At 40.3% G+C, this 72089-nt stretch overlaps 1 long non-coding RNA gene across 1 annotated transcript; it reads left to right on the forward strand.

Moving 5' to 3' along the window:
- Window positions 1-8473: 8473 nt before the first annotated feature.
- Window positions 8474-47693, forward strand: LOC139076423 (uncharacterized). The gene is made up of 3 exons (XR_011528027.1): window positions 8474-29207; window positions 44343-44389; window positions 47252-47693. It is a non-coding gene; the product is annotated as an uncharacterized lncRNA (long non-coding RNA).
- Window positions 47694-72089: the final 24396 nt, after the last annotated feature.

Consider the following 72089-nt stretch of genomic DNA (forward strand, 5'->3'; position numbering starts at 1 on the left):
ATGGTCAACTACAGAAAATGACAAAATGTCAAAGAGAATTTGTTCACTCCTACATCAAATCATTCTAAAACTTTTTTTTTTGATTATTGGCACCCAACTAGGGATTTGTGTTGGACACCTGGCCAAGGTTAGTTTAGCAGCAGTGAACAAGACAGACACGGTTCTAGCTCTTGTGACAAAAAGGATTGGAGGGACTGTGGGTACCCACAGCAAACAGAGACCCAGGTGGACAGCCAAGGCTGAGGTGGACGGACACCGGGCTGAGTAGCACTTGGAGCTCCAGGGGCGGAGCATGGTGGAGCAGAAGCTAGTGGGAAATTAGGTTGTTCTGAGTTTTTTATGATAGTCCTCAAAACAGAAGAAGAATGCCAGAGAAATTGGTGAAGAGGGAGATCCAGGCACATCGGATGCCCTTGAACTAATTAGAGAAATCTCGGAGCAATCTTGCGTTTTGATTATTGGTTCAAGGGGTGGATTCTGGGAAAAAATTATGCAGTGTACTGTTTATTTCCTCTCACTCAGATTCCACAAGAATAAATAAGCCTGGCACCTTTAAAGAAGAACTTTCAAAATGTTTTGAAAGAAATTCCAGAGAAGAAAAAAAAATCTCTGTGTCCATTGCAGCTCAGCAGAAGGAGCATGACTCACACATGGGTTGGAGCCCTTCATAGGCTTCTCAGTTTTTAATAAAGATTCCACATGTGGCCCTGGTGCAAAGGCCACGGAGCAGAGATTGTACAGCGGACGCCCAAGATCCAGGGGAGACTAGCAGACTTGCTTTGTTTAACCTAAGTAGTGTTATAAGAAATTTAGTTAGCTGCCAACATTTAAAAATAGGGAGACTTAGCATAAAATATGGATTTCTAGCTTCTCTTGAAAAAAAATAGAGTGTTTGAGCAAATTGGCTGTATTGGTCCCTTACAAGCGGTGGGCACTGTATTTCTACAGCAGGGTAGATTGACCCCCTTATGTTACCTGCCTGGCCCTTGCAGAGATCTGAGCTGGTGACTTTGCTCTGAAACATTGTTGGAATCGATACTAAGATAATATTTTTAATTGTGTTTTCAGGCAACATTACGAAATCTGTGTTTCTTAATCCCTAGAAAAAGTAATATAAATGAATGGGCCAATCTAGCCCCTTAAAATTCTTCCCAGATATACTTGGGATCCCTTTGGAGGTGTGGAGGGGTATTCACTTTTCCTCTCACTTTTGTTCCAACCTGGAGGACCCAGTGTTGCAGAAGCTACTAATACCCAATGAAATGGGTATTATGGATTTTATGAAATGGCTGAAGGTCCCCATCCAAAGTGGAGATTAATATCCATTCCATAGAGTCATTATGACAGTTAAATGAGTAAATATTTGTGAAGTGCTACAAACAGGGCCTGGTAAATGGTAAGTACTATTCCTGTATTTATTAAATAAAAAAATTTAAATGCCGTCAATATTTAAGGAGGTTGCCAACTCATATTTACTGGTTCTTATTGTTCTCTCTCTAGTCTGGGTTCAAGCTGAAAAATGGCTTATTTCTCAGGTCACTGTGTCTGTTTTTGGTCCTAGTAAGAAAAGGACCTGTCAGTCTTGTATATTTTATTCTCTGTATTCATAAGTTTCAGAAGACTACACTTCTGAGTCCTCAATGCCTCATAGGGATTTTTAGTGTAAGAGATCTTTAGTCTTCATTTGCTCTTGATTGTACCCTCTCCCTCTGCCCTGCCTACCCTAGACACAAGACGTGGTGCCTAGATGGAAAGAACCTAAATCTCAGAGACTGGATGACATTCAAATTCGCATATCTTCTCCCCATGTATAAACTTTATGCCCTACCTTTTTCTCCCCATAGGAAAGGTTCTATGGCTTTGCACTGGGACCTGTAGGACTGAGCTCCCAGGGTACTTTGGAAAGCCTGGCTCCTCAGAATCCAGTGATGAGCACACTTTAGGGACCCAGGCTGGCTCCAGGCTGCAGCACTCTTGGTTCTGCCAGTGGCTTCTGTGCCCTAGTCATCATCACAGCCAAAGCGGTGCATATTTCTGATTTTCAGGGCAGTAATTCTCTGCAGGATAGTGGCTATTTCTATCTTTGAGTGCCAGTCATCAAAGTTGGAAGAATCTTCAGGAAGGAAATTTAGTACAGTCTCTATTTTCTGTCAAGCCCCTCCTTGCCAGCCCCACTCCCAAATTACAACCAACTAATGACCAAATACAAAAATAAACTTTTGTTAGTACTCATCAATAATTGTTTGAAGAAGTGATACTAGTGTTGAAAAGGCCATGCAAAATATTAATCACTCAAGTGGGTACCCCACTTTCAGGCCCTAAATAATTTTTTTTTTGCCTAACAATGAGATTTTCTTTCTTATCTCTTTTCTTTCTCTTTTTCACATTCTTGATAGAATTTCTTGAGAGATTATTCATTGCTTTCCTTGAAGAATTATATTTGATTATGACTTTAGACATCCCCACCATAAGAGGATATATATGTACTATATGATAAAACATTATGTATATAATACTGTTTTATGTAAAACAGTATGTATATATGATGCTTTTAAAAAAATGGTATCTGTAACCTTGTGTACCTGCACTGGTGGTGCTTGTGTCAACACCAATCATCTTAAACACAGCCAGAAGGAAATGAGTGCCCGCTAGGCACTTTATTTAATTGGGATACACCCGCTATGAGATAGATAACAATATTTCCCTTCTACAGATGAAGAAACTGTTCTCCAGTAAACTCAATTGCTTGCTCAAGGTTACACTGTTGATCAGTGGCAGAGTTCAGATCCAACCTCTGGTTAGTCAGGTCCCAAATCCTTGAGCTTCCTCACTGGTCTGTGGCTAGCTCTTTAGCTCTCAAACCTGAGGGGACGAAAGGCCCTGAGACATAAGACACTGTTTGCAAAGCACACTTAGGTTGACTCTACACAATAAACCCTAGGTTTACGGGCTGGGTCTCTGCCTTAACTCCGGACAATTATGGGTAAACTGCATTGTCAGATTATGAGAAAGGTGTACTGACAGCAGTGAAATACAGCAGTTACTATCAGAGGGAAAAAATAAACTCACTAGTTCTTTTGGGATTTGAGAAATGGAATTTTGTAGAATTTGACATAGAGTAAAGCATTTTCCAAAAGGACCTGGAATCTAGGCCAGTGGTGTTCTCCTTTAAAAAATTCCGTTCTACAGATTGAGTTTCAGTACGTTGTTTGAGTGGTTTGTGTGGAAGCTGCCTGGATGGTTAAGGGCACTGTTACAGACTCTCTGGACAGGATGGGCCAAGGGTTCCAGCCACTGATAGAAAGGCAGTTGGGTGGTCCTGACCAGGGAAGAAACTTAACCACCTTTAGGGCATTATGGAGATCGTGGTCTCCAAGATGTCCTAATGATGTTAGAACACACTATTCTAACTCAAATATCAGGAGACTGCTCAGAAATCCTCAGAAATAAGTATCTGAAACAAAATGGCCCATGAACTACTTGCCTACTTCAGTCTGTGACATCCTTGAGCTATTTTGACTTTGGTTTTCTACATAGGTCTTATACAGGGGACAACAAACTAAATAATGCCCTTGATATTAGTGATGTATACTTTTAATAACAAATATATTAGTGGTGTTCATATTGTTGTTTCTTCTAATGACTGATAATAACAAGTCATAACATTAAATGAATCCTTAAAGAAGACAGTTTCGGAGGAGAGCTAATCTAAGATGGTATAAATGTGTAAATTTCTGGAGGCCTGGCTGGATCACGTTTCAGAACATTTATCATATTACTTTATCTCCTTTAAATCAAAGTGATTCTTATTTAGCCCTCTCCTATAGGGCTGACAGAAAATTTAAAGTTCATAATTATTGGGATTCCCTGCAGGATGGGGGAAGTGTTCTCCCACTCCCTTACATAGAACAGAATGCTCAGGGTGGGCCTCCATCTTAAACCACACTGGTTCCTTGAGATATCCAGAGCCTCTGTTGTTTCCTGTGATGGCATTGCCATGTGCTCACTTGACCAGGCTGAACTACATTTCCCAGAATTCCCTTTTCTTGTATGTTTCCTGTTAGTGTGAGCTAAGAGGGAGAGCCTCTCTTGACAGTTCGAGGATGGAAGGAAGGCAGCAGCCATTTTGTAGCACACAGGCATTGTTTCTGGTCTATTGATTCATCTCACTGGTGTGAAGCAGGAACTTGGCCTGCAATTGCTGTCCCTTCCCTCTAGATCTTCTTTCCGTTTCTCTGACCCCTGGGTCAGATGTGTTTAGGTCCTTGATGAAGGGTCTTGGCCTCTGCAGGATACTCTAGTTATCAAGATCAGAGGCAACAAGAACTGACATGAATCAGTCCGGCCTCATGGGGTTCCAGCTCATGCTTGTGGGATTCCAGCCTGCTCATGACCTTCCATCCTGACTACCAGCCTCTGGGCTCTGGGCTCCAGCATTAGATTTGGAGACAGCTTTGCAGAGACTGCTTAGTGAACCCTTATGAATGCTTAAGCCAGTTCCCTTTAATAAATCCATATGTGTCTATCTCCTGCTGGTTCTGCATCTCTGAGCAGACCCTAATACACTTCCACGCTGCTCTCTGAAGGCACAGGCCTTTGTCAAGGCTGGAATCCCAGGGTCTAGGATGGGGCCTGCCTACGTGTATATCTGCAGCCTCTCTTCATTGAGGCCCTGTCACTCTTCCAGAGATGTGCCATACAGTTCAACAGAGTTCTCTACCATGTTAGGACCTGTGACTTCTGCCCCTTGCTTAGTCTAAGAGAAATCCCACTACACACCCTGCTCCATCATCTTCACTCTCGAGTAGCCACTCCCAGTGGGTTGAGGCTTTCACAAAAGATAGGAAGAGAGTTTGACTTCAGGCCACTTCTGCTTTCAACCCCAGTAGAAACTTACAGTGAAGGAAGCCAGTAAAATCTCTTACATTTTTTGGAGTTGGAGAGGTCAGCGTGGGAGAAAAAATAAAGGGAAACAAGCATAATCACTTCAATAACTATCCTGCCATAGGAGAGCATAGCTAAAGATGCGGATAGAGATATGCTCCTTAGGCAGTGGTTCCAAAAGCCAGCTAAACTGATCCCCAATTCTCTGCCTACCAAATCAGAAACTTCTAGGGTGGCATGCAGGGAACCTATATTTAACTAGGACTCTCTCAAGTGGTTCTTATACACAGCTGAATTAAGAATAACGATCTTACACCATCTTCTCTATATTGAATGTCAACTCACTGAGTGGAGCATTTGATGGCAGTGGATAACAAATAATAATAATCCTCCTATACAAGGATCTGGTGTGTTGGCTACTCCATACGATTAAATATGCATTTGTGTGTTCTGGAAGCCAGAAGGCACGGGAATAGGGTTTATATTCTATTATGAATGTTGAAAAAATTTCTTTTGCAGTATTATGCAGTTGGGAGACAGCCCCATCTGTAGGAGAACATGAGTGGTGGGGATTATAATCAAATAAAAACATGCATTTTGGGGTCAAGACTGGACAGTCACTGTTGCTTGCTGCTCACAGACTAGGGGATGCGTGGGCCAGGGATGGGTGCAGACTATACATTTGCCGGAGTGTCCTCCTGAGGCAGATGGGCTGAGATGTCCTCATGGCTGTGGGTCAGGCTGCCTTGAGCTGCCCGGGCAAGATTCTAGAGGTTAGAGGAGTTTCAGTTCACCGAGGAAAGAAACACAAGCAAAAGCAGGATGGTGATGGAGATTGTCCAGTAAGAAAGCAAAGCCTGATTCGAGCAGTGCTCTGTGCTGGGTTACAGCAGCAGCATTCCTGATGGACATCAGAGTGTAAGGGCTCTGTGCACTGGTGGCCTTTCTGCATTTGGCACGAGAGATCTTCTTTGTGAGGCAATGGATCAGGAGGTTGGAGAGTCGCTTGCGAGGCTGCCAGAGGAGATTGCAGGAGGTTGAAGTCAGAGTAATTGATGAAGATGAAAAAGTTGAAGCTGACAGGAGTATTAATACCCCAGACTTGTCCTAAAGCAGCTTTGAATAAGGAATTTGGTGAAGTCTTTGCAAAGGAAATGATTGATTCTGTCAACTGTTCTTCCATGGAGTTATATTCTGGGAACTTTTCCCTGAACTTATTTTTGATAAGCCAAAGCTGTCACCTAGTGCTAAGAACTCCATAGGCGACAGCCCAGTGAACACGCGGCTGCTGGAACCTCAGCAAAGATGGATGCCTTCACGATGGTTTGCAGAGAACTGCTAGCATAGAAGCGATGGAACTCAAGAAACTAGTTTCCAAACTAGTGGTGTCAGATTTTAGATGGCTTCTGTGGCCATGAGCCTACTAGCATGACAGAGGGACTGGAGAGCTTTGTGAAAAGGGTGGGATAATAGCTCTGCCTGTGATTTGGGGTGGGCATCTCATTTGGGGCCATCAATTTATTGGATTCAACTTCTTGTCAACAAAGCTTGTCTCAAAAGGAAAGCCATTTTCTAGGGGGCTTATTAAAGACATGTTAGATTATGGCCTCTGCAATGGCAAGTGTAGAAACTGTGTGTAAGGATGAGTGACATTGCTGGCCACACTGTCTAAACCATCAAGACTCGTGGAGAATGTTCTCTTTAAAGAGATGTCCTGAGGAGGAAGCCTGCTCCTGCTCTAACAGTAGCCTGACAACTGAATCTCAGCTTAGTTCAGAGTCAGGGGCGCTGTTTACAGTGGCGACCATTAATGTAACTGATGAGAAGGTGGGAAGAAATCAAGACCGTAATCTATAATATAGTTGTATATTAGTTGTCTATTAATATAGCTCTGTTGATTAAATAGCCAGTAGAATATGATTCACCTCTTTATCTCTGAAGATGCGGTGAAAATACAAAGAAAATATTTTTTTCACAGTGTTTTACTTCATCTAGTGTTGTCCGTCAGTTTCCCTTGCATAATTGACAAGCCCAGCTCCTCAGTGTGTTTACAAGTTAATGGTGCGTGATCGGTACAAAGATTGGGAGATGAATCAGGTGCAGATTGGCTGTGGGACAGCAGCCCAGTGAATCCTGGGTCACCCAAATGCAGCATGAACACCTTTGGTAGGTAATGAAAAGTAACACCTCTATTAGCAAGTTGAGTTTTTGTTGAGGGTTAGTTTAGAAAATGGTGAATGGATTCTTGACTGAGAATGTCCTGGCAAGTGGCATTGAGATTTACTGAACTAGTTAACTTTCCTGATGCTTAAATATTGTGCGGTAAGCTTAGACATCAGCGGAGAGTAGCTTCCCGCTTAGCGGGGAGTCATCATGGGTACCTACACCAGACTCAAAGCTGTCCTTGAGGGCTATACAGAATGGAAGTTTTTAATTTCTCAGGAAGTGCTCTTCTGTGTGGAAAGAAATTGTAGTGAAAACGAAATGACAATTCCTTTACTGCTACAGAATATCTACTATTACTTTGAAAAGTGTACACAGCTGGCCCTCGTATCATACAACAGAAGACCATCCCAATGTTTTCGTTCTATTTTTTCTCCTTAGTGAGAATCAAATATTTGTGCAGAAAAAAATGATTTATGCCAAGTAAAGATAAATTTTTAGTAATCATCCCCCAGGCCTTTTTGAAACCCATGCTGAAATCTGTTCCCTTGTTGCAGACAGTGTAGATGAGGCACAAGTCTATTAATTCCACTGTTTTCGAGCCTGTCCCGATGTCCTTGCTCTCTCTATTTCTGTCTTCCTAGTCAGGAAAACCTTTCATATTTAATATTTAAATATAATATTTAATGTTTACACAGCAAAACTATTCAAACTTCAAACCAGTATTGAAACCAGGTGTAAAGCAGCTAATGGTTTCTTAATCCCAGATTTGGAGGTGAATGTAAACTGTATTTTTCTGAAGTGCATTTGAAAAACTCCTGACTCAAGATCATCATTTAACGGGATTAACTTTCACAGTTGTTTCTGAGCTAAAGAATTTATTCTAGGGCAAGACAAAAAAATGAAGAGTCTGTCCAGAGTTAGGGGAGAAGCTGTGATGCTGGCTTTCGAAAACATGACAAAAGTTGCGTTTTATATTAAACTATCTGATATTATTCCTATAGAATCAATAGGAATTGCTGGGCAGGCCTCCAGACAAAGGTCTGTACAATGAAGAGAAGGAAAGAAGGGCCTCGAAACAAGGCTCTCAAATTGTTGGTAAAGATAGGGGAGAATTAAGATCCCAATAAGATCCAAACACCTTGTTTCAGGAGTCTTTATTTGACGTGATACTTATTTTCTGCAAAAAAATGAATATTCAATGTTCATTTCTGAACTCTATCTTCTTGCATATATTTTTACAAAAATTACTTCCTTTAGCCTTGTGATGGTTTAATATTTCTGTTTCATTTAGTCTGACTTCCGCAGCCTGCACTAGCTGCTAGCTTACTGTGTTAATGTGTGAAGAGAAAACAAAGTTACCTAAAGGAGGTGAACTTTAATCAACAAATGTCTACATTTTTTAAGTTTTGGAGTAGAATTTTGTTTTGTGTTTTTTGGTGGTGGTTGTCAATATGAAGAAAATTGAGTCTAGTTCTCATAAATATTAAAGAAAAAATTGCTACCTATTCATGAAACGGTACAGATTCAAACTCTTGAAAAATAACTAGGGTGGGGCCAGAATCGCAAGAAGAACGCTTTCTGGCAAGGTATATTTGTTAATTGGACTCTGAAATTTAGATTTTTTTCTTTGCTTTTTTTTTTAATAGTGACAAGAATTGTGCAGTGCTAAGGAAATTTGGGAAGATAGATGCTGTCAGTTTTACCTTAAAATGAGAATGTGATGTTTCTGTATGTTATCTTTTTTGGTGTAACAAACGATTTTGGGGGGAAAAATCTAGTTTCAGTTCCCATCATATTTAACAGTCGTTGTGGGCACACATGAGGGATAGCTGGGGTCATGGTCCAAATTTAAGTCAAGGCCAGAGTATTCTGGTTCAACACTCAGAATTGTGGCTCAAATTGAGACATTAGTCAGAGACACCGCCTCAGCTGTGTCTGAGCCACTTCCGCATCTTCAAGTCATCTAGGATTTTTTTTTTTAAAGACTTTAATTTTTCCTTTTTCTCCCCAAAGCCCCCCGGTACATAGTTGTATATTTAAGTTGTGGGTCCTTCTAGCTGTGGCATGTGGGATGCCGCCTCAGTGTGGCTTGATGAGTGGTGCCATGTCTGTGCCCAGGATCCGAACCAGCAAAACCCTGCGCCGCTGAAGCAAAGCGCATGAACTTAACCACTCGGCCACGGGACCGGCCCCCATCTAGGATTTTTTATTTTTTGAGTATTATTATTGAGTAATATAGATTTACACATTCATTGTGTTTTGAGCAATTCCAGTCATTCTTTTGGATGCTCAAAGTGTCCCAATTTGACCAGTGGGGGCCCCTTAAGTTGGGTATTGTGTTCTTTTGACATGACCCATTAGTATCTGGGTGCTTCTGTGCTTTCTAGAACTAGGCTTACCTTTATTCCCCATCCCAGCCCCGGAATCAGTCAAATTTTGTTTAGTAGCGTGACAGTAGGATGGTTATTTTGAAACCAAAATCTTGACACTGATAGGATGTGATACAGGTGACATGGCATCACCAACAACACGTGTGTTAAAATGTTAAACTCAAATCTGGTCGAGCCTTTAGAACTTTCTTCCAGTCTACTGGAAATGCAGGGAGTAGAGGAAGAAGTTAAACGACATGGTGACAAAGCCTGCAGGCAAATCCAGACTATGAGGCATTCTACTGACACCTGGCTTGGTTTCTTTAACAAGTCAATGTCGTAAAGGATGTGGGGAGGAGTGTTGTAGATTTGGAGAAACTTAGAAAACATAATAAAAGAAATATGGGGTCATTACTTGAATCCTGTTTTGAAAAAACCTGTAAATAATTCTGGAAGTTGTTAGGGAAATTCTAATATAGATTCATTAATAGATGATGTTAGCTAATTATTAATTTTTTGAAGTGTGACAATGGTATTGCGATTGTTGTGCTAAATATTTTTTGGTGATATGGGCTAAAGTGTTTAAGGATAATGTAATGATGCCTGTAGTTTATTTAAAATGACCTTCAGGGGTAAAAATTAAAATAAAATATTATATAACTGTACAAAAACATACAAATATCATATATTATATATATATATATATGAGCCAGATGCGGCAAACTCCTAACAATTGTTGAATCTGGTTGACGGTATTTATTGCACTATTCCTTCTCCTTTTCTATGTGTTTAACGTTTTTTTATTATAAAGGAAAATTTTAAAAAAAGGGGATGGGGAACTCCCTGACTTTGGGACACAGGAAGCTTCTTGCTCCTGAGAGCTTTAAGCCAACGTTTCTTTCTACATTTCCTACCCAGGAGATGGTACCACTGTCCTCCAAGCCTCCAAGACAGAGTCTGAGAGTCTTCCTTGTCCTCTCTTTCTCTTTCAGCTTTTTCAGTCAACAAGCACCATTTTTTCCCAATTATATCTTCTAAATATGCCATAAATCTGCCCTATCTTTGGCCACTATCCTGGGGGACCCTGGCAGCAGCCTTCTGACTGACGTCCCTCCTCCATGATCATCTTCCTCACATCCATTCAGCCCCCAGAGTAATCTTTCTAAAGTGCAATTCTGATCATGCTGCTTCCCACGACTCCCCATTGCTTAGAGGATAAAGTCCAAACCCCTAGCATGGTGTGCAATGCTGCATGACGTGCGTCACCCATCCCAGCTCCAGGAATATGGAGCCCTACTCATGTTGTCTTCTCTGTGATGCTCTTTACCTCCTCTTCCCTTGACTGACTCCTCCTGGTCATCCTGCAATTCCCAAATGCACGTCCTCCTTCTCCAGGACGGCTCCTCAGCCATACTGCTGCCTTACTGAGCTGCAAGTCCCCCGTAATAGCACGTGCACATCGCTGTTACTGCATTTGCTCAGACTTGTACCAGGCAGTAGATTGTAGCGATTGGAGCCAAAGTGCCGGAGTTTGAATCCTTGTGTGACATTGGGCCTGTTACTTTACCCTTCCACATCTGTAGTTCTCATCTGTGCAGTCGGGAAAAACATAACAGAACCTAACTCATGAAGTGCTAAGGATGAAGTGAGTCCACACGTGTAAAGTTTAGAATAGCGCCTGGCAACTTATAAGCATTCAGTTAAGTGTTAACTATTGATATTGTCTGAACTGTGCTCCTATTTTCTCACTAGATGCTGAGTTCCCTGAAATGAGGGACAGTATTTATAGATGTTACCATGTGCCAGGCACTGTGTTGAGTGCTCGTATTTCACTTAATCCTCACAAATGAGGTAAGTGCCAATTCTTCCTCCCTTTCTCCCTCTCGATTCCCCCTCTCTCCTCTTCCTCCCCCTTCCCTCCTTCCCTGTGCCCTTCTTTCCTTCCACACGTATTTTAGTGCCAAGCCTATTTTACAGATGAGGAAACTGAGGTATGGAAAGCATGAGCAGTTTGTCCAGATGCACATAGCCAGTTCAATGGAAGCCCCTGGGCTGGAGCTCCCAATGCCTAACTCTAAAGTTGTTACAGGAAATACTGTGCTCTGCATTCTTTGTACCTATAGCATGTAGTATCTTGACTGCTATTTAGTGCTCACTAAGTGTTTGTGAAATGAATGAATGAATGAAAGTAAGTTAAAATGAGGGAAAGAGGGACACATGGTTTGGGGTACGATGAACTCAGGTTTGGACATAGGCATCATATGCTCTGAACATCCTGGCGAGTAGCCTGTGCAGGAGACATTTGGGAAGTGCAGGCTCAATGGCAAGCCATGGGCATGCTAAGTGGACAGACTGAAACCTTGCGGGCACATACATCAGTTCTGTGAAAGTTAGTCTTGCATTTTACTGAGAATTCACACTACACTGAGCATTCTGGGCCAAAATCTTCATCTCCTTCCCTTGTGCTAAATAATCTTTTCTTTTCTTTTTTTTTTTTTTGTGGCTCTCCTCTTATCCTCCATAATTCCTCAAAGATCGCTCAGTTTCCAGGATTATGTCTACAAATTTCCTCATGATGGCTCTTCTGAGCAGGGATTTAAAATATTTAGCTGCTAGGAGTTCTTCTATCACTTCCATAGTTGAATATCTTCTTTACTACTTTCTCTGGGATTTTCCACTTTGAAATTCATTCTCTTTGTTGGTACTGCCTGGGCAAGGCCAATTTCCATTTTGGTGGTGGCCAGAAGGCCAATGTCACTTCATTAGAGAAGTCTTCTTTGACTGCTGTATCTGAATTAGTTCAATCCTCATACCTGTCATACCATCCAACGTTACGGCCCTAATAGCATTTATTATCCTGGAAATTGTCTTAAGCCCCAAACACTGTGTGTCTCCAGTCCCTCCCTATGGGAATGTAGACTCTATGATGGCAGAGCCTGGCATATCCCACTCCCTACTGGTGTGTGTACTGTAGGTGCCCAATAAGTACTTGTTGAATGAATGAAATGGGGGTGCAACTGGCATGGAGAAAAGAAGAAGATTCTAGAAAGAAGGGGAAAAGCAGGGAAGATCCCTCATGTGCCTCCAGTATGCTGCACTTACTATTACCAAAGCACGTTTCCTTCAGTACTTTATTTTCAATTTTAACAGAAAATAGAATAATTTTCTATTCTATTATTCTATTATTTTTATTCTATTATTTCTATTCTAGTCTATGTTTTCTATTGTATTATTTCTATTATTCTATTTTTATTGTATGCCATTCTGTCTCCACTGTTGACCTGTGGGCTCCGAGAGCTTGGTAATGCTTGATAACTTTTCTATTCATTTCATTCATTCATTCATTCCTTGCATTCACTCATTAATTAATTCCTTGAATTAATTGAGTGTGACTACAGGCTAGGCAGCGTTCTGGGAGCTGGAGGTCCCTGTGTGGTTGACAAAGGAAGAAAGACCAGATAGTGCAAGACGCTTGACTTCATAATTTTGCTGTGGCTACAGCTGCAGCATCAAAGAAATGCTTCCCTTCTCTTGTTGCTCAGGAAGGGTTTATCTAGAAGCTGTTAGCTACAGGAGAGCCATTTGCCCTCTGGAATCCAAACTCAGTTCCTGAGGAGACCTTAATCAACCTGCTTATGGGCTGACAGGATTAGGATTTTTAATTTATTTAACCACTTTCAAAAACATCACACTGATTCAGGCTGATTTTTTTTTTAATGAGGTTAGCAGTTCATGTTCCTTTGCATTATAAGTACAGTAACTTACATGTCTCAAACTTGAATATAGGTAACAGTCTAAATTCAATTATGACAACAACATAATTTCAATTTTTCATTTTTGTTGGTGGTAAATACTTCATTTAAAATATTAATATTGTTTTGTTTAAAATATTATTTTTTGGTTCAAAAAGACCTGCCATACTCAGGTTATGTGAAATACGGAAAAAAAATTTTTACTTCTCCTAGGAAAGCAACTGTTAGTATAAAGCAATACTCTCCCCTATTACCCAGATGCAAGAACATCAGGAGCTTACTTCAAAGATGATATTCACGCATGTTATTGAGAATGCTAGGGCTGAATTGTCTATGAAGAATATTCATGTAATTTATGAGGTTATTTTTAGAATTTATCTTATATATCCACCATCACCTCCATCTCCTGCACATGAAACTCCATAATAATCCCCACTTCCGCCATAGCCTCCTCTTCCCTCATATCGCTCCTTCTGCCACACCCTCCCCTTCCTTGTAAATCTCATCCTTTCCTATCACTCTCCTCCACCTCTCCCCACCTCCCAAGCCACTACTTTTCCTTCGCATCACCTCCCCCACTCCTGCCACCATTATCAAGCACTCTCCTACCCCCATCTCTCCCCAGCTCCACCCCTCCTCCCCACCCGCCCCTTGCATTTCCTGCCATGTGGACATTTCCTCAGGTGGTGAATCAGTGTCACTCCACCTTCCTCCTCTGTCAGGCCTGCTTCCTATTAACTCTTTGTTAATGGTGCTTGGAAATTCTGGCTTGTGTCACTACATCAACTAGTGATTGTCACATAGAGGGGCCAGCAGAATAGGTGTCTTACTTAGCAAAGCTTAGGCTGGGAAATTCTTTCCACGCCATTTGTTTTTACCTTGCCCTGGTCCAAAAGACAGTACAGTCACATCTAATTGTTTCGTTAATATCTGAATATAGTGTTCATTTTCATAGACAAAGAGAATCATTGATTTCCTCCACTTGTTTCACCTGTCTTGGATTTGAATAATTTTTTTTGCAATTGTTTTTCCAAATAGCGTTCTTGGACTTTTGAGAGATAACTCTTTACCTTTGATTCCACATGTTTTAGCATGAGAGGAATGTCAGAAATCAGTGATTTGGGTACACCGAACATATCACAGATAGCTGGAATATTTTGCTGCATTTTATTATTTTTATCAAATTGAGAATTTTTGTTTCTTATTCTGTAACATTTGTAAGGGTTAAAGCTTTGTTCTTAAAAACAATAGAAGTTTGAAACATCATTCTTTAAAAAAAAATGGTCATTAATATCTTCTGGTATGAAAGCAGAATATGGACATGCCGTTTCTTTGCAAAAACCACTTTAGCTCGAGCTTGGAGCTTTCTGTATCATCTCTTCCAGCTGAAGCAATCATTTCTTCCACTTCACACAATAGGTTTGTTTGGGAGACTAACCAAGTGCGTACTTGAACATTCAGAGGACAGGCCCCCTCTGCTGCTCTGACAAGAATATGTTCTTTGACAGTGGCCCCTTACATGCTGGCACCTCTAGTGTCTCCAGCATGATACCGTCCATCATAGGTTCAGCATCCAGCCCTACCATCTTGTGGTCCTTTTGAGGGGACATTTTTCAGACCACCACATACATGCACCAATGCACACAGCTGGAATTCAAGTTGAATTGAGATTTATGAATAGTCTTCTGTTCCTGGGCACTGCTCCTACTGCAGTGTAAGATGGATTTATTCTAATCCATCTGAGGCCTGAGTCCGAGTCAAAAACTTGAAAATTTCAAAGTAAGAAATTAATGAATGTTAGATTCAGTAATGAGGACGTACAGAGGGTTTCTCGAGTGATGCACATAAATGTTTCAAAATGAAGGACAGTGAGCATGAAGTGACTAGCAGAAATAAACCAGAACTCATGCCTTTTTGGACTAGAAGAATGAAAAGTAGTTCTTTTAATTTCAAGTGTAGGATCCAAAAGCTAATCCCTTCTCAATGTGCAGGTAAATTTCTTTTTTAAATAGCGTCAATGCTGTGACATCCCAGAGATGATTTCACAGTCCTCCTCTGCAGCATGCTCTTCCCTGCCCGTGCCTCTGGACGAAAGCATATCAGGGCCTTCCAAAGATCTTTTGAAACAAAACTTATCCTGTTATTCCACCGATAAATCCTTTCCACAGTTCCTCATTGCCTACTGGATAAAGTCCAAGCTCCTTCTCCTGACAGACCCAGCCTTTTACGGTCGCCCCTGCTCACTGCTCTGACCCTGTAATACCTCACACGACCTAGAACTCAGGCACTTCTGATGGATCACACTGACTTCCTCTATCTGGTGCCTATTCCTTTTGGAATTCCACTCCCTGCTTCCTCTCCCCCTTCCACCTTACTCATTCTTCACTATTCAACTTAGACGTCCCTCAGGAAACCTTTCTTGACTTCCAGTGTTGGTTATGCACCTTTTCCACTACCTGGGAGCATTGATGACAGCATCATTATGTCTATTCTTTCGTCTGTCTACATCATGAGGCTGCAAGTCCCATGAGGCAAGGGTTGTGTTTTAACTCCTTATGTCCCAGTACCTGGCATGAAAATATTTGTGGAATGGATAAACCGTTAGATGCTACATAGGAAAGGCATGCTGGGTTCAATGCTACTTGAGGGTCTTGAGAATAAAAAGGGGGAGGCTACGGATAGATGAGGTCTTGGGACAAAGTGAGTATGAGTTTGGTTGATAAGAGTTTCCATCCTAGTGTGGCAAATTGTACCCCAATAAGGAAAATAAGACTCAGACTAGTCACAATGCTGGGATTCAAGAAAGATTCTGTGGACCAATGGGTATCCCAGAATGCTCTGGAGACCTATCCGATACCATGCTTAGCGGGGTGAAGAGATCAGGAATGGCATGGAGCTGAGCTGACAGCTTAGGGGTCTTTAGTCCCAAACCTGAGTGGGGCTGGAGGAGACCAGGAGGGAGGACGGAAATCTTGGAGACACTTCTGCACACACACCCTCTGAGGAGGATTGCTCAGAGGAGAGTTGATTAACCCATTTTGTTTCCATTTGTGACTGAAAAACAAAGTGATTGGGCATATTTAGAGTGGCCCATGTAGTGGGATAAAAAGGGGGCAGAAATTTAAACAGGTCTAGAAACCAAAATAAGGTTGGCACTGAGTGCTATCCAACTCCCAAGGAGACAAATGGCCATGAAAACCGTTTGAAAGCAATTCAAAGCATGGATGCATCCTGTGTGGGGGGGCACTCTATAAGGAAAGGGCACGCTATGGCCCTGGCATAGTCCTCAGGGTACTTAGTTTGTATGTTGGCCATATTGCTCTAAAGTGCTTTAGAGACTTGGAGATTCCAGCTTCTGTTTCTCCGGGGAGGCGCTAAAAAGGGGAAAGTCTCACAGGAACTGCAGGGCTGGAGTCTGCTCAGAAGGTGGCCCCCAACATAGTTCTTGCCTTTGTATTCTTTCTTAGCTAAATCAGGGGAGCAGTGGGAGAAAAACGAAAACAAAACCCCATCCTGGCCGGCGTTTCACTCAGGCAATCTACAGACATCCCAAGCTTAACTATACTCGTGCAACCGTAGAAGAGAAAAGAAATGCAGAAACATTCTAACTTAGAGCCTTTGACTCCAAAATTGCCAGCTTGCCAGGCTCCGCTGGGAACTGGACCTAATGGCCCACTTCCTCTTGAAACCTTCCATTCACATCCCTGAACCTGCTCTCTCGGTTCACTTCCCAACCCCCTGGCTGCTCATCACCGCAGCTCATCATGGGCTCTTCTTACTCTGCCCAGGGTCCATCCTTCCCACATCTCTGCCCCTGGGCCCTTATTCATCTCTTCATTCTATGCTCCGCTGCTGGGCAATCTCACACACAGTATGACTTCAGCTACCATCTGTATGTTGATGACTCTCAAATATTTGTTCCTTTCTAGATCTCTGTTCTGAATTCCTGGCTGGCAGAACTATCCAGCTGAATGTGCGACAGGTGCCTCAAATCCAGCATCTCCTTAATTTCCTCCCACGCACCCAAACTGCTGTCCTCTCAGCCCCTGCCTTTCCTGGTGAAACTAGTGAATGACAGTCCCTTGCACTCAGTTGTCCAAAGGAGCTGGCTACAAGTTACCCTGAATCCTTCATCCTCCACTGCCCTCTCTTTAGTCAAGCATCAAACAGTAAATTCTCTTGCTTTTACTTCCTAAATCTCTCTGAAATCCATCCTTTCTTCTCAACGTTGCTACTCCTATCTCCTGGACTGGTAAAAGCCAGCTTCCTTTTTGGTTTCATACCTCCAATATCATTCTCTGTTCTATCTTTATTGCTACCTTTGTGAGTTTCTAATGTGAAATTTATTTTAAGTGGGCTTTCTAGCCTAAGTGCAATGTTTCCCCACTATAAATCCCTCCTTGCAGGGACAACATCTCCTTGCCTATGGACTCCCATGACTATAATTGCCTGCTGCTTTCCCTCTTTTTTTTTCTAGAACTCTCCTGCAGTACTATTTTTCCTGTCCCTCCCTAGGCACGTATTGCAAGTCTATATCAGACCATCATGAACTTGAATGTGAGCAAGTGTGACATTATTTTTGGATACTGAACTCAACTTTGCTTCTGAGAACAGAAAACTCAATCTTTCCCATTTGGGCATATTCAATCTAATCCAGGGATTTTTTTTTCAGCTACACTCAAATGTTATTTTCTCAATCACTGTCAAGTTCAAAGCTTATCATTCTGGGGTAAATGTTCTATTTCCCAGGGTTGCTTTTCTCTCCACTTTCACCTGCCTTTCTTTTTTGGAGGTGGCATCAAGTGCCTGGGAGGAAGGGGACTAATGTACTTTCCGGCACTGGGAAAGGGGTGTCTGGTCCCCACTGGGCTTGGCCCTCTGTCCCTGCAGTACTGCTGAGCATGGCTCAGTGGCCTGGGCGTCAAATGTCTGATGCTGGGATCCATCAGGTTATGGCTCTCCTGCCCCCTGCTAATGACCAAAGTCCTTACCATTGTCCTCTGTAACTCCTTCTTTCAGACCTTGGATGCCCTCTAGGTTACTCTTCCTCTCAGAATTCCAAAATCTCTTTGAAGATCTGAGAATGTTAGTCAACTTCCTCCACCACCCTGGGAAGCAGTGGGCCTTGTGAGCTGTCTCAGCTTGGCGGTAGCTGTGGCTACTCCCCACGCTCCTACCATCATCTGGGCAGTGCCACACCAAATGTGGAACAAGCCCTCAGAATAATCAACCCACAACAAATTTTACTTATTTTCTGTAGGCTTACAAACCTTTCATCTGAAGAGATGTCTTCAGCAGTGATTAACCGGGCTCAAAGGTTTGCACACTATTTTGTAGCCTTTTAGGGTGCATGTGTATCTAAATGGCCACACATCTCAGAAATACATCTTTCAATTTCGATTTATCTTCGAAGCTGTCAATCCGATAGGGCGCTGGGAAAATAATCCCAGTCACATCAGGGATTCTCATGCTTTTGGCTCAGGGTCTTGGTCAAGTCCCAGGGGCTTTAAAAAGGGTCAGGGGGGCTAACGGGTCCTCTGTGTCACCTGTCTGCATAGTGTCCACTGTGATGTCCATTGTTGCGTTGGGCCCACAGTTGTTGGAGCACACAGGGGACTGCAGGGATGTCCCTGGGTCCCATCTTCTGGTACCGTTTCAGTTCTACTGATACACCATGTCTCAGGCTCAAAAGAACCAGTTTTGGATTTTCAACTAGTCTGAGCTGTGTGGAAGTTTTTGGAGGCCATCTAAGGCCCCATCTTTCTAGAAAGGCCCTTTATCCATCTATTTTTTGGAGTCCGGCCACTTCTCTAGTGATTTCCCTGGGAAATAGGGCACAGGTTCCCTCTTTGTATGGCCCTACAGACCTCCCAGGGCTTGACCTGGAGAGTAGGCTCTCTTCCTGGGACCCACAAACATCGTCCCTTGTACCCCTTCTTCTCTCCTCCACTCAGGCGAGAGGGGTCTTCTTCTATTGTTGGGGGTATAGTATGGAGGAGAGTGGGGTGTCGTGCTCTTACCTACCAGGCTTCCTCCCAAATCCTTTAAAGCCAAAGGCTTTTCTATTTCCATAAAGGTCTAGGCTTTTGAAACTCAAAAGGCAGGAAGACACTCTTTTCCCCTCAGCTCTCCGTGGTCACTCCCATTTGCCGAGGGCTTTGGGTCACACGAATCTCACTGCGGAGGCAACGGCCCAACGGCCTGAGGTGAGGGAGGGCCCCAACACTGCCCACCGGAAGCCCCAGCAGGCCAGTGTTGCCCAGAGGCCTGGGCCTCTAAGGCTTCTGCAGGCTGACACTGACACATTAAATGAGGAGTGTGCTTGAAAAGCACTTGTAAAATCGTATCTTGGGAGGAAGATATATTCTACTCTTGCCCTTTAGTGTTTGGTTAGGCTGTTGAACCAGGACTGTGTAGCCTGCAGCATCTAAGGAAACCATTTCAAGATCCAATCAAAAAGCGGGGTCTGTTTTCTCTCTTTCTCTCTCTTTTTCCTATTTCCTATTGAAAAGTCTCTGAGGTGTAGATCTGGATGAAACAGAACGCAATGAAAACAAGATCAAGGGACCTCCAGAGGCCAGGTTTTCCCCTTTCAGCTGACAGACTTGGACGTCATGTCCTTCCCTGAGGAGGAGAAAGGAGCAGCAGTTATACCATCCTACGGCCCAGGGGAGCCGATCAGCGTTTCTCTCAGGAAGGCCCTGCAATTGCTCATGGATTTAAAAACATGGATGCTAATGCCACAGACCACTGAAGGCAAACAGAGGACAGATTAGAGAGGAGAACTTCCAACAGAAGAGTGAGGGGCTTCCCCGAGGACCAGGCTGAGGTTTCTGGAAAGGATGGCTGCGTTTCCTCCGTCACACTCCTCCTTCTCCTTCTTCTGCCTCTATGCCTCCTGCCGCGGCGACAAGCTAACGTTTACTGAGTGCTCGCTCTATGCCAGCCACTGTCAATTAACCCGTTTAATCTTCACAACAGCTCTCTGAGGTAGGTGCTAGTATCATCATCTGCATTTTCTCAGATGAGGAAGATAAAATGCTGAAAAGCACTTCGCCTGAGGTGGCACAGGAGGTGGCAGAGCTGGGACACACACTCAGGCAGGGGGAGCCAGTAGTTCCTGGTCTGAACTCAAGGACAGCACCATCCATGCCTTTCGTTTGTGCGCAGCTTAGAGTCTGCAAAGATCATTTATTCCTGAGAGGCAGCCGTCAGCTTGGACTGGGGGCATCTGCTCTTCAGGCTTTCGCACCAGAATTTTCCTAAGGGCAGAGGAGAATGAATTTATACCATCCTGCCATTCCTGGTACCAACCACACTCTTCCAAATCTCACTCTAGGCCAGCCCATAGCTGCCCCAAAGCATTCATTCTGTTTTTGAAATTTTGTGTATTGTCCTAAAATTCAGGCCATTTTGTAACACAGTATATCCGTGTTTCTTTTTGTACTCCCCCCATATTGACAAGTGGCAATAGGTTCAGGTTGATAGACTGGGCCTAACAAACAGGACCTGCTTCTCTGAGGGATAAAGAAGTCTGGGCCAATGGGGCAGACAGCAGAGAGAACAGCTACATCCACCAGTGACAGATGGAGGTCTGAGCTTCCAGGGCCCAAATGGAGGCGTGTAGCAGCAGATACAGAGCACTTCAACACCGTTTCCCTCAAGCCTGGCCTTGTAGCCTGGGAGCATGTGCTGGGGACCCTCCCCTGTGCAAAGTGCATGCCATCACTCTCAGTGTTACACCAGATAATATGAGGGGCCAACACAGCACACATGGGCATGAACATGCTCCCGACTTATCTCCCTCAGCCCAAATACTGCCTGAAACCTTTCCCCATCTTGGAGCTGTGATCCGAACAAGGCTCAGACACCCAGGAGTCTCTTAGAAGCAGGCTATAGGAACAAGCCTGCAATTTTAACAATATTTAATTGACTACTTCAGGAAAACATACACATTTTACCTAGTAGATTGGGTACCCCCAAACCTTCTGCCACTTATATCCAGACCTAAGTACCCTCTTTTTTGGGAACCATGGGAATGGCATTATAGTACCAGGGTTATGAGCATAGGGGTTTTTGGGAACCAGATGGGACACTTTGTAGTAACAAATTCCGCAGGACCCATGGACTTGCTTCAAGCACAGAGCCACTGGCAGTCACCCACATCCCTGAAGTCCTGGACCTCAACTCCATGCACAACTGTACTGCTTTTGTGTGTGGCAGGAGCCAGAGATTAGAGAAATGGTTCAACAATCCTCGGTCCCCATGTGCAGAGTCATTTTTCCAGATCAGGAGAAGCTGCGCCCTGCCAGCTGTGGCTCTCCAGGGTAACCAGAACTTAGGGACTGTCCAAGTTACTGCTCCTTAGGGACAGAGGGACCATTGTACCGGGACTTGAAGGATTGACTGTTCACTTACTTAGCGCCAGAGGCCAAACCAGGAACTCCCAGGGAGAGTCAGTAATGTCTTTCAGGTATTTTCCTTTACACGACCCAGCAGAAACATTAATTACGTTGAATCAAAACACACTCTTATAAGCAATTAAAATCATCCATTTAATTATGCATATCTTGCCAGCACATTCTTTAAAGTGCACTGTCAAGACCACATCTTCAGATTACAATCTTATAAAATGACCTTTCTCTAAACTCATCTCCAGGGATAGCAAGACAGTGTAGTTTTGTTTGAGTGGCCATGCCAGTAGCCAGCTGGCTTTGGAGGGCATGTCCTCTTGCTGCTGTAGGATGGCAGGCTCGGTGCAGAACTGAGAGGACCTTGTGTCCTAACTTGGCCCTGCCTCTCAATGGTGAGCGATTTGGGGCCGACTCCTTCATCTTGCTAAGGCGGTTTCTTCATCTGTAGAATGGGCAGAATAATACCTAACCTATGGAAGTGTTGCATAATACAAGTTTAGTTGAGGGTCACAGCCAGCATTCAATAGCTTTTACTCTTATTTTTACTGACTGAAGTCCTACAGTTGCTAAGATGCAAGGAAGGGGCTTTGCTTATGCTCTTGCACTCTGTTCTTTTTTTTTTTTAATGTTGTAAAACAAAACAACATTCAGAAAACGGCGTAAATCTGTGTGGTTTAACCAATATTTGTAAAACCACTACTTCTGTAACCCCTGCTGAGGTCAAGGAAAGAAATGATATCGTAGGACCATCTTGTAGGTCCCATCCCCTTCCTTCCCTGCCAGCAGCTCCCCTGCCTGACAGGAGCCCTTCCTCCCAGTGGTCAGCCTTTCTTTCACACAGCTCCCAAACAGAGCTGGTGTGATTCTTGCAAAATAAAACCTCCTCTGGCAGAGTGCCGCTAGCTCTCCTGTGGCACAAAATGCTGAGCTTTGGAGGATTACAAAGGATCCAACAGCTGAGCCTACTGGCTCTCGCATCCCCACATCCCAGACAGGTGGTGGGTGAGTCAGCTCCCCACAGCCTGCTGCTCCTTTTCAGGACAAAGGGACCACTGCCCACACTGAGAGTAATGAGCATGCTTGGGAAGTCATAGTCTAATTATTTATTTCTATGTCTTCCGCCCACCTTTCCTAATCAGAGACCAAGTTCTCTTGATTCTTTTTCTCCTAACGTCCCTAGGCTCTTCCCTGTGGTCGCAGCATGGTACTTCCAGAGAGACATTGGTGACTCATGTCTTGGCAGATTGCCTAAGTTTTAGATATTAGGTTTGGTAAGAATTTTATTTCTATCAAATATTAATGCTCTTGTTTACTCTTCTCAGTGTATTTGTTCTTGAGTTTGGTTTAATCTTACTTTTGACTTTCTTCTCAAGCACTAAATAGGAACTGGTTTGATTGGGATAGACTTGTCTAATTTGAAAAACTTCTTGTTTCATTCTCTAATTCACTATTAATGGAGTGCCTCTGCGAAGACCTGGGCTGAGTAGGAGGCATGAGGCCCGGTCTCTGCCATTTGGATGTAAGCTTTTCTGGGTGGGGCAAAGGTGGTGGGTGATCTCTCAAGGCCAGCCCAGCCCCTGGCCCAGTGTGCTGCTCCGGGCAGTCACTTATATGAACACTTGTTGAACTCAACTACAGGAGTTCTTGGGCTGCTGGAAACTGGGATCCTGGGTAATGTCTGGCTGGATCATAAACTTGGTTATACGATTCTTGCTTTAGGGAGTTCTTTAAGAAGTAACCTTGAGAACTTGATATCACAAATTCCTTGTTTTCATGACCCTTCCTGGTAGTATTTCTGTGAAAGCATTGCAAGGCAGATGATGTCAGCTTTCTGGGCACAACCATGCAGGCTCTGAGGGAAGCACCAGGAGGGAGTGCCAGCATTACACAAAGCGTGAGGAGGCATGGAGAAAGCTTGCCTTTTAGAGCCCTGGTCACCCAGGGGAGTCCCGGAGTCAAGGTCAATGTTTGAGCGTTCACTCCTCTATATCCTGGACACGCCTAATAATCAGTCAGATAGGTCCATATAAATAAGGACTTTCAAGGAGCAAAGCCTTGAAATACAGCAAATGTTTAGTAAAAGCTTACTGGATTAAAGTTGAGTTATATAAGACTATGTTTTCTTGGCATTAAAACAACTAAAAATTGAAGAATTCAGACCATTAACTGCAAAAGTTTTGAATTCTTACTATGTAAGATCCTGAATTTCAATAGTTGAACGCAAAAGCTTAGAAGAAGATAGAGAGACTGTGTCCAGATGCAAAATTATTTTCCTATGGAACTATAGAAAGTACTATGATACTTTTTCTAAGGATATGTGGGAATTGTAAAATCTACTAAAAATTGGGCAGGTGAATTGTTTTTCATTATCCCCCTGGATTATCTTCCTGTTAATTTAGCAAGTGAGAAAATTAAATGACCTCTTTGGCGAATTAAATATCTTGTTAATGTTACTGTATAATCTTTTACATAGTCAAGACCAAGCCAAATCAAACACAGACAGATGGAGCTATCACATCTAATCTCATCAGTGTACAATTAAAGACTTCAAGAGAGATGGCCAGAACAGCCTACATATTAGAGTTGCTTTCAATTTGAAACACAGCTTATTTCATAATATGTCAAACATTCAAACTGACTTGGTGGAGTGGGGGTGGTAATCAAGACAGAAAATGACGGTGTTTAGAGTTACAAGTTACATGTTGGCCTGTAAAATCACTACAGAATTTGTAGTATGTAGTAGTTAAGAGTTAAATCTTATTCTTCACACCACTCTATGCATTCATTCTTACATGTGTCTGTGCAAACATATGTATATGAAGTCAAGTCTAAATTAAAGGAGGATGTAGGATAGAACAGGAGTAGGAGGGAACAAGATGCTGAAGACGTGGAGACAAGAGACCATAGAGGAGAAAGGGTTTTCAGTGTAGTTGGAAAGCAGAGGAGATGTGTGGTGACGGTAGGCAGTGATAGGTGGTAAAGATAGAAAATTGGAGAGAGAAGCCAGGGCCGGATCCAGCAGGGTCTGTAAGCCAAGATAAGGAATTTGGACTTCATCCTAGAAGCAATGGAGGGACCTTTGAGGGATTCTAAAGAGGGAAGTGAGGTGATCAGATATGCACTTGAGAGAGATGCTTTGGCTTGCATTGTGGAGAATCGATTAGAGGGCAAGAGACAGGGGGTTAGGGAGAGGAGTTAGCAGAGCTTTACAGGTAAAAATGTAAGAAAACATATGCTATCCTTCCATGTCCTCATTTCTGGAAACCATATACTAACAAGGTGAAAAATCAGATGATACTATAAATTGTCTTCTTGGTGACTTAAATTTCATCCAGTTGAACTTGACTTTAGCATTAAAAACCCATGGTCATGGACCATTTCTGCAATGCTCTTCAGTGTCTGTCTAGAATAAAAAAGATTTAGGATGTGATTATCATGTGCATGACTACCTTTCAGGGTTCTTGAATCAAATAGGTTTAATTATGTTAAGGATAACAAAAACTGATGTCTTTTGATGTTTCTGGGAAATAAGCAATAGCCGAAGAGCCGGGAATCTTCATAATCCCCAGACCTTGATGACTGGTTGAACTCATGGCTTAGTTTTACTTTGGAAAAATTTGTATTTCTCAGCAGGATGAATTTATCCTAACTAAGGTAGTTTTTTTTTTTTTTGTCTAATCTTGAAAGCTTGAAGAATGCAGGAAAGGATATGAGTAGACGTCATCCAGTACAGTGTTAATGATTTTGCAGAATTTCGTAGCTTGGTATTGAAGGTATTCTCAAGTCAAGAAAAGTACAGCATTCATTTGAAGTCTATTTTTTCCAATTTAAGGGCATACACTGTGTGTTCGTGTTCTGATGCACATTAGTACCTACGTTATGCAAATGTATGTTCTGGGAATAGTCGGGAAGAATGATCTGAAATGCTATCAGTAGCTTCCTTAGTACTTTAAAAATCATTCTGCTTTCAATTCTCCAATTACCCTTCAATTACCCATAATAAATCTTTCTCATCTCTTACTCCTGAGGGAAATCACTGAGAGGGGATCAGCTGGATTTCTTTTGAGAAGGTAGATAAACCAATACGTCTGAGATTTAATTTGTCACTTAAAAGACATCCAGAGAATTAAGAGCTGTATTAAGTTATCTACTTTGTCAATTTTCTCAAAAACTCTATTTTAAACTTTGAATAATACAATTTGTCTATCTAAAATAAGATTAACTGGATAGATGCTAATTCTTGACCTCATTCTCTATAGGCATAGTTTCAGGCCACTCCTTGTTTTTTCTTTTCTTGATGTTTTAGTCTAACCTCAGTGTGACACATTCAGGCATCCTGAAAACAATGTTGAGAAGATTTTGGCTCTCCTTGGTTTATAACTGGAAAACTGGCTTCAGTTGCCTCCTGCCTATGAAGTGGACATGTAATTATATCATCCGTGTTGATCAACTGACTTGACTGCCAAAGGCAGAGAGGACATGCAAGGATGGAAAAGTACTCCGTCAAGATATAGATATGGCAGGTTTAGAAAGAAAACTTAAGGTTGGCACATCTTCAAATGGATTGGTCGGTATGCTTTCTTTTCCTGTATTTCAACATTTATGGAACAGCTACATAAGTTTACAGTGTCAAGCAACATGGGGGGTATAAAAGAAATGTAAGAACCATCTCTATTGCCCTAAACCTTTTAATAGTTGGGAAGATGAGACACACAGAAAAGTTAAATAAGATTGTATACAAAAATGAGAATAAGTGAAGTAGACTTCCAGGAGTGCGGAGCAGAGGGGACAGGTGCCTTTCAAGAAGGAAAGAGGTAGGAGGGGTAGCAAGGTAACATTGAAGAAATTATGGTAGAGGCATGCTTTATAGGCAGAGGAGAGGGAAGAAGCAGCAACATAAGCAACAATACAGAGGCAAGAGAGTATTTCACATGTTCAAAGCTCTCTGAAGGAGCCAGAGTAATTAGAGTGGGAGAAAGTGACAGGAGATTACACTGGAAAGGAAAGTTTGGGCCAGATCGTGAAGAATCGTGAATTTCATGCCTAGTTTAACTTGTTGACAATGAGGGATTATCTAAGGTTTTAAGTGGGAGAGTGCCATTTACCTCGTAAAGTATGCATTTTTTCAATTAAAAATGCTTTTTAAATTAAAAATAAAAATAATCAAAAGAGAGAAAAATAACAAAATGAGGCTGCTCTTGCCTCAGACTTTAAGATCTTTTTTCTACAGCTGGGAAGGTTTCTACTCGATGCTGTTCAACATGCTAGGGGAGATGAAGGTAAAGAAAACAGATATGGAGAAGTGCCCTTCGCTGGATAGAGTAGCCTCAGGATTCTTTTAGGACTCCCGAGAGTCTTGGAAGCCAGCAGCTTAATGAGCTCCAGAAGTCAAGAGACACAGAAAAATGTCAGCATCAAGAGCTTTCAACGGCCACACAGATGTGGCAGATTGAGTAAAACGGTGCACAGAGCTGATGCCCTCAGCCTGAGCCGTCTCAGCACCTCCTGCCGGTCCCTCTCACCCCTGCCTTTGGATCTTCAGACTCACAGCTCCCAGGTGATCCCCCTCTCCAGCTTTTCCCCAGCCTCCTCGAATTCTGGATAAATAACCAAGGCTAGAAAGTCAGTGACCTGCCCAAATTCACCCAACCAATCCGGCAGAATAAGAACCGGAAGCTGTGTGCTTTTCTTAAGCACATGGGGCCTTTGCCAAAGGTGTCAACTTCCACCCCAGAGGGCCCTATGGCTCCAGAAACCTGGATTTCCAAACTCTGAATGTGTCTATGTAGACTTCTAGAGTTCAATGTCTAGACTATGCCACCTTCCAGACCCTTCCTCTTGTGAAGCTAGACTCCTGTTATCTGGGTCCTCCTGCTCCTCTGAAGGGAACAACAAGGAAGGGCAGCAAGAGTCTAGACAAGGTTGGTAACCAGGTTACCCACAGGTTAGGTATCAACGTACCAGGTGGCAAGTTAAGAAACAAAGAAGCAAAATGACCAGAACTGGGCAGGGAAGTCTGACGACCTGCCCTGTGGAGGTTTGCATTAACTACAGGCACAAAATTGGCGAAATATATTTGCTGTCAGTTACTATGGCAAGGGGATGGGGTGGGAGGCTAGAGAGGGGTTTACTGCCTACGGCTGCATAAGGAATGGATTGGTTTCCATGTTTTGGACTAGAGGGGAACACTTTTCACCTCAAATTTCAAGCAGGAACTGACCTTTTATGTTAAAATTTTAACCCCATCCCCATGTTTGATCCAATAGGAACACTTTTATGCTGATATTCAGCAGCTGAGCTGGATTTAAAACACCTCTCTGATTACCACAACATGTAGGAAGAAGCTGGGTCCCAAAGTGAGAATGCAGTTGCCAAAGAGAACACAGAAACAGACACAGCCAACATAGGCTGGAGAGGGAGGGCCCCCCTTGGCCACAGCAAACCTCACAGAGCACAGCACAGGGAAGCAGAGCCTGCCATGAAATAAATGGGAAGGGCATTATACTTCCAAGCTTTTCTGTGAGCAACTGCCTAAGCCAAGTTCAGGTCTCAGAAATAAAGGCACCAAAGCGAGGAGGTCTACTCAATGAGGATCTCATCCATAGCACATAGACACGCAGGACACGAGGAGGAGGATCCAGACTGGATCAGGATGGTTTCATAACCCCCCCGGGCTAGGGGTTATCATCCATCCCTTAATGGGGAAGAGTTCCAGATTCATACCACCGCCCATTAGATACCCTTTTTGATTTACAGCCACTGAGCGCACACACTCCCCGCTTGTGGTAGACCCGCCCTTCTCCCTGCTCTGGCCTCCCAGCAACAATTCTATTTTTCCCCTTTCATGATCCCTCTTCCAAAATGTTCTTCAGGATTTCTAAACATGCTTTCATTGTAGTCTGAATATTCCTACTTCTAGGAAGGAATGTTCACTTTTCTTCCAAAAGTACCTGGAAGGAGACTCGGTGACTTATATCCCAAAAGCAAAGCCCACAGGCTTTGCACTCCCTCTGCCCCATCTCCACGCTCCAGTCAGTCTCCTCTCACAGAGGCCACTCCCCACACTGCTGCCCATCTCTGGATCACCACTCCACTGGTATTGGAGCTCAGCTTCCTCTGGACCACAGCCCTCCCTTCTCTGGAGCCTACTCTTTCCCTGAGGAAGGGGAGAAGGGGAGGGGTAGGTGGGCAGAGAAGCTGGCTCAGGGATGCAGAGGACATCTCTGCTATCTGGCTGACGTTTCCTGCCGCTCCGTCACATCCAATCGACGAAACATGTTTAATCACAGGGATTTTCTCTAAGGACTCCTAGACTTCTTCCCTTCAGTCTGGTTCCCTTTGGGGACACTCAGTCTAGCAGAAATGCCTGAATACATCAGTTTCAAATGTCCCTACAGGGTTCCTGCTCCATCAGGTGCACCAAGAGATATGACTGGGCAGTGCTGTCGGTGACAGTTAAGAACGTCCCCAGTGTTCTATGACAGTTAAGAAGCTGTCTACCTGAAGCATCCCAGCTGACCTCTGGGTCAGAGTTCATGAGTTCTAAGATTCCTCAGCTGTGGCCTGGATGAAAATGCCCTTTCACATGTGTGTAACAAACTACGTATAGTTTTCATTTCACAGTACGTGTTCAATCATATTTAAGTATATTGTTTCACTATTTTCACATAAAATCCTAAAGGAAAGAATTCTATGTATTTCTCTATGCCCGTAGTCAGATTGGGTGGATGTCAAGACTAGGTGCCCAGAGTTTACAAGCCCAAGTGGGCAGCACTCCAGAGAGCCTCATTTCTGCAGAGGGTAGAATGTTGATACAGAGCCAGGTGGAAAGGTCATGGGCAGAGAGGGAGGCTGACTGGACATGGCTCAGGAACCTGAGCAAAGACTTGGGTGATGAAGGAATCAAAATTCATGACCCGCTAACAGATAAGGGACAGAAAAGGATGTAATTTTATTTAAAAAATTTTTTTCACAAGGAACGTTGCTCTATAGTTTTCTTTTTGTTCTATTTTTGCCTGGTTTTGGTATCAGGTTAATATCAGTGTCATAAAATGAATTGGGAAGTGTTCCCTCATCTTCATTTTCTGGAAAAGATTGTGTAGAATGGTGTTAATTCTTCAAGCATTTGTTTTAATTCTGCTGTAAAATCATCAAGCTTGGAGATTTCTTTTTTCTGAAGTTTTTAATATTACAAATTCAATTTCTTTATTAGTTACAAGGCTATTCAAATTATCCATTTCATATTGGGCAAGATTTGGTAGTTTGTGCTTTTATTTATTAGTCTAGTTATTTTATTGAGGTATCATTGACATATTATATTAGTTTCAAGTGTACAACATAATAATTCGATCTTTGTATATATTGCAAAATGATCACCATAACAAAGTGGTTAGCATCCATCACCACACAGTTACAATTTTTTTTCTTGTGATGAGAAATTTTAGGATTCACTTTCTTAGCTACTTTCAAATATGCAACGCGGTACTATTAACTACAGTCATCATGCTGTAAATTACATCTCCAGGACTTATTTTATAAATGGAAGTTTGTACCTTTTGACCCATTTCATTCCTTTCACTTACTCCCCAACCCCCACCTCTAGCAACTACCAATCTATTCTCTGTATCTATGAGCTTGGGGTTTTTTTGTTTTGTTTTGTTTTTGTTTTTAGGTTCCACATATAAGTGAGAGCATATAGTATTTGTCTTTCCCTGTCTGACTTATTTCACTTAGCATAATGCCCTCAAATTCCATCCATGTTGTCACAAAGGCAGATTTCATTCTTTTTTATGGCTGAATAATATTCCTAAATATATATATATATATATATATACACACACACACACACATACACCTCATTTTCTTTATCCATTCACCCACTGATGGGCACTTAGGTGGTACCTGTACCTTGGCTATTGTAAATAATGTTGCAGCGAACACAGAGGAGCATGTATCTTTTTAAGTTAGTGTTTTCTGTTTTCTTTGGGTCAATACTCAGAAGTGGAATTGCTAGATCATATGGTAGTTCTATTTTTACTTTTTTTGAGGACATTCCATACTGTTTTCCGTAGTGGCTGCACCAATTTACAGTCCTCTCAACAGCACACAAGGGTTTCCTTTTTTTTCCCACATCCTTGCCAACACTTGTTATCTCTTGTCTTTTGGAAAACAGCCATTGTAACAGGTGTGAGGTGATATCTCATTGTGGTTTTTGTTTGCATTTCCCTGATGATTAGTGCTATTGAGCACCTTTTCATGTACCCACTGGCCATCTGTATATCCTCTTTGGAAAAATATCTACTCAGGTCCTCTGCCCATTTTTTAATCAGATCTTTTTTGCTATTGAGTTGTATGAGTTATATATATATTTTGGATGTTAACCACTTATCAGATATATAATTTCAAATATTTTCTCCCATTCAGTAGATTGCCTTTTCATTTTGTTGATGGAGGACATAACTTTAAAAAATACCAACAGTTAACTATTTTCCTCATCATCTTTATTTTTACTTTGTTTTTAGAGATACAATGCAAAATACATAATACCATCTGTATGGTTGAAATAATAATTATTAAACAAACACCTGTGTAACCTAAACATGTGTTTTCTATAAAGGCAGAATCTAGGTCTTGAACTTGACTGATGTGGAGCTTGCAGGGCAGAGTGGAAAGGGTTTCTGGAACATGTGAATGAACAGTGGTGTGGGGTTAGGGTGGGCAGAGAAAAGGGGGTGGGGTGATGGGCTGCGATTGCTTTGGGGTGCGTGTCTTCAAAGGCCAGAAAAGACATTCAGCAGCAAGGCATGCTGCCAAGAGCAAACAAGGAGCAGCAGACCTGGCCTTCTGCCCTGGCATCTTCTCAGAAATGGGCCTGAATAAGGCACTTAATCTCTTTGAGCCATGCTTTCTTCACCTGTAAAACAGAGCAACCATAGCGCCTCTTCCTATTCTGTAGGAAAACGAGAAATGTAATTTGCTTAAGCTCTCTGAAAATGGAAGTAGTGTTAAATTTAAATTCTACTGTTTAGTCTTATTTTCTCCCTATGTGATATACTGTTGTTTAATGCTGTATAAAGCTGACTTTTAGAATGCAATAGGTCTTAATTCTTTTGGGGAATTAGGATGGATTTGGGGAAATTTTGTCCACCTCTCCAAATATCTGGTGTGTATTAGCTGGGGAGCAGCCGTGGTGGTGATTCGTGAGAGGCAAAACAGCTGTCGAGACGGAAGTCTGGCTTTGAACTTTTCAACAGACTGCAAACACACCCCTCGCTTGCTTTAGAAAGGGCTCCACTTACTCTAACATGGCAGTTTCTATTTTAAACACAGTCGTGAGACACTTGGTTGGTTTTGCTATTGAAGAGCTGTTTGTTCTTATCCCACCAGGCGTCTTGGATGTGCGTCTCCATGGTCTCTGCCTTCAGCTGAAGGGAGGGAGATCCCAGCTCACCTCTTTGGCAGCCATTTTGTTGGGTTTAACACGCCCCTTAATTATATTCCCAGTTTCACAATTAAAAAGGGAGTATCTATAAAAGAAAAAGAAGACATTGCAACTCTAGCTTGTTGTTTTTTACATTCTAGGAACAAGTTAGTGACACATATATAGTTTTAGTGCCTTTCTGAGCCAAGATTTAGAGTAACTTCCATGGGTTTCCATCTCAGTCTAGCTGAGCGCAGCCATACCTGGTAGTTTAGCAGAGTGGCTAAGACCCTGAGCTTTGGAGTCAGGCTAACCAGGGTAAAATATTGGTATATATCTTTCTGGTTATTTTTCAGAGTGCAAACCCACATAGGCAAAATTAATCCATTTTTTATTTTTATAAAAGTAGCACCGTATTTCATAATTTGTTTAGTAATCTACACTTTTCACTTGCTTTATAATGAAGATTTCTGTATTACTAAATACTAATCTGCAGTTTATGATGTCTGCATAGTATTTTATTGTATGTATTTAACCAGCTCTCTACTGTTTATTTAGATTGATTTCAATTGTTTGCTTTCATAAATACTGCTGCAATTAATAACCTCCTAGATACTACTTAGTGCTTATTTCTGATTATTTCATTAGTATTAAGGACAGACAAAGGAATATTTCCCAAAATGTATGAATATTTTAAAGAGTTTTACTTAAAACTGCAAAGTAACCTTCAGTAGGTTGTCAAGAAAGGAGAAAGAATGATATTTTCTTTTTTCTTTTTCTGAGGAAGATTGGCCCTGAGCTAACATCTGTTGCCAATCTTCCTCTTTTTTTGGCTCGAGGAAGATTCAGCCTCAGCTAACATATGTGCCAATCTTCCTCTATTTTGTATGTGGGTTGCCACCACAGCATGGATGCTGACAAGTGGTGTAGGTCTGAGCCTGGCAACTGAACCTGGGTTGCTGAAGCAGAGTGTGACAAACTTAGCCATTAGGCCATGGGACCAACCCTGAGAATGATATTTTTATGCTTATGGAAATGACATAGGAGAGAGAAAAACTGATGTCTGGTAGAAAGGGCAGAATAATGACAGCAATATCCTTGAGAGGTGGGAGGGTATGGGATCTTAGTGCGCAGACAGGCAAGGGGGGCTGATTTTAAATAGGAACAAGGAGAATCCATCTCTGGTAGTGAGCAGGAAGGTGGAGTATGTGGGAGAAGATGCTGGAAGGTTGGTAGGGTGGTAGTGAGAGTCAGAAGTTCTCTCCTGATTACTTCAATTTTCTTAGAGAAGTAGGAAACGAGGTCATGAGTTTGAGTGAGAGTAGAGGAGAAGATGTTGAAGATTTGAGATGAGAAGATGTAAAATATAACTGATTCTCTTTATTTGTGGATTTCATATTTGTAAATTCATCTGCTTGCTAAAATTAATTGGTAACCCCTAAACCAGTGCTCTCAGTGCTTGCATGGTCATTGGCAGACATGCAATGCTCAGAGCTGTGAAAAATATGAGTTGCCCAACATGCACGTCCCCAGCTGAGGCAGAACAAAGTGATGCTCTTCTTTTCTGTTTCAGCTCTCATACTGTAAACAAGTATCTTTTTTGTGGTCTATTTAGTGCCTCATTTTTGTGCTTTTTATTGGTGATTTTGACATTTAAAATGCCACCTGAGCATAGCGCTAAAGTGCTGTCAAGTGTTCCTAAGTGCAAGAAGACTGTTATGTGCCTTGTGGAGAAAATATGTATGTTAGACAAGTTTCATTCAGGCATGAGTTATAGTGCTATTGTCTGTGCATTCAATGCTAATGAATCCATAATAAGTGTTAAATAAGACGTCTTCAAACAAACACACATAAAACAAGGTTATATACTGATTGGTTGATGCAAATATTGTGGCCAGAGGCTCCCGGTAACCTAACTCTGTATTTCCCCTAGGAGCATGGGTTCAGAATTCATTAATTCACTGTTCGTGCCAACCTTATAGAACATAACTGCAGCAAATAACAAGAGTCAGCTGTACTTGTCTAGAAGAATAGGAGAATGAGTGAACTGGGGAAGTATAATACGATTGTTGGGCAGTCATAAGGTAATGGTCCACCTGACTTTTTAGATCATGAATTTAAAGTAGGATCAATCGGTGTAATTGTTTTCCTCCAGCTCCATTAGCTGCACAGATACAGGTAGGGAGGATGCAGAGAGTTGGTTTTAACTAGGATCGTGATTTTGCCAAGTGAGGATGGTGAAGATAGGGAGATTGAGACTGTGTGCAAGGAAGTGGTTATGATATTGCCCTTATGGTTTATGTCTTAGTGTGTATGTGTGTGTGTGTGTATAATATAAATTTATATATGTGTATATATATAAATAAATTTTTTTGTTAGTGTGGAGGGAGACAAGCATGTCTTTTTTTGATATTTAAATGAGTTTTTAAACCTTATTTCTCTGGCATCCCTCCATAAGAATAAGTCTCCTAAGACACGTAAACTATAACCCATGTCATTGATTAATAGAGACTAGAATTTGATGGCATCTACTGATGGGCAACCAACTTTCATTGCTTACTTTGTACTCACTGAGCACTTCCGAGAAAATGAGGCCCCATACAGATTTATCTCTTTTTCAATGTGGAATTCAAGATTTTAAGGCTTCTGTCATCAGTTTATCAGGATTAGAATCCACGCTCCACCAAATAGTAGCAAGATAACCTCTTTAAACATCAGTTTTCTTATCTAGAGATAATGTTAGTATTTTCCTCATTGGGTTGTGTAAATTTAATGGATGATATTTATAAAGTGCTTTAGAATTAGTGCCAAATACATAGTATGTACCCACAAAACTATTTGTTGTTGTGATTATTATCATAACATTAGGAGGGTGGTCAATAGTTTGGGATGTAGGAAGTGGTGGCTGCCAGTTTTTACTTTGGACAATAAGGATTACACTCAACTGGAGAAGAATGAGTCTTGGTTCAGATTTTGGACACATCTCACCAGGTTCACAAATGAGGCCACACAGTATCTCAGTATCACAAAGAAATGAGATGCCAGAAGAAGGGATATCTTCATAGTGCATGTACATGTGGCTGTTGGCCTAGGACCCTGGGCCAGATCCCAGGCTATTTGTTGGGTCAGTCTGTGGAAGAGATACAGAAAGGGAAGAAAAGAGAGTCTCAGTAGCTGGATGGAGAGGCTAGTCTGTGGAACAAGTGTCCACAGAAATCTTTTGCTAGAAGGGAGGTGATAAGTCACAAATTAAGGTAGGGCAGTTGAAGCTAGAAAACTAGGACACGACACGTCACTAAACCAAGATTACCAAGAAGCTAAAGAGAGCTGAGTGGGTTGGGGAAAGAAAGATGATCAGTATGAGTCAGTGGAAATGGAATGCGATGTGGATAAGGATAAGGACTGGTTGCAATCAATCTCATGGGCTCCGAGATTCAGTGGAGAAGGACTTCCCTTCCTCTTGCATGGGATTTGGTACTATCACCACTGGACTGGAGGTAGGTGGTTAAAATGGAGGGACCTAGTTGGGTGCTAGCAGGTACTGGTCCAAGATGTTAGGGGGCAGCCTTGATTTAAAATCCACCCTCTCTTCTGCAGAGTAACTTGGCAATACTTTATAGACTGTATCTCCCAAGTTTTGTTACTGAAAATCATAATGTTTTTAATATACCCTTGGGATGATCAGCAAAATTAAGGTGAAGAGATTTTAAATCTCCTTCTAGCTAGTCAGGAAGAGTTTCATGGAGAAAGTGAGAGGCGGAAAGAATTTAGTAAAGAAAAGGGAGATAGATGGGTTTCTGAAAGAGAACTCTGGTCCAGGTGTGAAGAAAGGTCTCGGAGAAGATTGGGGACAAGAATTGAGGGAAGAGAATAAAGATGGAGCCAGGTGGTGCTTGGCAGCCCAAAAGTTGTCAAATTGGGATTAGGAACTACCAAGGGAAGACAGGGAGGGGCTGGCAGCCCACAGGGGACATTAAGAACTGTAATGCTGGGATTGGATCTGTGGGGTGGAGGTAGAGGAAGCTGTGAGACGGAGAGAAATTTGACCCATGCCTTAGGCTGGAGTATGTGAGACTGTTAATAAATAATATCTTTCTTAATCTCATGAACAAATGAAGGCAAAGAGGGGCAGCTCTCCCAGCGGGGCCACCAGGAGTCTGGTTGAGGCCTGAGCCTCAGGGTGCAGTTGAAGAGTCTCTGACCTGTCCAGCAGAAACACTGTTCATTGTTAAGACAACGTACTCTACAGAATGCAGATTCTTAGACGGCCAAAGAGAAATCCTCTCCTTTATTTTGTCATTAACTTTGCATTATACAATATTTGAAGTGTACAAAACAATATATGTAAGTTATGAAGAAAAATGCATGCACGAATAATGGTGTGATGATAACTATAAGATTACTAACACCATTTAAATTGCCTAGGCTCCTCCTGGAGTCCATTCATCTTCGCGCTGAGGCATTGGCTCTGCTCCTCTCAACATGACGCTTCCTTCATCAAGTCCAAAGCAGCCGCTCCAGTTTTCTGTGTCCCAGCCATGGCGTAGGGGGAAGAGAATCTGAAGTCTTTTAAGAGATGGCTTGGAAGTTGCACAAATCACTTTATCTCACATTCTGCTGCCAGAATTTAGTCATCTAGACACACCTATCTGCAAAGACTAGGGAAATCTACTCTAGCTGGGTAGCCATGTGTCCAGCTAATACTTGGGGAGGTTTTATTAGTAAAAGGAAGAACAGGCATATGGACACTGGAGGACCATTCTCAGCCAGTTACTGACATATGGTGTATTCACACGTTCAGCTTTACAAGGCAATGCCAAATTGTTTTTCAGAGTCATTAAATCAATTTACACTGACCAGCAGGGGATAAAATTTCCATTAATTCACATCCTCAACAATAGTTGTTATTGTCAGATGTCTCATTTTTTCAATCAGTTTAACAGGTGTAAAATGATATTTCATTATGATCTTAAGTTGCATTTCCTTGATCAATAATGACGTTGAGCATCTATTGTCCGTTAGTATTTTCTTTTCAGTGAAATAAATACCCGTTCAAATCTTTTGTCCATTCCACCCCCCATCGGATTGATTATCCCTTTTATTCATTTTTGGGAGGTTTGTAGATTTTTGTATAAAATTCTGAATACTGAGCAGTTGTCAATTATATGTGTTGTAAATAATCTTTTTGCTTTTCTGGCCTGACTTTTCACTTTATGATGTCTTTTGTTTAACATGAGTTCTTAATTTTTTTTCAATTTTTTATTGAGCTCATAATAGTTTACATCAACGTGAGATTTCAGTTGTACATTGTTTCTTGACTGTCACCACATAAGTGCTCCCCTTCCCCCCCCGTGCCCACCCCCCACTGCCCTTCCCCTGGTAACCACTGAACTGTTTTCTTTGTCCATGTATTTGTTTATATTCCACATATGAGTGAAATCACCTGGGGTTTGTCTTTCTCAGACTGGCTTATTTCACTTAGCATAATTCCCTTCCACGTTATTGCAAATGGGATGAATTTTTTGTTTTTTCTGGCTGAGTAGTATTCCATTGTATATGTGTATATACTACATCTTTATCCATTCATCAGTCAATGGGCACTTGGATTGTTTACATGTCTTGGCTATTGTGAATCATGCTGCAATGAACATAGGGGTGTATACGTTACTCTGGATTGTTAATTTCAAATTGTTTGGGTAGATACTGTGTCATATGGTGTTTCTATTTTTAGGTTTTTGAGAAATCTCCATACTGTTTCCCATAGTGGCTGCACCAGTTTGCATTTCCACTAGCACTCCACAAGGGTTCCCTTCTCTCCACACCCTCTCCAACATTTGTTATTTTTAGTCTTAGTGATTATAGCCATTTTAACATGTGTAAGGTGGTATCTTAGTGTAGTTTTGATTTGTATAGCCCTGATGATTAGTGATGTTGAACATCTTTTCATGTGTTTGTTGGCCATCTGTATATCTTCTTTGGAAAAATGTCTGTTCATCTCCTCTGCCCATTTTTTGACCGGGTTGTTAGTTTTTTACTGTCAGTTGTGCGAGTTCCTTAAATATTATGAAGATTAACCTCTTGTCAGATATATGATTTGCAAATATTTTCTCGGAGTTGGTGGGTTGTCTCTTTGTTTTGATTCTGGTTTCTTTTGCCTTGCAGAAGCTCTTTAGTCTGATGAATTCCTACTTGCTTATTTTTTCTTTTGTTTCCCTTGTCTGAGAGGACATGGTATTTGAAAAGATCCTTTTTAGTTCGATATCAAAGAGTGTACTACCGATATTGTCTTCCAGGAGTTTTATAGTTTCAGGATGTATCTTCAAGTCTTTGATCCATTTTGAGTTTATTTTTCTGTGTGGCCTGAAATAGTGGTCTACCTTCATTCTTTTGCCTGTGGCTGTCCAGTTTTCCCAACACCATTTCTTGAAGAGACTCTCTTTACTCCATTGTATGTTCTTGGCAACTTTGTCGAAGATTAGCTGTCTGCAGATGTGTGGTTTTATTTATGGGCTTTCAGCTCTGTTCCATTGATCTATGTGCCTGTTTTTGTACCAGTACCATGCTGTTTTGAACACTATGGATTTTCAGTACATTTTGAAGTCAGGGATTGTGATACCTCCCGCTTTGTTCTTTTTTTCTCAGGATTGCCTTAGCAATCCGGGGTCTTTGGTTGCCCCATATGAATTTTAGGGTTCTTTGCTCTATTTCCGTGAAGAATGTCGTTGGTATTCTGATTGGGATTGCATTCTGATCTGTAGATTGCTTTGGGTAGTATGGACATTTTAACTAAGTTTATTCTTCCAATCCATGAGAAAGGAATCTCTTTCCATCTCTTTATGTCATTATCAATTTCTTTCAGTAATGTCTTATAGTTTTCATTGGATAAGTCCTTCACTTCCTTGGTTAAATTTATTCCTCTTATTCTTTTAGTTGTGATTGCAAATGGAATTGTATTCTTGAGTTCTCTTTCTTTAAGTTCGTTATTGAAGTATAGAAAAGCAGCTGATTTTTCTAAGTTGATTCTGTACCCTGAAACTTTACTGTAGTTGTTAATTATTTCTGTTAGTTTTCTGGTGGATTTTTTATGGTTTTCTATATGTAAGATCATGTCATCTGCAAACAGCGAGAGTTTCACTTCTTCACTCCCTACTTGGATTCGTTTTATTCCTTTCTCTTGCCTAATTTCTCTGGCCAAAACCTCCAGTACTGTGTTGTATAAGAGTGGTGATAGTGGGCACCCAGTCTTGTTCCTGTTCTCAGGGGGATGGCGTTCAGTTTTTGCCCATTGAGTATGATGTTGGCTGTGGGTTTGTTATATATGGTGTTTATTATGTTGAGGCAATTTCCTTCTATCCCCATTTTGTTAAGAGTTTTTATCATAAATGGCTGTTGGATCTTGTCAAATGCCTTCTCTGCATCTATTGAGATGATCATGTGGTTTTTATTCCTCAATTTGTTGATGTGGTGTATCACGTTGATTGATTTGCAGATATTGAACCATCCCTGTGTCTCTGGTATGAATCCCACTTGATCATGATGTATGATCCTTTTGATGTATTGCTGAATTCAGGTTGCCAAAATTTTGTTGAGGATTTTTGTGTCTACGTTCATCAGCGATGTTGGCCTGTAGTTCTCCTTTTTTGTACTGTCCTTTTCAGGCTTTGGTATCAGAGTGATGTTGGCTTCATAGAATGTATTAGGAAGTGTTCTATCCTCCCTAATTTTTTGCAATAGCTTGAGAAGGATGAGTATTAATTCCTCTCTGAAAGTTTGGTAAAATTCCCCAGGAAAGCCGTCTGGTCCTGGGGTTTTATTCTTTGGGATGCTTTTGATTACTGTTAATTACTGAATCTATTCAAATTGTCTGTTTCTTCTTGACTCAGCTTTGGGAGGTTGTAAGAGTCTAAGAATTTATCCATTTCCTCTAGGTTATCCATTTTGTTGGCATATAGTTTTCTGTAGTATTCTCTTATAATCCATTGTATTTCTGCAGAGTCTGTTGTTATTTCTCCTCTTTCATTTCTGATTTTCTTTATCTGAGCTTTCTCTTTTTTTTTTTTCTTTTCAAGTCTGGCTAGGGGTTTGTCAATTTTTTTTATCTTCTCAAAGAACCAGCTGTTTGTTTCATTGATCCCTTCTACTGCCTTTTTTGTTTCAATAGCATTTATTTCTGCTCTGATTTTTATTATTTCTCTCCTTCTGACTTTGGGCTTTGTTTGTTCTTATTTTTCTAATTGGGTTAGGTGTAATTTGAGATTGCTTATTTGGGATTTTTCTTGTTTGTTAAGGTGTGCCTATATTGTGATGAATTTCCCTCTTAATACAGCTTTTGCTGCATCCCATATGAGTTGATGTGGTATGTTATCATTTTCATTTGTCTCCAGATATTTTTTGATTTCTCCTTTAATTTTTTCAGTGATCCATTTCTTGTTCAATAGCATGTTGTTTAGTCTCCACATCTTTGTCCCTTTCTCCGCTTTTTTCTTGTAATTAATTTCTAGCTCCATAGCATTATGATAGGGAAAGATACTTGTTATTATTTCAATTTTTAAAAATGTACTGAGGCTTGCCTTGTTTCCCAACATATGGTCTATCCTTGAGAATGTTCCATGTGCACTTGAGAAGAATGTGTACTCTGCTGTTTTTGGATGGAGTGTTCTAAATATGCCTATTAAGTCTAACTGGTTTAGCTTTTCATTTAATTCACTGTTTCCTTCTTGATTTTCTGTCTGGATGATCTATCCTTTATGTGAGTGGGGTGTTGAGGTCCCCTACTGTTATTGTGTTATTTTTAATACCTTCTTTTAGGTTTGTTTATAATTGCTTTATGAACTTTGGTGCTCCTGTGTTGGGTGAATAGCTGTTTATAAGCATTATTTTCTCCTTGATGGAGTGTCGCTTTGATCATTTTATACTGCCCCTCTTTGTCTCTATTTGCCTGTCTTATCTTGAAGTCTACTTTGTCTGATATAAGTATTACAACACCTGCTTTCTTTTGTTTGCCATTAACTTAGAGTATCATCTTCCACCCCTTCACTCTGAACCTGTGTTTGTCACTGGAGCTGAGATGTGTTTCCTGGAGGCAGCAAATTGTTGGGTCTTGTCTTTAATCCATCTCTCCACCCTGTGTCTTTTCATTGTAGAATTCAATCCATTTACATTTAGGGTGATTATTGATGTATGAGGGCTTAATGCTGTCCTTGTATCACTCATTTTCCGATTTTCCTGCATTTCCTTTGTTTCTTGTCCTGTGTGTTTTGGTCTACCAATTGAGTTATGTAGTTTTTTATGGTGTGTTTCTTTGTTTTTTCCTTATTCATTTTTTGTGTCTCTGTTCTGCTTTTTTGTTTAGTGGTTACCCTGAGGTTTGTATTCAGAATCTTCTGTATAAGATAGTCTATTTACTGATGGCCTCTTATTTCCTTAGTCTAAACCAATTCAGTCCCTTTCCTCCTCCCCTCCTAAGTTGTTTTTCTCACATCTTATTCCAACTTGTGTTGTGAGTTGGTGGTTAAAGTGACAAGATTGTCTTTGTTTTTCGTGTTTTCCTTCCCTTTAGCCTAATGCTATAGTTGCATATTTGCTATCCTATTCTGATTCTGTCTATCTATTTATCTCCTTACTTTATGTTTTGTGTCCCCTTTCTCCCTTTTTTTCTTCTTTCAGGTATGAGGGTCTTCTTGAGTAGTACTTGTAGGGGGGTTCTCGGGGCTACGAGTCCCTTAGCTTTTGTTTGTCTGGGAAAGACTTAATTTCTCCCTCATATCTGAAGGATATTTTTTGCTGGATAGAGTATTCTTGGCTGAAGATTCTTATCTTTTAAAGTTTTGAATATGTCATTCCATTCTCTCCTAGCTTGTAAGGTTTCTGCAGAGAAATCCGCTGAAAGCCTGATTGGGGTTCCTTTGTAGGTTATTTTCTTCTGCCTTGCTGCCCTGAGTATTCTTTCTTTGTCATTAATTTTTACCAGTTTTACTACTATGTGCCTTGCAGTAGGTCTTTTTACATTGACAAATCTAGGAGATCTGGAAGCTTCTTCCACACATATTTCCCTCTCTTTCCCTAGATTTGTGAAGTTCTCTGCTATTATTTCTTTGAACCTATTTTCTGCTCCATTCTGCTTCTCTTCACCTTCTTGAATACCTATAATTCTTATGTTGCATATTTCTTGGAGACTTTCTTCATTTCTTTTTAGTCTTAGTTCTCTCTCCTCCTCTGTCTGGAGCATTTCAACATCTCTATCTTTGACTATGCTGATACACTCCTCTCTGATGTCCACTCGAGCATCCAGGGAATCTGTACTTTGTTTTATCTCTTCCATTGTTTCTTTCATCTCTAATATTTCTGACTGATTCTTCTTTGTAGTTTCAGTGTCTTTTGTGAAGTAGCTCCTGAACTCGTTGAATTGTTTCTCTACATTCTCTTTTACCTCATTGAGTTTTTTGGTGATAGCTATTTTGAATTCATTGTCATTTAATTTACGTATTTCTGTATCCTCAGGACTGAGTTCTGGGTGCTTGAATTTTCTTTCTAGTCTGGAGGTTTGATGTAGTGTCTGATGCTGGAAGGACGGGGCTTTCCCACTGTGATATTATTCAGTTGCAGTTGCCAGCTATCACCACTGGGTGGGGGTCAAGAGCCACGTATTCTGAGCCCTCTGCCTTCAGCCGAGATGGCGCGGGGTGGGTGGGGGGAGGGGCAGTTTCTCCTGTGTACACTCCAGGGTTTCTTGATCAGCTCTCACTATCTTGTCTCCTGGGGTGTTGGCTTGATGAGGTCACCCTCCATGAAAGCTTTCACCCCGTTAGAGGGCTTCCCTCTAGGCTGCAAGGGCCCATGGGAGTCCTGGGTGATCCCACAACCAAGTGACCCCTGCCCTGCTCCTTCCCTCATGGAGTCTCCTGCAGCAGCGACTGCAGTTTTTAGGGGAGGGAGAGAAGTTCTCTCTTACCCCATTCCAGCTCCTCCGAGGGGGGCTCCAGCCTCTCCGCCCTCCATTGTGTGGCTGCGTGTTTCTCTGAGGGTTTTGTGTTGTTAGAATGTCTTCTGTTGGAGTATGGATGTCCCTTTTTGTTGTATGTTGGAGGGGAAGTTCACTCCACCATGATGCTGATGTCAACTCCATGAGTTCTTAATTTTAACATCAGAATTTTGAATCTTTTATACTTAGAGCTTTACTGTCTTGTTTAAGATGCATCCCCCTACTCCAGGGTTGTAAAAATCCTCTTTTGTTTTCTTCTAAAAGTTTTAAAGTTTTATTTTACATAGTTAAATTTTAAAAATACCTAGACTCTATTTCACGTATCATGTGAGGTAGGGATCCAATTTGGCCTGTCTTTTCCTACAGATGTGTAATGCCACCTCTATTACTTAAGTTTCTGTATAGATGTGTGTCTTTCTATGCGCTCTTCTTAGCTCCACTGAACAATCTGCTTTTTTTTTCTTTTTGTGAGGAAGATTGGCCCTGAGCTAACATCTGTTGCCAATCTTCCTCTTTTTTTTTCTTCCCAAAGCCCCAGTACACAGTTGTGTATCCTATTTGTAAGTCATTCTGGTTCTTCTATGTGGGATGCCACCACAGCATGGCTTGATGAGCAGTGTGTAGGTCCGCACCCAGAATCCCAACTGGCAAGCCCCATGCCACTGAAGTGGAGCATGTGAACTAAAGCACTTGGCCACGGGGCTGGCCCCTTGAAGAATGTTTTAATTACTAAAGGCTTATAATAAGTTTTGAGATTTGATAGTTCAAGTCCCCTCATCATCTTCTTCTGCCCATTTTCTTGTTTTTTTTCCTTTCAATATAGATTTTTAACTAAATTGTCGAATTCCTCTAAGAAAATGCCAGTTTGGATTTTGACAAGCATTGTAAATAATGTATAGGTAAATTGATGCAAATTGATATCTTTATAATATTTACAAATTTAGAATCTTTTCAATAATACTGTTGTCTTTACAACATTGAGTCTTTCTATCCATTAACAATGGTGTATCTTTCTGTTTATTTAATTCATCTTTAATGTCTTTCAATAACATTTTAAAATGTTCTCTAAGAAGGTCTTGCACATAGTTTGCAAAATTTATTCCAAGTTACCCTTTCTTTGCCATTAAATTGGTTTCTCTCTTGAAACTACAATTTCTAACATGTTTTATAGAAATTGTGTGTGGAAATGACTTTTGAATAGTAATTTTACATCTCAAACTTGGTTGCTTCTATTATTGATTATTATAATTTGTAGGTTATTTGGGGTTTACTATGTAGACAATCTGGTGTGAATAATGACAATTTTATTTCCCCCTTTCTAATCGTTATATTCTTTATTTCTTTTTCTTGATTTAGTGCTCTGTCCAGGACCACCAGAACAATGTGGAACGGACACAGTGGTAGTGGGTAACATTCTTTCACACTTTATTTTTAAGGGCATGCTTCCAATATTTCACCTTTATGTTTTTTGGTGTAGGTTTTGGATAGATAACCTTAATCATATTAAGAGAGTTCCCTTCTATTTTTTACTGTGCCTTTGCCATGAGGTTTTTTAAAATTATAAATGGGTGTGGAATTTTATCAATGCTCTTTGTGCTCTTATTGAGGTGTTTGTACATTTTCCTTCTATATTAATGTGATGAATTACATTTAGAGATTTTTCTAATGGTAACCACTCCTGCATGTCTAGAATAAGCCCAATGTGGTCAGAGTGTAGTTTTTGTTCTTTACATGTTACTGGATTTAGTATGCTTTTATCATGTCTAGGATTTCTTTTTCATGTAGATAAATGAGTGATATTGTTCTATAATTTGTTTTAATTTTATGGTCCTTGTCTGATTTTGGTGTTACAGTGGTACTGGCTTCAGAAATGAATTGAAGAGTGTCCTTCTACTTTTCTGCTCTCTGGAAAATTTTATACCATAAACCACAAGAAATTACTGTTCTTGTAGATAATAATGAAAGTTGTGGAGCTTTGGGAAAAAATAAGTTTTAGCCAATACATATGTACCATTACATTGACATATTAAGTACTATATTCAACTTTTTTAAATTTGATGGTTTTATGTAGCATAAACTGTTCCAAAGTCCTCCAACTTACTATTTCTTAATTGGGAAAGGTTTTGTTTTTTAGAGCTCCAGATAAGGAAAGTGGTAGTAGTCCACTGGAGAAAGTTCCAATGAGTATGCTAAGGGCAACATAATGATGTTGTTAGTTGTTTTACCTGGATTTTACAGACCACATGAGTCACCAGAATCTTCTCTAGTTGCAGTGATGTTCTGTGCATATTTGTGTACTTTAACAGTATCCAGCTCCTGTCCAGATTGCTTTTGACTGTTGTACAGTTTCTATTTTCTTTGTCAAAGACTTTGGTCCTTTCCAAAATGGGTCTCAGTTTTTGAACACCCATCAGTGTGCCCACTTCTCCAATTTTTTCACATTTTCTGTTGTAGCCAAGTGTTGATATACTACTGAGATACTTACTATCCTTAAGTTTGCTACAAATCTTTGAATTATTGTTTCTGGGTTAGCTTTTAATTAATTGATTTTTATTTAAAACACATTTGAATCTCTCTTGAGATTCAATTTTGAAAATCAGATTCCCAGAACAAAATTTTTGAACTATCATTCAGTAATCCTTTTACTAGAGAGCTTTTCTATTGGCCTGATGATGCTTCTGTTTGCTTCAGGTGTATGATGTTCCAATGTAAACTGATATAAAAAATGATTTCCATTTCTTTCACAGATGTTATTGTTTACTTCTGTGGAAAAGTAAAGTAAAAAATCAACTCAATAACCAAGCAAAATTAAGGAGCACAGTACCATTGTAAATTCTGAGTAGCACAAATGGAATCATATTTACAGCCAATTTACAACTTTGTAGTTTACAAATTTACAACTGACCTAATATTGACATTTCATGTGGTACACTCTATTATATGATTGGAATAATCTGTTTCTTAAAAGTTTGGTAGAACTTGCCCATAAAACCATAGTAGGTTATACACACACAATGAGTGAAAATTAAATAAGGTCTGTAACCTCATTAATAGTATTGTGCCAATGTGAATTTACTGGTTTTGATTTTGTACTACAGTTATAAAAGGCGTCACCATTAGGGAAAGATGGGTTCCAGTCTATTCTTTTGTGCACCTTCTTGTAAGTCTACAATTATTTCATAATAAGAAGTTAAAAAGGAAACATATGAGCCTGTTGTTTACTACTTTTATTTATTTTACAATTTTTTGTCAGACAGATAGAGAGCATGTAGCATGTACTTTTCAGTCCATCTCATTGTTGCTCACCTTAACTAGAAATGGAATTCCTTACAAGGCCTCTGTCAATGAAGCAGTTTTCACACCTTTCTCAGACTTTGCTCTACAGAATTTGACCTCTGAGATAGTAAGAATCATGGGTATTAATGTCTGTTGGCTAAAACAAAAATCCCAGGGAGGTTACCTACAGTTCTCTGTCATCCATCTTAACTCTGTGTTAGCATAAATAATCTAGGCTATTAAAGTGACAACGATGGATGGTGTCGTCTACTTAGTGATGTCCAGAGAACATCATAAAGGTGACACTTTAACCCATTGGCAAGAGGTAATAATTGGAGCGTTATTGTAGCAAATTCTCTTACAAGCTTTGCGTTCTTAGGTTTCTAATACTAATTTAAAATTGCTTTGATTCGTTTGGCCTCATAGCTTCACAATTCCATTTCCAATCCTTGGAGTTTCAAAGATTATTCTGTGCTTTACCTTGAAAGTACTCCCTCTGCTCCCGGTTGTAGAGGCATCTTTGTAACTTGCTGGAGGAAACCTTTTTGTCATCTCTCCTGTCAGTGTTACACTAAGTGCTCTCAGCCCACCATGTGGCCCTTTGCTTGTCACTTTAATGGATCACTGGGCAGCTGCTACAAAGGGAGTCTATCCAGAAACACCGTGATCAGAGACCACATTCAAGAGAAGCTCAAATAGGAGTGAATAATGTGAGGCTTTTAGCTCTTACTGAATGTCATCCTTTTTAACGTTGATAGTCAAAGGCTTTGGAAAAAAGTCACCTTGTGAAATGACACAGTTCTATCCATCGGTTTTGTTTTGGAGGGATTAAAGGTCCAGTTTCATTTCTGCAGTTTATTAGGAAAACTAATAACTAGATATTTAAACTCATTGGACTACTTTCAATTTGAAAAGTCTATTTCTAATATTCTAAAGTTAAAATGGCAGAAATATTCTTACATGCTTTGTAATTTCCTTTTCTGCTATAGGCTTTCATGGATGCCTCAGGCTGCTCAACCATATGTATGTGCCTGTGAAATCTTTGCCCTGAAGAGATCCGCCACAATGAATGGAGAAGACATCCAAGCACCAGTGGGTATTTTATGTTGCCAGAGGTCTCTGAGGCAGAGAGAATGAGCATGCTTTCCTGTGCCTTTGTGCAGGGGAAAGCGGTAAGAGGAAAAGTAAACACGGGAACAGCATTGTGTTCTGAGATAGTCGCTGCCCCTCTGATCTCAAGCCTTTTCCGTACAAAGCAGGCGCTAACCTAATCTTTGTTTCTTCAATCGTCCACCAAGGTTTTTTGAATTTTTCCTTTTCTTCCTATAGACACTCTCTCCTTAGGTTCCTAGGAAGCAGGCTGCTTGGTGGAAGAAAAGTGAGTCATTTCCTCCTGTAGGGAGCATTTCAAATAAATTATTATTTTTTTTAGTGCTGTCATTTACTTCATTAAACATTGATTTTGTCTAAGTTAATATTAGGAAAAAGAACTCTACTTGTTTTCAAATATTCCCTACCTTTATCCTGTAAATACATTATTGTATTTCCAGTGACTCAACCTTGAGAAATAGGTGACATTTCATAGACAGGTAAACCAGTGCTCACAGAAGACCAGGGTCCTTACGTTAAATTGACAAAGCACTAGGTTCTCGGGTCCCATTCCCACCCTTGAATCGACCTGCATCATCTCTAGCCTCTCAACTTTGAGGTTAAAGGGATTTCTAATGACCTTTCTTCCTGAATCTCTTACTTGAGAGGGCAGTCATTTAAAGTTGAGAAAGTATAGAGTAGAATCCTGGCTGACTTTTAAGAGTGACAAGCAGAAATCGACTTTGCTGGCTCTTATGTTTACTGGACTTCAGTTTAATAAAGTGAAGGTGTCTTTCTCACCATTTGAGGATCCCCTTAACAATGATGTGTGCATCTCTCACAATTATTATTGTACTTTGATTGTTGGACGCATAGTAGTGAGTAAGGAGCTGGGCCACTGGGATGGAAGTAAGTGTGACCCTATGGCCATGACTCCCCTAGTCCCCTGGAGATGACGCTCCACATGATGAAGCCAGATGCCAGCCTCAGAACTCTTCTATCCGTTGCTCCAAGAGAGACACAATTGTCCAGAGTTGACACTCCAGATGAAACTCAGTCTAGATGAATCCCTGAGCTGACGGTCTATAGAACCTGGAGTAGACCCTGCTTTGGTTTCAAAGAGCTTACTGAATAAAAATGAGTTACAGACTCATAAATTCTGAAAGAGTAAAATGATTTCAGAACTGGAGAAAATAATATTTTTAAGGAGAGAAAGAGAAAATTTACTGACATCTTGCAGAATGTCTGAGGGACAATTTAGTAAATATGCTAGGGACAGTATGTTTAGGAAGGGGGATTGCAGACAAATATCCTCTCCGTCTTGCTCTGGCATATTAGATATTCACAGGCAAAACATAAATGCTTTGCTATCACTTGCTTGATCTCCGTGTTTTGTCAGTTTGGCTAATTGAGACTAGACTGTGTGATGAGTCAACTAATCAATGTGTATGTGCCTAGTGTGTGCTGGAAACTTTGGTAGGTAGTAAAAATAATTAAGCACAAGTATTATTTAATGTTGTATAATGCAAACTGTTGCCTCAACACAAGTGACTATCATTTTTAGTGAGTTACATGAATTTTTTTCCTCTTAGAACTACTTTACACTTAATCCCAAATATAAGGCAGCAATGCCTAGTGTTTAAGAACACAGACTCTGTAGGCAGACTGTGCTCTTTGGTTCGAATCCCAGTTCTGTCATATTATGGCTTTGTGACATTGGTTAAGTTATCCAACCTTCAAAAATGAGGAAAACAATACCTATATCATATGATTGTTATTAAAATTAAATGAATTCATATTTGTACATTGCTTAGAACAATGGCTGGCAATAGTACAATGCCCAAGTTTATTACATAAACAAAAAAAATTCTTCTTAAAGTGTGTTCACATGAAATAACTGTAGATGTTATCAAATCTGGTTAAATTGCAATAGATATGATTGCCTCTATCTTTCAGTTAAAGAAGCTAAGACCCAGAAAAATAAAATATCTTGCCTAAGGATCCAATAATGGGCAAAACTGATACACAAATCTATTTATATAGAACACTGCCTAGGAGGAACGTGCAAATCTATTCTCTCACTTCCCCAATATTTAAGAAAAAAATGAATCACCAAAACAACAAAAAAAGGCAGGGAAACGAGTTGGGGTTCCATTATTTCTGCCCTGACAATGTGGGTCAGTGCCTGGCTACATAGTTGGATCAAAGCATTTGATACAGCTGCTCCCTTCTGCTGACACTCTCTGCCTTACTAACAGCAACTAGAGGGAACAGGAAACATGGAAGGGTTCCCACTAGGTAAGGGGCCGAGAGGGCTTGGAGTCCACTACATTAACAGAAAGAGCGCAACTGACATGATGATGCAGCTAGAGGGGAGAACGACTGGTGCCTTTCTCCTGGGTAATGATACCCAACATTGCCAGTAATGGGGTTATTTCTCTGTGTGGTTTCATTCTACCGACTTTGAATTTGATTGTTTTGTCTCTAAATCATTTTGTCTGCATGATGACATCACAATCATCACAATAAAAATAGCAAACATATTCACCACCTCTGAAAGTTTCCACATACCCCTGTCCTCAGGCAATCACTGATCTGCCTTCTGTAAAGAAAGTAGAGTTTATAGATTAGTTTACATTTTCTGTAATTTTATATAAATGGAACTATATAGTATGTGCTATTTCTTTTTTGGTCTGGCTTCTTTTACTCATAAATATTTTCAGATTCATTCATGTGCTTGCTTTTTATTACAGAATAGTAACCATTGTATGGTGTTATGGATTGAATTGTGTCCCCCCAAAAAAGACACGTTGAAGTCCTAACCCCCCAGTGCTTCAGAATGTGACATTGTTTGGAAATAGGGTCGTTATAGAGGTAATCAAGTTAAAATGAGGTCATTAGCGTGGTTCCTAGTCCAAGATGACTGGTGTCTTTCTAAAACACAGAAATTTGGACACAGAAAAATGCACAGAGGGTAGATGATGTAAAGACACAGGGAGACCATCACATACAAGTCCAGGAATGTCTGAGGCTGCCAGCAGCTGGGAGAGAGGCATGGAGTGTATCTCCCTCACAGCCCACAGAAGGAACCAGTCCTGGTAACACTTTGATTTTGGATTTCTAGCCTCCAGAACTGTGAGACAATAAACATCTGTTGTTAAAGCCACAATTTTGTTATGGCAGCCCTAGGAAACTAATATATATGGATATACAAAATGTGTCTGTCCCTTCATCTATTAATGAGCACTTGGGTTGTTTCCAGTTTTTGGCTATTACCAAAAGCTGCTGTGAACATTCATAGCAGCTTTGTACGGACATATGTTTTCATTTGTCTTGGGTAAATATCTAGGAGTGAAAGAATGGATCACATAGTAGGTGTATGCTTAACTTTTTCAAGAAACTACCAAACTGTTTTTCAAAGTAATTGTACAAATCTGACCTGCGGCCTATGAAAATTCTATTTCCTCCACATCCTTGCCAATACTTTGTTTGACCAAAGTTTGACCAGTCTTTTTAATTTCAGCCATTCTAATAGTTGAGTAGTAGTATTTCACTGTGGTTTTAATTTGCATTTTCTTAGTAACTAATAACATTGAGCATCTTTTCATATGCTTACTTGCCATCTGGATATCTTCTTTGATGAAGCATCTGTTTATTGACTTTGCTTATTTCACTGGGTTGTGTGTTTTCTCATTTTGGGAGTTTATTCTTTATACATTCTAGATACAAATCCTTCATTGACTTATAAATATTTTCAAACTTAAAAAAATCTTTTTGACTTTAATTTAAACCTTGGACTATATAGTAACTCAAAATGGATTATAATCCTAAATGTAAAACCTGGAACTATAAAACTTCTAGGAGAAAACATTTGTGACTATGGGTTAGACAAAGATTTCTTCAATATGATACCAAAAGCATGATCCATCAAGGAACTAATTGATAAAATGGACTTTATCAAACTTAAAAATGCCCGATCTATAAAAGACTCTGTTTAAAGAATAAAAATACAAACAAAAAACTGAATAAAAACATTTCCAAAACATACATCTGATACAGGACTTTTATCTATAATACTCTTGAAACCCAATAATAAAGAAATCATCAACTCAATATTAAGAATGGGCAAAGTATTTTCTCCCAGTCTGTAGCTTGTCTTTTCCTTTTCTTATATTTCCTTCCAGAAGTTTAATAGTTTTAGATTTTGTCTTTAAGTCTATAAATCATTTTGAGTTATTTTTTGTATATGGCATGAGATATGCATTGAAGTTCTTTCTTTTTGCATATGGATATCCATTTTTCCAACCATTTGTTGAAAAGAATATTCTTTTTCCTCTGAACTGTCTTTGCACCTTTGTCAAAAACCACTTGTCCATATGTGTTGGTCTGTCCGTAATTTTTGGAATCTTTGTCTGTTCTATTGCTCTATTTATCTATCTTTGTGCCATTTCCAGAGTCTTGATTACTTTTGCATTTATAATAGCCTTGAAGTCAGGAAGAGTTAATTCTCCAACTTTGTTTTTCTTTTTAAAGTTGTCTTGGCTAATTTAGATCTTTTGCATTTCAATATAAATTTTAGAATTAGTTTGTCAATTTCTACGAGGATTTTAGTTGGGATTGCATTGGATATTGTAGGGAAGGAATACCTTTCCTCTGCATTACCTGGGTTCGTCTGGCCAGAGAACGAATTAAATTCACATGCGACAGAATAACAGGAGAAAATTAAACAAAGCTTTATGAGGACCATGGTCCGGGGCCTTTCTTCCCGAAGGAAGAAAGGGCACCGAAGAATTGGGATACACAGCGTGGTTATATACCCCCCAAACAGGATGTTTCACATATGATTGAAATGTCCCTCCCACAATAGTCACAAGATTGCCTTGTCGGCACAGCGCTTGATGGACACAGCAGATAGTGGGTCTTCTGTCTCATAGGGCATAGCAGGAGGCAAGTCTATTGTCTTGAACTGGGTGGTCACAGGTGAGCGCAGCAATCAGTTCCTACCCTAAGGAAAGATGCTTAATCCTTAAAGAAATGCCAATGTTGGGAGCGGGAGGGAAGTCACTTACAGGAGGTTACCAGACAAGTACAATAAACAAATGCAGATTTAAGTCCTTGCCTTCCCCATTGATTAAGAGTTTCTAGAGACAAGGTCATCTCCCCTTCTTCCTGGCAGAGAGGGAGATATCTTTACAGATGGAGAGTTCCTTTACAATGTAAGTGTCTCTCAACAAAGGGCAAGCAAGTTCCACTCCTCAGAGCCTCCTTCTCTGTCCCAGTTTATCAAAAGCAATCAGCCTCAAATAATCCTCATGCCAAAGAGGCATATCTTGGCGTGGCCAAGACCAGTCCCCCACAATATATAGGTCAATTTGGAAAGCACCAACATCTTAACAACATTGAGTCTTTAGAGCCAGGAGCATAGCATACCTCTCTATTTAGGTCTTCTTTAATTTCTCTCATTACCATTTTATAGCTTGCAGCATGCACACTTTTTGTCAGATTTTTCCCTAAGTATATCATATTTTGGGATATTATTATATGGTGTTGTTTGTATGGCATTGTCATCTGCAAATAAAGACAATTTTGCTTCTTCTTTTCCAATCTGGATTATTTGTATTCCTTTTTCTTGGCTGATTGCACTGACTGGAACCTCTTGTACAGCACTGAATAGAAGTAGTGAGAGCAGACATCCCTATCTTTTTCCTGGCCTTTGGGAGAAGTATGTAGTCTTTCACCATTGTGTATGATGTTTGCTACAGGTTTTAGTAGATGTCCTTTATCAGATGGAGGAGACTTTCTTTTATTCCTCATTGTTGAAAGTTTTTATCAGGAATGGATGTTGCATTTTGTTAAATGCTTTTTCTCCATCTATTGAGATGACTACATGGTTTTTTTAATGTATAGTTTGTTAATACAATGAATCACATTGATTTTTCTAATGTTAAACCAACTCTTTATTCCTAGAATAAATCCTACATGGCCTTGTTGTATTTTCCTTTTAACATATTGTTGGATTCACTTTACTAAAGGTTCATTTAGACTTTTTGTCTACATGTTCTACCAATTTTTGAAAAAAGAGTATAGATATCTCTGAATATAATTTTGGTTTTGTCTATTTCTCCTTTTAACTCTATTAATTTTTGCTTCATATGTTTTGAAGCTCTATTATTAGGTACATAAATAGGATTTTTGTGTCCTCTTTATAAGTTCATCCCTTTATCATTATTAAACTTTTTAATTGCTGGTAATATTCTTTGCTGTGAAATATACTTTTTATGATATTACTATGATCACAACAGATTTCTCATAACTCATATTAGCATGGTAGAACTTTTTCTGTTATGTGTGTATTTATAGGTATAAATAAAAGCCTCATACACACATACATAGTCCTGAATGGCAGCAGCATACACTTGGATCCTGCTTTCTTATCCAATATGTATAAACAATTATCTTTTAAAGATATTTAAATAATAAAAGAAATCTTATCTACCTGATGTTCTCTATTCCTTTTTTTTTTTTTTTAAGGATTGGCACCTGGGCTAACAACTGTTGCCAATCTTCTTTTTGTTTTTTTTTCTGCTTTATCTCCCCCAACCCCCCCTGTATACAGTTGTATATCTTAGTTGCAGGTCCTTCTAGTTGTGGGAAGTGGGACGCCGCCTCAACGTGGCCTGATGAGCAGTGCCATGTCTGCGCCCAGGACCCGAACCCTCGGCCGCCGCAGTGGAGTGCGCGAACTTAACCACTCGCCCCTCTATTCCTTTTTTCAATACATATATTTCATCTGATAATCAGTTAACTTGTGCCTGGAGGACTTCCTTTAACATTTCTATCATATGCTGGTGATGAATTATTTCAGCTTTTGTCTGTCTGAAAAATGGCTCATTTTGCCATAATTTAAAAAAATATTTTCATTAGGTATATATTTCTTGGTGTGTATACATTTCTATATGATAATTTTTTAGTACTTTTAGCATATTGTCCACCGTCTTCTCGCTTGCCTTGTTTCCAACAAGAAATCTGCTGTCATCCTTAGTTTAGTTTTTCCATTCATAATGAATCTTTTTCTCTGACAGGTTTTAAGATTTTTCTCTTTATCATTGTTTTTGAGCAAGTTGATGTTCATTGAGCTTGGTTGTGGGGATTTATAGCATTCATCAAATATGGGAGACTTTTTTTCTATCATTTCAAATATTTTAATTTTCCTCCTGCCTCCTCTAGTTTAGGGATCGCAATTGCACTAATATTAGGCTCATTGAGGTTGGCCCACAGTTAACTGATGCTCTTTTCTTTTTTGGATTCTTTTTTCCTCTGTGTTTCAGTTTGGATACCTTCTATTGCTCTGTCTCCAAGTTCATTAATATTTATTTCTGTGATGTCTAATCTGTTAATCCCATCCAATGTATTTTTTTCTTTATCTCAGACATTGTAGTTTTCATCTCTAGAAATTTGATCTGGATCTTTTTTATATCTCCTTGTGTCTCTACTTAAGTTTTTGAATGTACGTAATATGATTATATTAACTTTTTCTTTTCTTTTTTTTGTTTTGAGGAAGATTAGCCCTGAGCTAACATCTGCTGCCAATCCTCCTCTTTTTGTTGAGGAAGACTGGCCCTGAGCTAACATCCCTGCCCATCTTCCTCTACTTTGTATGTGGGACACCTGCCACAACATGGCTTGCCAAGTGGTGCCATGTCTGCACCTGGGATCCGAACTGGCGAACCCCGGGCCACCAAAGTGGAATATGAGAACTTAATTACTGCACCACTGGCTGGCCCTGATTATATTAACTTTAAATGCCCTTGTTTGCTAATTCTAACATCTGTGTCAGTTCTGGATTGTTTCAATCAATTGATTTTTATTCTCACTATGGGTCATATTTTCCTGCTTCTTTTCATGGCTGGTGATTTTTAAATCGGATTCCAGGTATTGTGAATTTTACCTTGTTAGGTGCTGAACATCTTTTGTTTTCCTGTAAACATTCTTAATTTTTTTCTGGAATGCAATTAAAATATTTGGAAACAGTTTGATCTTTTTGTGTCTTGCTTCTAAGATGTGTTTAAGCACGATCAGAGCAGCAATAACCTAAGGCTAATTATTTCCCACTATTGAAATAAGGTATTCTGAGTATTCTACTAGATGCTTCAAGGGTTATGATGTTGTCTGCTCTGGCTGGTGGGAACAGGCCCTATTCCTGTTCCTGTGTAAACTCCAAAGAATGTTTCCTCTCATCCTGTAGGGTGGTTATTTTCTAGCATCAGATAGTTCCCTCACACCCTTGCACTGATCAGTATTCATCATAATACTCAAAGGGGGTCTTCTGAAGATCTCCAGAGTCTCTTCTTTGGGCAGTTCTCTCACCTCTGTTATTTGTAGTGTAAATTCTAGGCACTTTGGTATCTCTGGATGCTCAGCTTAATCTCAACTCAGGGAATCCACTGGACTTTGTCTGGCTCCCACTCTCTACATCATGGCCTGATAACTCTCTCAAGGAATTAAAAGGGGGAGATTAATAGGGCTTGCCTCATTTGTTTCCTATCCCTCATGGATTACTGTCCCTCATTGCCAAATATCCAGTGTCTTGCAAACCATTGTTGCATATATTTTGTCCACTTTTTAAACTGTTTCAAAGGAATACTGAGACATGTCTCTGTTACTCCAACTTGGCTGGAACTGGAAGTCCCGCTTCCCAGAGGATTTTAACAGGACCCATAATATTATATTCAAAAAGTCTAGGATACAATTTAAACTTACTTGATATACAAGGAACAGGGAAAATCTCAAGAACTTATAAGGAAAATGACACTCAATGGCTGCCTACCCTGAGGTGATCTGAATCTTGGTGATCTAAATCCAATGAAACATTAAAGCAACTGTAATAACTATGTTCCATGGAGTACGGTTGAATGCTCTTGAAACAAATGGAAAGATAATAGTTCTCAGTTGAGAAAAAGAAGCTATAAAAAAGAACAAAATGGACATTTAGAACTAAAGAGTAAAGAAACTATTGATGACAGAGGAAAGAAGTATGAACTTGAATAGAGTAATACAAATTATCCAGTGTGAAAAACAGAGAAAATGTATATGGGGAAAAAAAGTTAACGGAGTCTCAGGGACCTTCAGAATAGTATAAAAATGTATAGCATTCATGCCAGTTGAGTCCTAGGAGAGGGGAATGCGATTGGTACAGAATAAATATTTGAAGAAATAATGGCTGAAAACTTACCAAATTTGGTAAAAGATAAATTTACAGATTCAAGAAACTTAGAGAACCCCTAGCTAGATAAACTCAAAGGAAACCGTGATCAGATACTTCTTAGTCAAACTGCTGAAAACCAATATTTTAAAAAATCTTGAAAGCTGCCATAGGAAAAAAAATGACACATTACATTTGAATGATTGTGGATTTCTCATGAGAAACAATGGAGCCCAGAAGGGAGTGGTACAACAATTTAAAAGTAGGATAAGAAAAAAACTGTCGGGGCCAGTCCCATGGCCAAGTGGTTCATGCACCCCACTTTGGCGGCCCAGGGTTTTGCTGGTTCGGATCCCGGGCACGGACACGGCACCACTTGTCAGGCCATGCTGAGGCGGCATCCCACAGGCCACAGCTAGAAGGACTCACAACTAAAATACACAACCGTGAACTGGGGGATTTCATGAGAAAAAGCAGAAAAAAAAAAAAGAAATTTGGCAACAGTTGTTAGCTCAGGTGCCAATCTTAAAAAAAAGAAAAATGTCAACCCAGGATTCTCTATCCAGTAAGAATATCTTTCAAGAATGAAGAAATAACAATAGTCTCAGATGAAAGAAAACTAAGAGAATGAATCAAAAGCAGGCCTTTAAAAGAAATGTTAGAGAAAGTAATGCAGGAAGAAAGAAGATTATACTATAGGGAAACTGGGAATTTTGACAGAAGAGCAACATAAACGGTAAATAGCTAGGTAAATATGACAAATTATTTTCTCCTCTAAAGTTCTTTGAAATATGTACGATGATGGAAAGCCAAAATTATAAAATTGTATGGTAGAGTTTTTAACGTATGTGGATGTAATACATATGAAAACTACAATACAGCAGAAAAGGAAGAGGATAAAATTTCTACATTTCACTTGAAGAGGTAAAATATTAATTTTAATAGACTGTAAAAAGTGACATATGTATATAGTAATGCCTAGAACAACCACTAAAAAACTACACAAAGAGAGAAAGACAAAAAGCCGATAGATACATTAAAACAGAGTACAAACATATATTCAAATATTTCAAAAGAATGCACAAAAGGAGAAAAGAAGAATGCAAAATAGAGGGGAGAAAAAGAAAACAAATAAAATAGTCATAAACCAAAAGACCACCTTATCAATAATTAAATATAAATGGTCTAAGCACTCCAAATAAAAAACAGTCATCATTAAATCAGACAAAAAAACCCCTAAGACTCAAATATATACTGTTAAGAAATCCACTTGACATATCCTGATATAGATAAGTTAAAATTAAAAAGATAAGGGCTGCCCTGGTGGCGTAGTGGTTAAGTTCACATGCTCCACTTTGGTGGCCAGGGGTTCGCCAGTTCAGATCCTGGGCACAGACGTACACACTGTTTATCTCCCATGCTGTGGAGCCATCCCACATAGAAGAACTAGAAGGACTTACAACTATCATATACAACTATGTACTGGGGCTTTGGGGAGAAAAAAATGGGGAAGGTTGGCAACAGATGTCAGCTTAAGACCAATCTTCCTCACCAAAAAAGGAAAAAGATGGAAAAATATATACCATGCAAACACTTATCAAAGGAAAGCTGCATTGTCTCTGTTAATGTTAGACAAAGTGGACTTTAGAACAAGGAAAATTACAAGGAACAAAGAGGAATCACTTTTTAATGATAAGAGGGTCAGTACACTGAGAAGACACACAATCTTTAATATGTATGCACACACAGTAAAACCAAAACCAAAAAAAGTGTTAAGATACAACTGGAAGAAGTGCAGGGAGAAATAAACAAACGCGCAATTACAGTTGGAGGCTTTAAGTCTCCTCTATCAGCAGTGGAGCCAGCGGACAAAAAGTCCACAAGGCCGTGGGAGACCTGAACAACACCTCTTCACTAAAGAACAGCAGAACACACATTCTTTTCTAGTGCACTTAGCAAGACAGACAGTATACCGGGCAATAGAACAACACTAGCACGTTTAAAAGTATTGAAATCATCTCAAGTGTATCCTCTGATCTTAATGGAATTAATCTAGAAATTGATAACAGAAAACTATCTGGAAAACCCCCCGAATTCCTGGAAATTAGATAACATGCTTCTAAATAATCCATGGGCCAAAGAGCAAGACTCAAAGGAAATGAGAAAACATTTTGAACCGAGTTAAAATGAAAATACAACATATCAAAACTTGTGAGGTAAAGCTAAGGCAGTGCTTAGGAGGAAATATGCCATTAAATGCGTATATTAGGAAAGAAGAGAGGCCTCAGTTTAATACTAAGATCCCACCTTAGGGAACTAGAAAAAGAAGAGCAAAATAGACCAAAGTTATCAGAAAGAATGAAACAATAATGTAAGAGCAGCAATCCATAAAATCGAAAACAGAAAAACAATAGAGAAATCAATAAAAGCAGAAATTGGTTCTTTGAAAAGATCAGTAAAACTGATAAACCTCTATACAGATTGATCAAGAACATATGAGAATAGAAACAAATTACAATATCAAGAATAAAAAAGGTGGTATCAATACACAACCAACATACACTAAAAGTACAATAAAGGGATATGATGAAAACTCTGTGCACATACACGCAGCAACTTAGATGAAATGCAATAATTCCTCTGAAGACACAAACTACCAAAACTCACTGAAGAAGAAATAAAGAAAGAAATTGAATTCACAGTTAAATGGCACAGGTCAGTATGGACGGAGACAAATAACCAAGATTAACTTGCTGATGGAGGGCACCTTATTTTGCCTCTGCTGGGAAATAGAGTGTTCCCCAAATCTGAAATTTGGTTGTGAATTTATTTGATTAAAGGTGTTGAGTAGTCGGTTAAGAACTATAGGTTTTGAGCAAATTTCTTGAAATAGGAGAATGACATGACAAATTGTTGTTAAGGTTTTAACCTCCTTAAATTAAGGAGATTTTGGCAAATGTGTTTGGGAACAGATATCTATTGGAACAGATGGTCTCTAGAGACAGGTACTAACCAGGAGGATGTCACTGAAATATAATGGTAAAGATCTGATGTAGGCAGGCAGTTTTCAAAAATGAGCATAAGGGATAAATCTAAGGATTGGTATAGTTTATACATAACCACATGTTTATTTTCATTTTTCTCCAAGTAAGATATTTTTCTACATAAGATAATATATAGCTATGCTTTTTGAGTAGAAGGCGATACATATTAAACTTTTCTAAAGCATCTGGAAAAAGCTGCCTAGTTCGATACCCCTTTACCCAATCTGTTCTAGACAGTTAAACACGCTTTGGACCAGTCGCATTTTCCGCAATAGTTTTTTTGGACACCAAAATGACTGAATTCTCCAAGCAGAAAATGAAAACCCTGAAATAGAGGCAGAATAACAAGTATTACTTCTGTTCAATCAAATATAGAATTTAAATCCACAATTAAGCTGCCTCTGTGTATGTGCTTTAACATTTAAATCTTCTTACCCCACACAATAGTTGAAATTACCGAAGGAAAATAACCAACTTGAGACTGAATAAAATAAGCCTGGTGGTCTTAGGGACAAACTCATTTAGCCAAGCAGTGTTGGCAAAATCCATTTTCGTGTGTAATTTTGAGAGTAAGCCTTTAGGTCAGCACTGAGTTTGTGCTTGTGCTCAGAGCTAAAACAATGTGGCCACTAAGAGCAGCTCTAGCATGATGTCCTCACTATTTCTCACTTTAGCCCCATCTGTCTGGAAATTTCTGCAGCGGTGCCCAGACCAGCTTGTTGGTAGCACTGAGGCATTTTCAAGTGGCATTTTTTTCTAAGGGCCAAATAATCTTCAAAGTATTTAAAAGAAAAACAGAAGAGTCTTCTAAACTCTTGCTTCTCGAAGTGTGGTTCACAAATCAGCGGCATTGACAAATCCTGGGAGCATGCTAGAAATGGAGAATCTCAACCCCAGCCCCGACCTACTGAATCAGAATGTCATTTCATCCAGACCTCCAGGTGATTGACATCAAAATTCAAGACACTGTGTTTTAAGCTCTTTGAACAGAAGCTCTTTCTGGGAGGGTAGGTTAGGGGACGAGAGGGTTACATATTTCAGAGATAAGTGTGGATTCCTTAGGCAAAAATGATAGGGAGGAGTTGGCATTGCAGCTGTGCGGTTGAACAGCATGCAGGGAAAATACAGAAATGCAAAAGGCCCCTTTGAGAACTCTGCCTCTGCTGAGAACCATGCTCAGAGGACGAACATCTACCGTGGCACAGCAGGGTTCCTGGAGACCCTGGGATGCTCATCAAGTTCAAAAGCAAGAGTTTTCATACGAGGCATGTGGTATTAATGCTTTCTTTATGTGTACACAAATCCACCTGATGTTATAAGCGTTTGTTTACGAATTAATAACCATCTTCAAGGGGCCAACCCTTCAGCACTTTATCAGACCACAAGAAAATGATTAAATCTGTAAACAGTCTGACTTTTTTATCACACAAAAACATCTTCTTCCCATATGAGGGATACAGAAGGAAAAGGTTCACTTCGTAATCCATGAACTGGAGAGATGCTAACTGAGAGATGTACTGGGTCTGAATTCGATCTTTTTCCAATTTCCAAAGTGTGATCCTGGCCCAAACCTTTGGACACACAGAGAAGTCTGCCAGTAACACTCTGTGCAGGACAAGGACATCCTTCCCATTTTAGCCTCTGGCAGTCAGGATCCCTCTATTTTGTTTCAAGGTTAATTTTCTAGCTAAATCCTAGCACTTTTTGTTCTCAAAGATCTCTGTAGGGAGAACAGACAGATCTGGATGATCTAGATGAGGTTGGCCAAGTGTCTTCACACTGTGGCTGGAGCACCACGCTGGGCTTGGGGAGGAGGAGGAGATTCTCTCCCTTGTTTCTCCTCTTGGGTCTCTGTGCCTCCTCCCAACCCTTCATCCTCTCATCCCTGTAGCAGCTATTTTCATGACCTTTAGTTGGCTCATCAACTGTGATTCCATTTAGAGATTACTAAAGTGATATCTAAATGTTGAATAATAATTGTGGTTTAACCATCTGCTTTTATTGATTGCTCACCGTGTCATGCTAGGACTCTCTTATAATACTCTACTTGGATATTTAAAATGTTCTTCATTGAATCATCTTCAAAGCTTCTGAAGACTCCACCAGTGAAGTACCACATGGAAGCTTCATAGAAACCCTAGGCCCCCAATGTCCTGAGAGTAGAAACTGTAAGGAACAGTAGGATGAATACTGGCTCTGAAGCAGGCCATGCTGGAGTAAGTATCTTAGCTCTGTCACTGCTAGCTGTGCCCTCTTGGGTAAGTTACGCCTCCATGAGCCTCAGTTCCTCACTGAAATAAGGGAAAAATAATACCTATTGTTTAGTTCTCTGAGAGGATTAAAAGAGGTAACAAATGTAAATCACTCAGCAAAAACACAGGCACTTAGCAGGGAATCAAAATGCTTGTGCTCCCTTTCTTTTTCATGGTGAATATTTTAGCCTGGTTCCCCTATAAAACTGAGCCTAAGTCAAAAGTTATGTGCTAAAGCTTTGTTGAGGGGGTGCAGTCCAGGGAAGTGAAAGTGAAGGAACCAGGCAAGTGAGGTCGGGGAAGAGAGAAAGCAAGTGGAACAGAGTACATTCCAAGTTGTCCAGACTTTACCAGGAAACACACTGGTTGCTCTGTCACACAGGACATCTCCAGGGAGGGCATCTGGAAACGCTGGCTCCCAGAAAGTTCTCAGGGAGGAGGAAGAGGGAAGAATCTGTCTGTTGGCTCCTTTCTGTCTCCCGTTGCTCATTGGCTGAAGCTTCCGCCTTTCTCCACCACTAGGGTGTTAAGTCCCCCACATTTCTGGGTTATTTTGCTATAAGAGCAGTGGCATTGAGCCAGTGAAAGAGCATGAGCCAGAAACATTTTATGCCTCCCTCTCTGCAACGTGCAGCCTCAAAGCCTATCGTGGAAAACCAGTGGGGTGGGTGGCTTGGGGAAGCTTAGTAAGCTGCTGACATCTGCACTTTAGCAGTGACAGGAAAGCACAAGGACGGAAAGGGAGAGCCCTGCAGTGTGAGGTTGGAGGTGTGAGATGAGGCACAGTTTGGTCCTGCTTCTAGCAACATGGGAGATTAGGAACAGCTGCTTACTGCAGCAGGGCCAACTGCTAGGCATCCGGTGCAAGGACAAAGCAGTCTCCATCATGAGGGCAGGGACCGAGCTCAGTGAGTCTCTCTCTAGTAAAGATGGACATCTCATCTCTGTACCAACAAGAAACCATTGGTACCAAGTGATTTTCCTTGAGGATCATCTGTAGCACTAAGTGGAAAACCATGGCCAAGCAAATCTGAGAATTGCATCAACTGGGTCCGGTATTATGAAAACAGGAGACGGGCTTTCAACAACTTGTGAATGTGGAGGGATGCAAAACAGGCTCATGACAGAGTTATGACCTGGGCCAAGTTTATGTTTAGTGCCCCTCTGATTAAAGCTCAGGAGAAAGGTTGGGGCTAGAGAATTTGAGTTGCAGAGTTAGTTTGTCATCTGGTCCATGCTCAATCATCTCCCTGTACCTACTTCCTCAGCAAGGAGATGGAACTGAAGCCGTGAGACTAAATACCATCACCCAACATGAGCAGAGACGAACCTGCTATGACAAACAAACGGCTGTGAAAGGCGCTGGAAAAAACACTTAACAATGGGAAGAGAACCAAGAGAAAAATCAAAAAATTAAGAAAGAAGAGATTTTCAGGTTGAAGGGAGTGACCATCAGTGTTAGATGATGCTGAGAAGCCAACTTTGTAGAATAGGAATAAGAAACAAGGTCCTAATAGAGTTTTGTAATTGCTGCCCTGACCAGAACAATTTCTGTGGCAAGACGGGGGCCGGAAGTATTGCGTAAGATAGAGCAGTGCAATAGAAGTGAGGAAATAGAGCTGGTATTTTTTTCCAAAAATATTTTTACTTAAACTTGGTTGATAGGAACATAAAGAAAAGTTTTGGTAGCTTGAGGGGGAAGCAGAGTTGAGGCAGAGTATTTTTTTTTTAATATCACAATTCATTTATTTGATCTGCCTTCATATCATTGGGTTGTTTCCAATTTTTGACAATTATAAATGATACTGCTACACACATTCTTGTGAATGTCTTTGGGTGTGTATGTGTGCCTGTTTTGGTTGAGCATATCTCTAGGAATAGTCATAGCGAGTTTCTATATTCAAGTGATAGGCCCATTTATTCATATGTCACATTGTGTATCAAACCCTTTGAAATCTTGATTATTTTTTTGGGGTGTGTGTGTGTATGTTTGCTCTATAGGTTACTGTTATAGGTGGAAGTGTATTAAAACCCACAGTACATTATTGATATATATTTCTTCTTTTACTTTCATCAATTTTTTGATGTCTGTATTTAGAATATACAAGTTTAAAATTGTATATTTAAGCATTTACAGATTTAAATTTTTTATATCTCTCTTGTAAGTTGAAACGTTTATCACTATGCAACTTCCTTCTTTATCTCTAATAATATTTTCGTCTCAAAGTTTTCTTTGTCTGATATTCATTTCTTTTGCTTAGGGTTTGGAAGGAATATCGTTTTTCTATCCTTTTACTTTCAGTCTCTTTATATCCTCACATTTAAGATGTGTCTTTTGAAATCAGAACATAGCTGCTGTTGTCTTTAAATCCCATCTGCTCTGATCAAACTTCCCCATTTGTAAAGCATTTTAGTCCATTTATGTTTTTTACTATTATCTAGAAGCAAGGTATTTTTTAGAGTGGTGGAAGCATTTGTTCTACTCGTAGGCAGAGGGGAAAGGAAAAACTAAAAAAGACTGAAAATATAAACAAGAGAAAGGAAAGTGCTGGGGCCGGCCCCGTGGTGCAGCCCTAAGTGCGCATGTTCTGCTTTGGCGGCCCAGGGTTTGAGATCCCGGGTGCAGACATGGCACTGCTTGGCACACCATGCTGTGGTAGGCACTCCACATATAAAGTAGAGGAAGATGGGCATGGATGTTAGCCCAGGGCCAGTCTTCCTCAGCAAAAGGAGGAGGATTGGTGGTGGATGTTAGCTGGTCTTCCTCGAACAAAAAAAAGAAAGGGAAGTGCTGACTGATGGGGCAAGCTCTAGAGGTAGTGGCTGGTGCTGTTTCCAGACTCCAGAGTACAAGACAGGAAGTAGTCTTGCAGAGGGAGTCGGGGAGGATTGGCACAGATCTATGTTTGGTGGGGGTGTAAAGAGATGTTCAGGAAGGTTGTCTCTGCTGGCCCCTATTTTTCTCCTAAGGTGGGCATAAAGTCTGCTAAAATATCTGCAAGCAGAGCTGAGGGCTTTAGCGACATGGAAAAGTTTTGCAAGTGCCACCATGGAGTATGGGAAAGGAAGGGTGACAGTGGGAGAGATGCATTTGTTTGAGAGGTGAGGGAGAGCCTTCTGGCAACTATAAAATCTCCCCTCAGCTAGCTGTCAACCTACCTCTCAATGGAATTCCCAAACCCCACATCCTTGTGTGTCCACATTGCCACGGCTCTCATCGGGCGGCTTTCCTAGCTGCTGCTAATGCTGCCATTCTGGTTGGTGTGGACATTGGGAAGGAGTCTATTTGGAGTGGCAGAAAGCAGGACTTTTTCATTCATCCATTTGATCCCTGTCTTAACGTGTAACCCAATTTGATGTGATTTTATTTTTCACTCAAGCTAGTACCCGCCATATCCACTATGTTGTAACCTTCCCTCCATTTATAGAGTGGCTCATTTAATAAGTCCTCAATTTGTGTTCATTTCCCGGGGAGAGGGCCATGGAGTCTATGACAATGGAAAGCTCATGATTCTCTGATGCACAAGAGCTAATGCTGAGCTCTCATCACTTTACCTTTTGCTGGCTTTTCCCTACTCGGCCCTCACATGAGAGAATCCTTAGCAGAAAATCTTTGCACCTTGGTGAGACAGAAGAACTCAGTGGCTAAATTCACAGCCTCTGAAGTTAAACTCCCAGGTTTCAAAGGATGGCTCCATCCTCCCAAACTGTGATCCTGAACAAATTCTTTATCTTCTTGAACCTCTCTTTCTTCACCTGTAAAATGGGGATAAAATGGTACTATCCTAATGGATTTTTCATGAAGAAAAAATAGCATATGTTGTGATGGTTAGTTTTACCTGTGAACTTGGCTAGACCATAGTACCCAGTTATTCAATTAAACCTGAATCTAGGTGTTGCTCTGAAGGTCTTTTGTAGATGTGGGAATATCTATAATCAGTTGACTTTAAGTAATGGAGGTTATCCTCTATAGTCTGAGTTAGCATTATCCAACCAGTTGAAAAGTCTTAACAGCCAAACTAAGGTTTCTTGAGGAGGAAGAAATTTTCCGTCAAGACGGCAGCATCAGCTCCTGCCTGAGAGTTTCCAGCTTGTCGGTCTGTCCTACGCCTTTGGAACTTGCCAGCCTCACCATTGTGTAAGGCAATTCCTTGAGTAGCTCTCAATGTACTGTACATATATCCCACTGGTTCTGCTGCTCTGGGGAATCCTCTCCGGTACATACATGAAGGCAGGTAGCACAGTGCCTTGCCTGTCACAGTCCTCAGGAAGTGTCGACCTATCATTATCATTTTATGCATATCTGTTTAATACAGAGATGCTTTCTGGAAACATGGGCTGCCAGAGGATAATCCCTATGAAGAGCCAATCTTGACAGTCACTTGTTCTTGTCCCATCTCCTGAAGTTGTGACATGTCTCTGTTTTGTTTTGTTTTTCCAGTGCAAAGATGAGGCTTATGATGCTATTCATACTGTCTTAGGCTTGCATCCCTACCTTCTTGGCAGCTGACTTTCACCCCGTGCTTCTTTGACATTCCTTGGGAAGGCCACTAGCCACCAAGCCTGCACTTCGACATCACCCTCCACCTCTTCCATGATGCTTTACAGCACCTGAGTCACTGTCACCTGCTCACCCTTTGTTATTTGTGAGTCCAAATTGAACCCCAAGAATATACGATATTGAGAGAGAGGCCACAGAGTGTTGAACCTCCTTCTAATTGAGCAAAGCACCCTATGAGAAGTCGGTTCATTGGCTGAAAGCTTATGACAGTACTTTATTTACAGTATCCACTCTGTAGAAGAAAACACTTTTTGTAGATCAAAAAGCTTGAATGTTGGTAATTTCATATGCTTCATCCTAATAATTGTACTCTTCCTCACTATTTTGGATTTATAGTCTCTAAATATTTTTAATAAAAAATATTTCTGTGATGAGAGTATTATAACAAATCAGTGCTATATAGGCAGTGCCAAGGAGCCTGTGTATATTATTTTTAAATTATTTTTTATTGAAGTGTAGTTGACATACAATATCATATTAGTTTCAGGTGTATGTCATAGTGATTCAATATTTATACACATTATGAAACGATTACCATGGTAAGTCTAGTTACCGTCTGTCATCTATAAAGTTATTACAATATTGTTGACTATATTCCCTATGTTGTACATTACGTCCCTGCAACCTATTTGTTTTATAACTAGAAGTTGGTATCTTTTAATCCCCCTCACCCATTTCACCTGCACCCCAACCACCCTTCCCTCTGGCAACTACCAATTTGTTTTGTGTACCTATGAGTCTGTTTCTGTTTTGTTTTGTTTGTTTGTTTCTTAGATTCCACGTATGAGTGAAGCCATACTGTAATTGTCTTTGTCTGACATTTCAATTAGCATAATACCCTCTAGGTCCACCCATGTTGTCGCAAATGACACAATTTCATTCTTTTTTTATAGCCCAATAATAACATTCCATTGTGTGTATATATATACCACATCTTCTTTATCCATTCCTCTATTGATGGCCACTAAGATTGCTTCCATATCTTGGATTATTCTACTTTAGTTATAACAAAAGGTAATTCAACGGCAACTCAGATGAGTCTTGTCCTTAACAGGCCACCTCCCTGGTGTTGATCTCTTGGAGATGCAGGGGTGGGTTAAGCATGGATGCTTGGGGAGCTCTCTCAGTGTTGACATCACAGACATCGTAGGCCTTTTAGCATAGGCCTCCGGTCCAGAGAGCTGTTACTGAGCCATTTGTTTACTCCATGCATTGCTCTTTACAGGTGATCCGTACGTTACTCTGGGGATAGATGAGATTTAGGTGTCATATTATCAGCTCTTCTTTGCCAGTGAACTATTTTTACTGTTTTGGGGATTTTCAGAAGAGATGGCACCAAAGGCTATGTGGCAAACTGCTAGGTGTATATGTGCATGAGCTTTTGGAAAGTAGAAAAATACTGAATATTACTTAATAAAAATTTTTTAAAAATCCTGTCTTATACTTCACATAATCTACAGAAACTAGCAAAGTGCCATGTCCGTAATAGATCCTCAATAAAATATAAGGTGCAGTGTGCGGTATGGCAGTCTAAAGGTCTTGACATTTAAGCTGGGTTAACAGGGTTTGAATCTGAGTTCTGTCACTGAATAGTTGTATAACCTTGGGCAAGTCAAGCTCTCTGTGACTCAGTTTTCTCTTCTGTAAAATGGAGATGAAAACAAGCTCCTAGCCTAAAGAGTTGTGGTGGGATAGTATCTGTAAACTCTGATGCCCGGTATATAAAAAGCATAGTATGTGTTGACTATTATTATTATTAAATGAATGATTTTTAGTATATAGAAGAAGTTTCAGAGGTCAAATTGTGTTACAAAGCAGAAATAAAACCCTAAAAATCAATGATCCACAAAATGCCCAAACTCTAAAAACTATACAATGTTTTCTTTTATTAGAATGGTTTGGTCTTGTTTACTGTGCACTATTACATAGGTCATGGGCCAGATTATATATCTTGGTCTCCCAAGTACTTTTGTTGTAATTGTTTTTGCTCTATCTCATTTCTTCCTCCTGATGCTTGATATATCTTTGCCAAATGCCTGAAATGGCTGATGCAATCATTTCCCTGCCTAGTAACTGATGGCCAAGGCATTGGTAATGATCATTAAGATCAGTAAACAAGATAACCTGATTGGTACATCAGGGTCCACCTCCTTAGCCTCAAATGCATCTATGCATTTTGTCCACAATGAGTTAAAAACAAATGTTTTTCTCTTATACTGCTGCATGGCGTTTTAGAATTTAGCAGTATGTAATCACAGGAAAGTGTTGTTCAAACCACCAGCTTCTGTGAATGCTGTACCTCGCAAGGCCTCAGAGGAACCCTAAGCTTCTTTATCAATTATTTTCAAAATATTTCTTGGAGGAAGCTTGCCATCTCAACACTGTATGATTTTTCTTGCTGCTCTGAAAACTGCATTCAGATTCACCTAAAGCTACTGAACTTGCATCAAAGAATTCAGCCTTAGAGCAAAGAAATGGCCTTTTCAATAAAAGTGATAAAAATAACTTAAATTTCTAGGGTGCTTTTCTTCTGAAAAACTCATGAAGCCCTTACATGATTTGGTGGAGGGATTTTTATCCGGAAGGATTTCTCTTCATGGGTGGCATTTGATCGATAAAGTTTCTCAGAGTTTAAACGTATTTTTGAACATCTTTCTCATCTTTTGTTGTTGTGTTTCCAGATTCAACACAATTGAATTTAACCTACCATGGACACATTCCCTTCTTTAAAAAATCAGCACAAGAGCTGAGTCGCTTTTCTTAGTTCCCTTACCATTCCGTTTCTCTGGATAGAGCTTTGTTCCCAAAGCTTTTCTTCTTGCTCAGTCACTTCTAACTTCATCCATCCATTTCACTTGAGATGTTCCCAGCTGGGGCTGACGAGCTGATACAGCGCTGATGCTCCGGGGCCCTGGGCCCCAATTAACAGCCTTATTTTTCAATTAGGTGTCATATTCCATTCTCCAGTGTTCAGACCTGTGGGTTTGGCTCTCGCAGGAAGCTGAATCTCTTATTTCTTCCATCATGGGATGGTTAATCCTATTATCTGTCCTCCTGTCTCTCTGTCTGCCCTGCATATACGTTTGTTTATGATGTTAGGAGAATTGACTTACATTCCTACACCACTGAGTTCTCGATTTCCTAATGTTTTTCAGTATTTCTTTACTTCCATCCATGTTATACAAAACCTCCAACTCTGCTTTAATTGCATACAATAAAAATAAGTATTTCTATTTTTCAGAATATTTATTTTTTCCTATTATAATAGCAACATATGTTCATTGTAAATAAAAGTTAGACATTCTGTATGTAATTCCATCTCAAGGAGATGAACAATGTTCTTCTGTTCCAGTTTTGTTTTTGACTAAAAGAAAAATATCAAAATTGGGATCATACCTAATTGGAATGAAGTTTAAGGAAAACCAGAACCAAAAGAACCGGTGTACTGGGCATGATCACCAAGTACTTATAGATTTTTCTATGATTTAAAAAATTTTGCATAATTTTGTGAACATTTTCCCAGGTCTTATTACTTTTTTCTTTAATATTCTCTAAAAACTGCATACATTTATTGTTTGAAAGCCCCTGAGGGTTTAGATACTCCTAAGTGCTTATAAAACTTTAGCTATTGAATGATGGATTCTGTTGCCGAGGACTTCAAAGAAAGGAAAATAATAACAGATCATGATCCCTGGAGAGAGAAGGGGCAGTCATAAATGAAGCAAACTTTGGGATAGGTGTATCAGTCAGGGTTCTCCAGAATAGAACCCACAGGATATATATATTTGTATTTATATATATATATAAAGAGATTTATTTTAAGAAATTGGCTCGCACAACCAGAGACACTCACAACTAGAATATACAGCTATGTACTGGGGGGCTTTGGGGAGAAAAAGAAAGGAAGAAAAAAAAACAAGATTGGCAACAATTGTTAGCTCAGGTGCCAATCTTTGGAAAAAAAAAAAAAAGAAATTGGCTCATGTAATTGTAGGGGCTGGCAAGTTTTAAATTTACAGGCAGGCTGGAAACTCAGGCAAGGTTTACATGTTATAGTCTTGAGATGAGGAAAATGGAGTTCTGTGCCCAAGTAAGTCACTCAGCAATCTATTAAATAATTGTTTTCATGTATAGTCTGCAACAGGCGATTCAATACCAAGGGTCCAGAAGATACTGTCTTGACCAACAGTAAAGAGTTGAAGAACAGTCCAGAACTCAAAGACATGCTTAAAGTCAAGTGTTCCTTCCTGGTTCTATTACTGAATCTCTGCCAATTTAAATAACATCCATTTCTTAATGATTCTCATCTTCAAAGGCCAAAACCCTACATTAAAATCAACATTAATCATTATCAAACTTTTAAGGGATAGGTTAATTTTTGTTCTCTTAAAACTCTTCAACAGTATAAAAAGATAAAAATCTTCCCAATTTATTTTACAGACCTACAGTCACAGTTTTAGTCTTCAAGAAGCCTATGGCCATGTCAGTGTCTTCGCTGCTATCAGAGTTTGGAGCAAACCAGATCTGCAGTAAATACTCACTGCTTTGAATAATATATCACAGAAAGAAAACTTCAAAATGATCTATCTCATGATGTGCATGAAAAAAACTCCTGTATAAACATTAGCAAGTTGAGTCCATGGCTTACTTGCCCAGGTGCTGGCACAGAGAAAGCAAAATTGATACCATCCAGGGAAGAGATTTGTTCAAGGAGATCAGAAAAAATGAGAGACAGACAAGAGAGTTTAGGTTTTGGGTAAGAGTCGGGTGGAGATGCCATACCATGAAATTGAAATTGCAGAGGCAAGGAAGTGAAATGGGGTGGGGCTGGTACATGGGGACAAGACAAAGCAACTATGAGCCGGAGACTCTGTTGACAGTTCCAGGGCGGAGGCAAGGGTGATGTGCCCAGGTAGCATGCACTCCACAGGGCAAGGGTCTTCACAGAAGGTGGAGGAGGATAGTCTAGAAATGCTTTGGGGGAGTGGAAGGACAGTGACCTCACCTCCTGACCTTGGGAGTAATAACAATGATAATTATAACAATGGAATATTAACAGCTCCCATTTCAGGAGGCCTTATGGGGTACCACACTATGGGCTGAGTATTGTATATATCATATCTCATTTAACAAGGGCATGGGAAAATGAGCAGTTTCTTGGGACAGTAGGAGAACTGTTGCCTTTAGGGGAGAGCTAGTGACGGTTAAGGTGGAGACAGGGGAAGAGGTTCAAAGAGGGGTCTGAGGGAACGGGAAGTTCGTCGATAATGGAGAGAACAAGAGGGTAGAGTGCACGGGTTTGGGAGGAATGGGGCTGAGTGGGAGAGCTGCAAAGCATTACAAGGATGACAATAGTGGAAAGTGTGAATAACTAGAGGGACGAGGTATCATGTATCCCATGCAGGGATGGAGGGAAAATAGACTTGTAGCATGGGGGATTTGATCTTGATCATTGTTGGAGCCGATGGATTCTAATGTGGCGGAAAGGAAAGGGCAGTGAAAGATCAAGGGTTAAACTGTTGACCCAGATAAGAAGTCTAGCTGTATGGAGTGGAAAGAGGGCAGAGCAGGGGCCGTTTGGAGAATCTCTCCTCCTGGGCCTCTTTCAGGTGTCATCAGAGGCTGTGGGGAGAGGAAGGGCTTGAGCCTGCAGATGGAACTCATGCAATGAGGAGAGCT

Source organism: Equus przewalskii, chromosome 16 (genome assembly GCF_037783145.1).
Source record: "Equus przewalskii isolate Varuska chromosome 16, EquPr2, whole genome shotgun sequence".
NCBI classification, from domain to species: Eukaryota; Metazoa; Chordata; class Mammalia; order Perissodactyla; family Equidae; genus Equus; species Equus przewalskii.